The 63,547-nt window shown below is 41.9% G+C and overlaps 1 protein-coding gene across 1 annotated transcript; it reads left to right on the top strand.

The window, feature by feature from the left end:
- Window positions 1-6,917: 6,917 nt before the first annotated feature.
- Window positions 6,918-34,815, top strand: ZMAT3 (zinc finger matrin-type 3). Its single transcript, XM_026705735.2, has 6 exons — window positions 6,918-7,745; window positions 14,184-14,513; window positions 18,934-19,053; window positions 28,838-29,004; window positions 29,110-29,213; window positions 30,371-34,815. The coding sequence occupies exons 2-6, from the start codon at window positions 14,244-14,246 to the stop codon at window positions 30,580-30,582; spliced, it is 873 nt and encodes a 290-aa protein (XP_026561520.1). The 5' UTR covers window positions 6,918-7,745; window positions 14,184-14,243; the 3' UTR covers window positions 30,583-34,815.
- The last annotated feature ends 28,732 nt before the right edge of the window (window positions 34,816-63,547 follow it).

The following is a 63,547-nucleotide window of genomic DNA, read 5'->3' as shown; positions in this document are numbered from 1 at the left end:
CCTCAATTGAGCCCCCAAATTTCTGTTGTTCAGTGAGACATTTGTTAAGTGAGTCTTGCCCCATTTTACGACCGTTCTTGCCACAGTTGTTAAGTGAATCACCACAGTTGACAAGTTAGAAACCTGGTCGTTAAGTGAACCGGGCTTCCCCGTTGATTTTGCTTGTCAAAAGGGGATCTTGTGACACAGCAATGGTCGTAAATACGAACCCGTTGCCAAGCATCTGATCATTGGGGATGCTAGAAAGATGGTAACTCTGAAAAAGGGTCATCATTCACTTTTTTCAGTGCCGTAACTTTGAACGGTCAGTAAATGAACTGTTGTTAAGTCGAGGACTACCTGTATTCAACAAGACACAATCTATAGGGAATAGCACAGAGCGCTAAGCCATATGCCAGGGATTAACAGATCCCTGAAGCTACAGTCACTGAACAGGCCAACTTGGAACGTGGCTTTTTGATTTTTGATGTGCAAACCTGACACACCTGGCTCTTTTCCCCCACAACAACCCTATGAGGTGGGTCTGGCTAAGAGACAGAGTGACTGGCCCAAAGTCCCCGGCTGGTTTCATACATAGTGGAGATAGATCTAAAACTCACCTTCACCTACTGCAGAAAACTGGCTATATATCAGTATATTGACTAAGTGTCTCACTGCTAACTTCGTGGTGTGTAATCAAATACAAATTGCACCAAGACAAATTTCTTGTGTATCCAATCACATGTGGCCAATAAAGAATTAATTCTTTCTTTCTTTCTTTCTTTCTTTCTTTCTTTCTTTCTTTCTTTCTTTCTTTCTTTCTTTCTTTTTCTCTCTATCTACATGGAGGAAAATGTATAGTTCAGGGATTAGAAATGCGGAGAACTTGGTATTCTGAGCTTGGTTGTTTTCTTGCAGACATTTCATTACCCAAACTAAGTAACATTAATGCTAGTAGGAAGTAGGGTTTGCTCTCATTTTATATTCTAATGGTTTGCTCTGTCAGTGTGGGTGGAAGTCTTGGAGAGATCCCTTAGTTGGGCTGTTAAATAGAGCAGCTGGTTAGTATGGAAATGTGTGGTAATGTGTGTGTATTTCTTAGAGTTGCTGGGTGAAAGCTACAGTTGGTGAAGTTTTCTGCTGGGTGAAAGTTGCTCCCCGCCCCACCTGAAAGGAAGGAGTCCCTAAATATTGTTCTTAACACATTTCCTCTTATCACAGGTGGCAAGAATGCTAACAGACAGCTCTTGTAGCATACAAATATAAAAAGGATATAGTTAGTAATTCTGTACTGAATCATGGGTTACTCCCTGTGATTCCTTAAATCAAGGAATTTTGAGGGGTGCCTGGTGGAGCCATGTTTTGGAAGGGCAGGGATGCAGTCATTTGCAATTAGTCATGACCTGATGATTGATATTGTCAGCTAGTCGAATGTACAATGGTTACTCATCAGTGTACAAATGGGTACCTAATTCTGGAAAGTCCAAAATGCCAAGTGTTAGAAAACAAGTACTTATTATGAAATAACTTGGAATAATTGGACTTCCTAAAAAAATTTTTGTCAGAAATTATGAACATGGTATCATGCTGGATGCAGCTTTTAAGAGGATTGATGAATTCCATCAACTGGTTAAATCACACACACACACACACACAAGGATGGAAGAAATATATAAGCTATAAAAATTTCAATATGATTTATTTATGAACGCTTCTTGATATCACCTTTAAAAATCTTTGCTTGGTAATGTTTTTACATTGCATTTCTACTGAAATGCCATCTGGGTGAATTGTAACAATATGAAAATATTAGTTTAAGCCACTATTTAAAAAAAAAAAAGGGAAAATCTAAATTTGAAAGATGTCTTCATCTTTTTTTACTTCAAAAGTGTATACATGCTTCCATTGAAACATCTTAAACAGAGTCCCTTCAAACTTTATTATTCTATGTTCTTTGTTGTCAAATCTCTCCTTGAAAACCTCCTGTGTTGGAGCACCCACAACTTCTGATGGCAAGCCATTCTACTGGTTGATTGTTCTCACAATCAGGAAATTTCTCCTTAGTTCTCGGTTGCTTCTCTCCTTAATTAGTTTCCATCCATTGCTTCTTGCCCTGCCTTCAGGTCCTTTGGAGAATTAAGTTGATCCCATCTCCTTTGTGACAGCCCCTTAGAAATTGGAACACTATAGAATATTAATACTTTATAGCAATTAATATAGTATAGTAATATAGTAATAATATAAAATAGTAATATAGAATAGAAAGCCCTTTCTAATTTATGCCTTGCAAGGAGTTAACTAGGAATTATAGTGCCTGACTCTAATAATTAACAAGGGTCATTTTGAAAAAGGTAGTTTGTGGAATCGTTAGCTTAGGGCTTAAACAAAGATTTTCAATTAAGTCTAGAAATAATTGGACTAGACTGGGACTAATATGGCTGTTACTACATTGTCATGAATCATTAAACAAGGAAGAAAGGAACTGGCCAGTCAAATGTTTCTGAGGCATCATGTGAAAGTTATAGTTAGTCTACATCATTTACCAATAAGAGGTTTGTTTGTTTTTCTGTTTTGCCTTTGAGTCATACTTGGTTCCTGGAGACTACAGGGGCCAGGCCATGCAGTTATTCAGGCAACAACGTGAGAAGTATTTGTCTGAGAGAAAGTGACCAGCCTGAAATCATCCAATTGGCTCCTGTGCTTAAAGGAAAGCTAGTCCAGCCACTTAACCACTAGACCAGACCAGCTCAGTGTGATCCATTTTAATTATAGAAATTCCATTGCAGCTGTGCTGTGTAATAACGTGAACATTATTTAATGGGCTAGCAATATCAGACTTATTCTCTATAATTATATTTAACGCCTAAGGATTCCTAATTTGTGATTTCACATCTAATCTAATTTATTGGCCAACTAAATAATTCTATTCCTATTCTATTCCTATTCTATTCTATTCTACTATTCTATTCTAAAGCCAACAATTCCATAATAATGGCTTTGTTGTTTTAGATTACCTTTTTCCAGGTTGCGCCATTAGGGAAGGACCAAGCAATGTTTCAAAACATTTAGAGACCTTAAGACAAGCTTACTCAGGAGCAAATAGAAGCACAAAGTAAATACAATCAACTAGGGATATTGTCCAAAACAGTGCATCTTAAAATCCAGACTCTGAAGCTTTTTTAAAAAATAGTTCCTAATTAAGGAAAAATAGCCCAGAGTTGTTAGCAGTTGGGCAATATACAATGTACATTATACAAATTGTATATTTGTGAACATGGAGGACTATATCCATATTTATATCTGTCTGTCTGTCTATATCTATCTGTTGGGGTTCTTGGATCCAGTAAACAAGCACACACACACACACACACACACACACACACACACACACACAGAGGACCCAGGGTGCAGACTGCACAACCAACTAGCTGCACCTTCCTATATACAGGAACATTTGCATGGTGCGTGGACTAGATCCTCCCAAGTCCAGATGAAGATTTCCACAGAAGGTCATGGGGAATTAAGAGGGCTAAGGTCCTGTGGAACTTCTGGATCCTGATGGACAGGCAGGTACTGGCTAATCAATAGCGGACTTAGACACCACTTCATAATGCTTCACAGCCCTCTTTAAGTGGCTTACAGAGATAGCATATTGTCCCCAACAATGTGGGTCCTCATTTTATGGACCTTGGAAGGATGGAAGGCTGTGTCAACCTTAATCAACCAGACATTGTGGTAGAAGTCAAAAGCTAGAAGACATGATGGTGATGGATACAGCGGTACTAAGTGATAGCAACACCTGGGAGAAGGAGTAATATGAGATGCTGGAAGAGTATCTGGGCCTGAAGGAGGTACTAGAGGGAATGTGAAAATTAAAGGCGAAAAGTGATACCAATGGCAGCAGGAGCACTTGGGGCTGTGACTCCTAAGCTGGGAGAGTGGCTCCAACAGATGGCAGGAACAATAGTGCTTCGTGTATTTCATGTCTCAGCGAATATTGAATAAGGGTTGATTGCATTTGCCTTCCTGCTAGAGATGCAATTAAAGAAATGAAATATTAATTCATGTGGGTTTCCATTTGCCCTATTAGTGCAACCTTTTGGGCTTCATTTGAATAATTAATAGGATAATTAATATGACCTGTTGCATATGAAACATACATATATTCTTAGTTATACATGTAGTCCTCAACTTAAACCATTCATTACAGTGGCCCTGAAAAACAAATGACCTATGACTGTTTTTCACACGTATGATTGCTACTGCATCCCCACAGTCACGTGATCAATATTTGGACACTTGGCAACTGGCATATATTTATGATGGTTGCAAAGTCTTGGTTTCCTGTGATCACCCTTTGTGAAAATCAATGGGGAAGTCAGATTCACTTAACCGTGTTACTAACTTAAACTGCACTGATTCACTTAATAACTGAGGCAAGAAGGGTCATAAAAATGGGGCAAAACTTACTCAAGTGTCTTGTTGAAATGTTAGTAAGACTATTTTCATTTGCATTTAGCATATTTTAATAAATATCTCTGCTGACAGTACCGGTTGCAATTGAATATTCTAATTCACGTCAGGCTTCTTTAAAAAGAATCTTAGCTTCAACTGTTTATTCATTTCAAAAGAAAGTCTAAATCGTGATACATCACAATCACAAAGCAAAGCTGCTGCATCTTTAACAGATTAACAGAAGGGACCTTATAGTTCATCTAGTCCAAACCCCCGCCCAAGCAGGAGGCTCTACACCATTTATGACAGGTGGCAGTCCAGTTTCTTCTTGAAAGCTTCCAGTGATGAAGCTCCCACAACTTCTGAAGGCAAGCTATTCCATGGGTTGATTGTTCTCACTGTCAGAAAATTTGTCCTTATTTCCAGGTTGAATCCCTCCTTGATCAGTTTCTATCCATTATTCCTTATCTGGCCTTCAGATGCTTTGAAAAATAGCTTCACCCCTTCCTTCTCTCTGTGGCAGCCCCTCAAATATTGGAACACTGCTATCATGTCCCCCCCTAGTCCTTTTCTTCACTAGACTAGCCATACATCTTGACACATGCTTTTTGTTCCTGGATAATTACTATTAATGTGATATGTAGAAATAAGAACAAGTTTTAGTATTTTCCATGTCTGTAACCACTGTAAAATGGTAAATATTTGTGTAAATATTCGAATTACCATATGCATTTTTACAGGGGAGGGGGGTGCAATTACTCAGCAGGTAAAGGCGCTGAGCTTGTCAACTGGCAGCCAGGGTTCAAGAGCTGAGCGCCATGCAACGGAGTGAGCTCCCATCACTTGCCTCAGCTCCTGCCCACCTTGCAGTTCGAAAGCATGCAATTGCCAGTTTATAAATAGGTACCCCCTCGATGGAAAGTTAACAGCGTTTTATGTACCTTGGCATACAGTCATGCTGGCCACGTGATCAGGAAAGTGACTTTGGACAATGCAGGCTCCCTCAGCTAAGAAATGGAGATGAGCACTGCTCTCTAGAATTGGACCTGAGTGGACAGAGTAAACCTTTTTCCTTACCTTTTTATTTTTACAGATTCTTGATCTCTTGAAGCAAGATGAGATCTGGGCTGCAAATATCTAGAAGCCCACTAGATTGGGAGCAGGGTAGCATGGCTTATATCTTTTGCTGCTATCTGATGATGTTCTTGGTTTTGGCAGCCTGTGAATTCCGGACCCACTTTGGCTACAAAGCCATGTGAGTAATCTTTGGACAGTCATTTGCTCTTAGCCTTAGGAAGGAGGCAATGTAAAACCACTTCTGAAAAACCTACCCAAGAAAACTGCAGGAATTGTCCAGGCGGTCTCCAAAAACTGGACACAACTGAATGGAAATATTAATTTAAAAAACCCTGTGGTGTGATTTTTTTTTAACTTTCAGAAAGCTTAATGCGAAGCAACTGGAAGATTGATGGCTAAAAAAATAGCATTTTGGTAGTATGTTATATACAGAAAAGGAATAATCTAATTATGTTGCAGGCAATGATTAGATTCATAAAGCCAATTAATCTGTTATCAGGGAACTGTTGCTAAATAAGCTAGCTTGCGTTTAAACATGCCAAGCCTTATTTAGCGAATCACAGTTTGTTAACTGTGTAATTCCATAAGCTGTATATCATGACTTACAGAGAGAGGGAGGGAGGGGAAGAGGGCGGGAGAGGGAGAGGAGGGAGGGAAGGAGAGAGAGACAATCCTGCATAAGGTTATGATGTAATTCAGAAAAAAAAACACCCACTTTTAATTAGTATTAATGGGAAGATGGGGCACTTCACATCTCCAGTGTTTGTTTATCCCTTGTTTGGACTGTAAACTTCAGGGCAAGCAACCTTGGATGACAGCTGAGAGTCTGAACGTTCAGTGCCACCTAGTGGCCATTTAGATTTTTGCAGCCTACATGTGATCACCTTGGGTACCCCGGTAGGTGGATGTTTTTGTTTTAAAAAGGCATTACTCCAGTTATAGAATTACGTGACAGCGTAAAAGTCTTATTCCTTCCGTAGCTTATGTGACTTTACTCTGTTACTTTACTGTGGGTGGGTGGGTGGGTGGGTGAAGCAGCCATCTGGAAAGTCTTTTAACAAGAAGTTAGGGGCATGCGCTGTGCTTCATTATACCGTCATCACTTTGATATGGGTTGGCGCACTGTGGCAACCTGTTCGCTCTGTTTTGTACGCCACGACTTGGGGTTTAGCATCGGCCAGATCCAGCAGCTGTTCAGTGTAACCATGGCTTAAACTGAACTGCACAGCCATGCGAGAAATGGGGAACCCCGAACTGGGTCTGCAAATCGAGGCATCCCTGCAGCAGTTTCTCCACCTGCACTAGGATTTCCCACTTAATGCTTGTATGTACACTGAGAGCTTATGCACCGGAGAAAAATTCCTTGTGTGTCCAACCACCCTTGGCCAATAAAGAATTCCATTCCATTCCTTTCTCTTCCCTTTTCCCTTTTCTTCCCTTTCCCTTTTCTTCTCTTTTCCTTTCCCTTTCCTTCTCTTCCCCTCCCCTTTCTTCCCTTTCTCTTTCCTTCTCTTCCCCTCCCCTTCCTTCCCTTTCTCTTTCCTTCCCTCCCTTCCCTTCCCATTTCCCTTCCCTTCCAATTTCCCTTCCCCTCCCCTCCCTTTCCCTTCTCTTTCCCTTTCCTTCTCTTTCTCTTTCCTTCTCTTTTCTTTTCCTTCCCATTTCCCTTCCCCTTCCTTCCCTTTCTCTTTCCTTCTCTCCCTTTCCTTCTCGTTTCCCTTCCCTTCTCCTCCCCTTCCTTCCCGTTCCCCCTTTCTTCTCTTTCCCTTACCCTTTCCTTCCCATCTTCCTCCTTCCTTCCCTTTCTCTTTCCTTCCCTTCCCTTTCCATTGGATATCATATTACATCAAATACTGGGCTTCGGTGCTGGGTATCGCTCGGCGCACCCTGGGAGTTGTAGTCCAGCGCGCCCGGTGGTTCTCCGGCTGGGGAAGGCCGCACGGGCGAAAGGCGATTCGGCGGCACCTGGGAAAGATCCCTGAGCCCTTGGGAGAGACGTGGCAGGGTAGTTTTTTTCCCCGAGTCTCCTCCCCTCCAGCTTGGCTCTGCGGTCACTTCCTGCAGCTGTTCGCATCTGTGTCCGGTTATGCGACGCCTTCCCCCGCCCCGGGCTCAGCCTCTCTCCTCGGCTACACGGGCAACGGGGCTGGGGAGATGGGAAGAAAGAGCCGGCGGTGCCGCTGAGCCGAGACGAGACTGACGCCCTCGCACTCTCCGGAGCTCGCGGAAAGCCGGTAAGTCCGTGCCGTCTTTCTTCCCTCCCTGCGTGCCTGCCTGCCTTTCCCTTCCGGAGAATTTGGCGTGGGAGAGCCGACAGCCGGCACCTGGATTTGGGGGAGGGGGGGGGGCACGCGGGGGGAGGACGCCTCCACTGCGGGAATTCCCGGCGTGGAAACGGGAGGCTCCGATCCTGCCTTTTTCGGGGCTTTGTGGCGCCTCCGTTTGCAGCCGTTGCTTGGTTTGGGGGGAGAAGGCGAGGGAGGAAGGAAGGAAGGAAACTCATGATGGTGATGAGGATGGCCAGGATAATGATGATGATGAGGGCATCAATTCCTTGCAAATTAATGGTCGGTCTGTACAGATTGCTCAGCCATCCAGGTCATGGTTGCCCCGAAGGTGTTTTGTTTTCTTTCCACTGGGCTTTCTTGTTTTTTTTTTTCTTTGAAAACATTTTCCTTCTCTTCCAAGAAGCTTCTTCAGCTCTTACAGGATAGTGGGAAATGGAAGGATCTCCTTGCTGGTCATTTGCATCCTTTTTAGAGAGTCAGTTGAGGCCACTTGGAGGTTTATCTGTGTCACCTGAGTAGTTCCTGGTTTCTGTAGTCTGCAATTCTTTCTCTGGAAAGCCATTCCTACTCCCATACCATTCAAAGGGTGTTCACCCCAAATTGTATACCTAAAAGTCTGTAGAGATTCTCAGTCATCCAGGTCATGGTTAACAGATAACAGATAATCAGAGTTGGAAGGGACCTTGTAGGTCATCTAGTCCAACCCCCCTGCCCAAGCGGGAGACCCTACACCATTTCTGACAAATGATAGTCCAATCTCTTCTTGAAAGTCTCAAGTGATGAAGCTCCCAGGACTTCCGAGGGCAAGCTGTTCCATTGGTTGATTGTTCTCCCTGTCAGGAAGTTTCTCCTTATTTCCAGGTTAAATCTCTCCTTATTCAGTTCCATCCATTATTCCTTGTCTGGCCTACAAGCACTTTAGAAAAATAGCTTGACCCCTTCCTCTCTGTGGCAGCCCCTCAAATATTGGAAGACCGCTATCATGTCTCACCTAGTCCTTCTCTTCATTAGAGTAGCCAAGCCCAGTTCCTGCAACTGTTCGTTTTATGTTTTAGTCTCCAGTCCCCTAATCATCCTGGTTGTCCTCTGTACTTTTTCTAGAGTCTCAACATCTTTTTTATAATGTGATGACCAAAACTGGATGCAGTACTCTAGATATGGTCTTACTAAGGCTTTATAGAGTGGTATTAGTACTTCCCTTGATCTTGATTGTATCCCTCTATTAATACAATTTAGGATTGCATTAGCTTTTTTGGCTGCTGCTGCACACTGCTGGCTCATATTTAGCTGGTTGTCCACTAAGACTCCAAGATCCCTCTCACAGTTCCTGCTATTGAGCCTGGTTTTACCCAGTCTATATGTGTACTTTTGGTTTTTCTTGCCTAAGTGTAGGACTTTACTTTTCTTTATATTGAATTTCATTTTATTAGATATGGCCCAGTGTTCTAGTCTGTCAAGATCCATCTGGATCTTGAGCCTATCTTCTTGGGTGTTAGCTATTCCTGCCAGCTTAGTATCATCTGCAAATTTGGTAAGTTCCCCTTCTATTCCCTCATCTAAGTCGTTAATGAACATATTGAAGAGTACTGGGCCTAAGACGGAACCTTGTGGCACCCCACTGCTTACTTCCCTCCATGTAGACTTAGACCCATTAAGGACTACTCGTTGACTACGGTTTGTCAGCCAGTTGCGAGTCCATCTAGTGGTGGTGCTATCTATTCCACCTTTTTCTAGCTTGTCCCAAAGGTACTTTTTTCAGGTGGTAACTGTTCTTTCTTGCTTTTTCTTTTGAAGACGTTTTGCTTCTCATCCAAAAAGCTTTTTCAGCTCTGACTGGATGGTGTTGTATGGAAGGATTTATAATCCTTGCAGGCAGCTGGTCATTTGCATCCTTTTAGAGGGTCGTTGGACCACTTGGAGGTTTATCTGTGTCCTCAGGGACACCTGAGCAGCTCCTGGCTCCTGTAGTCTTCAATTTTCCCCCTCTCTGGACATCCATTTCAACTCCCATACCGTTCAAAGGGTGTTCATCTCAAATTGTATTGTTAAAAGTTTGTAGAGATGCTCAGTCATCCAGGTCATGGTTGTCCCAAGGGTGCTTTTTTCAGGTGGCAACTGGACTTTTTTTTTTCTTTTGAATACATTTCGCTTCGCTTGGGTGAGAAGCGAAGCATCTTCAAAAGAAAAAAACAGTTTGCCTCCTGAAAAAAGCACCTGTGGGACAATTTAGCAATCCATGTATGGTGAGATTCCTTAGAATATTGGGGCAAGTGAGAAAGAAAAGTATATATGAGTAGTCCTCAACTTACGATCCCGAGGGAGCCCAAAATTTATCTTGCTAAAGTGAGACATTTGTTAGGTGAGTTCTGCCCCATTTTACGACCTTTCCTGCCACTTGTTGTGATGCCAATCCCTGTGGTTGTTAAGTGAGTGACACAGTTGTAAAGTGAATCGGGCCTTCTCCATTGACTTTGCTTGTCAGAAGGTCCCAAACGGCTGATCGCATGACCCCGGGACCGTCATAACTATGAGTCAGTTGCCAAGGCACCGGATTTTTTTTGATCACATGACCACAGGGATGCGTCAACGGTCGTACGTGTGAAAAAAGGCCCCCAGCTCACTTTTTTCAGCGCCGTTGTAACTTGGAAGGGTCGCTAAATGAACTGTTGTAAGTTGAGGACTACCTGTGATGCTTAAATTAATCAGGGAAGAGGCCTCCTTTGCAATCTCAGCCATACAAGGAGATTCTCTAAGCCTCGTCCTCAGCTGTGCTGAATCTGTTCCCTTTTAGGGTGTGTGTGTGGAAAATATGTAGTAAAAATAAATAAATATCTCATTCGGTGTTGTGAATTTGCTGCATGAGGAATCAAGTGCTCCTATTTTAATAGGCCATCCCAGAGTGCCCCTTTCCATTTCATGAAGGCGGAATCAAGCACGGAGTGATCCACTTTCATTCCTGGATGAGTTTGCTCTAGCTTTTCAACTGCAGAATGAAGCTTGTTTGTTCTTTCTAGAAAAATCTGTCCAGTTTTTTCAGTTATGTATTTATTTATTTTAGCCGCCGTGGAAAGATCTCTCTTGATGGTCCACTTTTATTTGCCATAATGAAGCATTGCAAAACCTGGACACTGAGAGCAGTGCAATGGCAGTAACCAGGGGTGGGCTTCAAAATTTTTAGCAACGGGTTCTCTGCCCGGTTGCTGGTGGGCGTGGTCATGGTGGGTGTGGCCTAGTTAGCCTCCTGCACCATGGCAGGGGGGCGTTTTTGCCCTCCCAGGGCTCCGGAGGCTTTCCTCAAGAACAGCCTCCCCGGGCTGCAGAGGCTCTCTGGAAGCCAATAATGGGCCCATTTCCGGCCTTCCCGAACTTCCGGGAGGCCCGTTTTTCACCCTCCCTGAGCCACCGTTTGTGCCCTGCACTTCCCTGCATCCAAAACGGGCCGTGTGGGGATTCCTGGGGTGGGCGGGGTGGGGTGGGCGGGGCCAGCCAGGAGTGGGATTTGGACTTCTCCAAACTGCGCAGAATCTTAGCCAGAGGATCTCCCAAACTCCTGCGAACTCCCAGCAGCTCACCCCTGGCAGTAATACATCTCCAGGAAAAGTCACAACAACGCAGGGAGAATGCAGACATGTTCTTGTTAAGATGCCACATGAACAACAGATGCCCTGCTCAGATCTCTGAATGTCTAGAGAGTTGCAATCATCCAGGTCATGGTTGTCCCAAAGGTGCTTTTTCCAAAAGGCTACTGGACTTTTTTGGTTTTTGTTTTTTGATTTGAAAATGTTTTTGCTTCTTCAGTTCAGTGCAGATGAAAAGCGAAACATTTTCAAAGAAAAAAACGAAGAAAGTCCAGTTGCCTTTTGGAAAAAAAAAAGTGCCTTTGGGACTGCTGGAACGTCTCAGAGCATCTGTGTCTAAATTTAAGGATGAGTTTCTCCCCTCCTGTACACCAATTTTCCATCTGCAGGGATTTTTGCGAAGGTCTCGTATTTATCTTGTTTTATGGAGTTTGAACTGACTGAAATGTTCAGATGGGGTGGATTTAAACGGGAAAGATCTATCAGATGGGGTTACATGAAAGAAATATTGCTGAAGAGTGTTTTCCCTTCTCTGGGAAAAGGAAGAATTAGAAAATGTATTGCAGTTTAAAAGCAAATTTCAGCTCAGTCAAATCCATCATCGTAATAGTGAAGCGTTTAAAAGATGGGATTTTATTCAGGTTCCTCTAAGCAATGAATTTCACTGCACGACCTTCATCAATCCCTGTTTCTCAACTTACTTTGCAGAATTGTTAGAATAAAGTGAAAGGGGGAGACTGTTTTCTTCCCTTCACTAAAAGTAGAAAGCACAAATGTGAGTTCAATTTTATGTGTCTGTGTGTGTACATTGCATCTAGCAAAAATTATATCCTGCCTGTCTTGTATATATACATCACTTAGAGCGCCTAGTATTACTACATGTTGACTTCAATTTTTGGGGAGAACAGGGAAAATATAATAATAGGAAATAAGTTTAGACAAATGTAAATAGTGTTGTCTAGCTACAAGTGTGTCCCTTGGCAAGGTTTGCATAGAATGCCAGAAGATACCTGAAGCTTCAGGTATCTCCTGAATCTTTCTCCTGTCTACTCTACAAGTAGTCCTCGAGTTACGACCACAATTGAGCCCAAACATTTCTACTGTTCAGTGAGACATTTGTTCAGTGAATTTTGCACCATTTTACGACCTTTCTTGTCTCAGTTGTTAAGTGAATCATTGCAGTTGATAAGTTAGTAACCCGGATCACTTTCTGCAGCCTTCTGGCAAGCAAAGTCAGTGGGGAAATCTGATTCATTTAACAACTGTGTTCCCAGCTTAACAACTGCAGTGATTCACTTAACAACTGTGGCAAGAAAGATCATAAAATGGGACAGAATTCACTTAACAACTGCCTCACTTAGAGGCTAGATTTTGGGCTCAATTGTGGTTGTACATCACGGGCTACCTGTATCCTACGCTAAACCAGAGACTTAAAAATTTCATTGAGAATCACATTAGGCTACATGTCAAGGGCTATATTCCCAAAACCTCTGAAGTTATATATCCCCATTTTGGAAGCAGAATTTGGGTAGTTGTGCAGCAGGCCAATCATTTTGACCTTTATAGCTCCCCACATCTCACAAAGTACCCTAATATTCCAAATTTTGGGTCCTACTCTCTCCCCTGTAGGGGGCAAAATTATGGAACGGATGTTGGTGCGTCTCAAATAGCCTCTGAATCTCACATTTTTGCACATCTGCAGTAGGCTAAAATGTGATTTTCTGGCCTTTGGCATACCCTTTATTGTGCGGACTACAAACCACAGTTTATTATTAAGCCAGTTGTGACCCAAAGGTGCTTTTTTTCTTTTCTTTTTTTTAACAAATTTTTATTCATTTTTTCACATTAAAAACAAAAATTTCTTTTTAGTGGACAACATATTTCCGGGTCATCACCTTTACATACAAATATGACAGCAATTATACATTCATATATGCATACTTAGTTCTATTATTACCTTTTCCATTCCAAATTTTCAGTAAGGAGAGAAACAAACACATTAATTCTAGGTGCTTTTTTTCAAGAGGCAAGTGAATTTTTCTTGTTTTTTTTTCCAGCTCTCACTGGATGTTGGGGAAAGGACGGATTTACACTCCTTGCAGACAGCTGGTCATTTGCATTCTTTTAGTGCAGGGATATCAAACTCGATTTAATTGAGGGCCACATCAGGATTTTTGTTTGACCTCAGGGGGGCCTGGGGGAGTGGGCGTGGGTGGGCTGGGCGTGGCCAGCTCGATGTCACTCGTGTTGGGGGTGCTTGTGGGGGCCCGAGCGCTCTGCCAGCGAATACGGGCTCCTGAGCTCCGTTTTTGGCTGTGACTGCTTCCGGCAACCCTCTGCCAGCGAAAACGGACCCTCCCGAGTTCCATTTTCACTGGCAGAGGCACCAGTCATTCGCTGTTTCCACGGTAGTCCCGCAGGCCAGATCTAAGCACCCTGCAGGGGTGGAGTTTGACACCTCTATTTTAGAGGGTGATTGAGGCCACTTGGAGGTTTACCTGTGTCTTCAGGATCAACTGAGTAGTGCAAATACCATGGAGCTTCTTGGTACTGTTGAAAGGACTGTGTTGTAGACTGGAGATGGATAACGTATCTCTTTCCCTCTGTTGAGAGAGGGCTGTTCAATATTTCAAGCCAATTGTGACTTAAGAGACTTTATAATAATAATAAAAAATCCTTAGTGGATGGAATACAGCTGAATGAGTTGAACCAAATCTTGCCCTGTTGGTGTATATCACCCAACCCAATTTTGATGTTCGTTGTTGGAGGCCCCCTGTTTGAGTTGGATTTCCTTCTTGCTTTTCAGCCACAATCTGAAGCCGCCTTTGGGTTCCCGAAGAAAGAATGCTAGAAGGCCTGTCAGCCAATGATTCTTTTGCAGCGAGCTGGATTTCCTCCTCTTCCAGAAACGCCCCCATCTCTTCCTATGTCAGTGGCCACCAGGCCTACAGCCACCTTGCGACTTTCTCCACCGAAGCCACTGGGACCGGGGCCATCCTTGCCACTTGCACAAGATGAGGATCTCGCCACGAGAGGGGAACAGGACCCCTTGCTGGAGGAACTCTGCAAGCCATTGTGCTGCAGGCTTTGCAATGTCACCCTAAACTCTGCCCAACAAGCCCAGGCGCACTACCAGGTGAGAATACTATGCCTGCAGGTCCAAACTGCCGCGTGACTCTTTCGGCATTGAGTTGAGTCTTTGAGTGTTTTCCAAAGGGATACATACGGGTAGTCCTTGAACAGAATAGAATAACAGAGTTGGAAGGGACCTTGGAGGTCTTCTAGTCCAACCCCCTGCCTAGGCAGGAAACCCTACACCACTTCAGACAAATGATTATCCAACATCTTTTTTAAAAGCTTCCAGTGTTGGAGCATTCACAACTTCTGGAGGCAAGTAGTTCCATTGGTTAATTGTTCTAACTGTCAGGAAATTTCTCCTTAGTTGTAAGTTGCTTCTCTCCTTGATTAGTTTCCACCCGTTACTTCTTCGTCCTACCCTCAGGTGGTTTGTTACAGCACCTGAGAGATATTGGAACACGGCTATGATGTCACCCTAATCCTTCTTTTCATTAAACTAGACATATCCAGTTCCTGCAACCCAGTTCCTGCAACCTTAACTTACAACAGTTCATTTAATGACTTTTCGAAGTTAAAGCAGCACTGGAAAGAAAAAGTGACTTACCACCCGTTTTCATACTTACTTCCCATGTAGCACCCCATGGTCAAAATTCAGATGCTTGGCAACTGACTCATATTTATGATGGTTGCAGAGTCCCAGGGTCACGTGATCCCCTTTTGCAATCTTCCGACAAGCAAAAATTTGTTTGACTCATTTAGTAACTACACTGATTCACTTAGCAGTGGTGGTAAGAAAGGTCATAAACTGGGGCAAACTCACTTAACAAATGTTTCAATTAGCAATAGAAATTTTGGTCCCGCTTGTGGTCATAATTGGAGATGCCAGAGTATAAACTGCAGGCTTAACTCTGCTCACAGCCCAGAGTTCGATCCTGACATGCTCGCGGTTGACTCAGCTTTCTATACTTACGAGCACGGTAAAATGAAGACACACAGTGTTTATGGCCATCTTTCGGCAGCTTCTGATATTGAACTGAAAACTGAATTATAAATCAGGAGTCGTGGTTCACACAATGTCAGGGGTGGGATTCTACCAGTTTGCACCTATTCGCTAGAACTGGTTGTTAACATTCTAAGCAGTTTGGAGAACCGGTTGTTAGAAGAAATTACTGGCCTAATCCTGTAAGGAAGGCAGGAAGGAAACATTCTGGTGTTGCTTACAGAAACTGCCTCTCCATTTTTACATTCTGGGCATGACTAGACTTCCTGTCTCTGGAACTTCTCTGGAGTTTTTTTCCCCTCCTTTGCTGGTACTTTGCTTGTGTGGAGTGACCATTCAAAGTTACAATGGCACTGAAAAAAGTGACTTATGACCATTTTTCACACTTACGACTGTTGCAGCATCCCCACAGTCATGAGAGGCCGGGGGATGAGATGCGTGCCTCGATGTGAGTGATATTGAGTTGGCCACACCCAGCCAATAACATGACCACCAAACCACACCCACCAACTTAGCCATGCCCACAGAACCGGTTGTTAAAAAATTTGAATCCCACCCCTGCACCATGTCTTTGCCATATGTGTGCAATATAGATATTGTAAATGAAACATCTCCTTTTCAAAAAAGCCTGCTATTTTTTGTCCTGTGATTGTGTCTTATGATTTATAAGCTAGTTTGGAAGGGTTTCTCTTTTGAAAAACAAGGTATAACTAATTGGAATAGATAATGGATAATAAAAAAATAATAGTGGACCAAATGAAATAAAAATTAGAGGCTTGAAAAGACAAGAAGAATTAGGGGTGCCATGATAGTGGTATTTCAGTATTTGAGGGTCTGCCACAAAGAAGTGGGGGTCAAATTATTCTCCAAACTCCAGAGAGTAGGACAAGAAATAATGGTTGTAAACTAATCAGGGAGAGAAGCAACTTGGAATTAAGGAGAAATTTCTTAACAGTGAGGACAATTAACCAGTAGAACAGCTATTCTATTCTATTCTATTCTATTCTATTCTATTCTATTCTATTCTATTCTATTCTATTCTATTCTATTCTATTCTATTCTATTCTATTCTTATAAGGGAGGGTCTGCTGGAGACTTTGTAACAATAGTTACACTGTGTGAATCACATTTTAATTTGTTAAGCCAGTATTTACGTCAAAAAACTAAGGTAGCCTGGTTGTCGTATTTTACACCAATTGCAACTTCGAGAAGTCTTCCAAGAGTAGCCTCACATCGAACACATTTGTGTAATTAAGGTTGGTGGTAACCAAACTAAAACTGCCAAATCAACATAATTCAGGAAGGATTATATCTGAAGAGTCATTACAGTAAACATTGCCACAACTACCATCTGCAAATTCAACCACAGCTGAAGATCAAGGCCTGTTTGTCTGATAATCCATCGTTTGTTTCTTGGTTGTCCATGATGTCTTCAGAATTTTCTCCAACACCAAAGTTCAAAAGCATCCATACTCCTTCTGTCCTGCTAGGCCAATTGGTTAAAGGAAACTGCCATAGATCATCAACCGTATTCAGATCCCCTTAGGGTTTGCACGGCCATCCCATCCACACTCTGCATCTCAGGAGACCTCGGCTTCTTCCCCAGGGCCATGCTTAAGCCAACATCAAGGCAATCCCCAAACGGATTCAATCAAGGACATGTGAGGTACTAATACCACTCTATAAAGCCATAGAGTAGAGTAGAGTAGAGTAGAGTAGAGTAGAGTAGAGTAGAGTAGAACAAAACAGAGCAGAACAGAGCAGAACAGAACAGAACAGGTTTCTGCTGGACATTATTTTTGTCACAGTTGTTAAAGTGAATCACTAGTTGTTAAGTGAATCCTATGGTTGTTAAAGCAAATCTGGCTTCTTCCATTGATTTTGCTTGCCAGAAGCCAGCGGGGAAGGTTATAAATGGTAATCATGTGACCTCAGGACAGTGCAACTGTCATAAGTATATGCCAGTTGCCAAGCCTCCAAATTTTGATTATGTGACCATGGGGAAGCTGCAACGGTCATGAGTGTAAAAAACAGTCATAAGTCGCTTTTTTCAGTGCTGTTGTAACTTATGGTCGCTAAACAAATGATTCTAAGTAAATTTAACTGGTTGTAAAGATAGGGAGATTATACCTGTTCTAAAATCCAGGTAAAAATCCTCTTTTGAAATTATGCTGGTTTTTTTCCCCCTGCTTTCCTAGTCTGATTGCAAAGACCTGTTTCTTGGTACAGGCAGGAGCAACCAACTTGTCTCTCTTTTCAAGAGCTATTTTAGATTGAATGGCCTATTGGAACTCTACTCCTATGTGTATGTGTTCAAGACATTTTGGTAGGGAGCAATTTTCAGGCATTCTAAGGCAGCGGTCGCCAACCGGTGGGCCCTGGCCCACTGGTGGGCCTCCAGAAAATTTTGGTGTGCTACAGAGAAATGTCACCCCCAAAGCAATTAATCCAGGCTGCGCAGAAACACAAGGCTGCGCCGCCCACATGGCCCGCAGCAACCCTCCCTGCCCACTCACTCCTTACCTGGCAAACTTGCCTGCTAAGTTGCTATTTTTCCTTTTTCCGACTATCAGCTATTCTGCTGTGCCTGAAGATTTAGATTAGCTAGAAAGCAGGAAATGGTTGCATTTCTTGCTTTCTAGCTAGTTTTTAGATCTTTGGCTCTGCTTTTCTTAGAACTGAAGGTTCTATTATTCAGTGCAGACTCACGGCAAGCAAATTTTATGTGACAGACTGAGCTAGCTGATGGCAGATAGATATATCGCTGAATGATTCAGTGAGCAACTCAATCTGCCTACCTGCTTTGCCTGATTTTGGGTAAAAGTTGCTCTTTTTTAATATAAAATTCAATATTTACATACATGGTGTGTTGTGAGTTAGTTTTGTGAGTTTGCTTGCTAGCAAATTTTATGAGTTTGCTTGCAAGCAAATTTTATGTGACAGACTGACCTAGCCGATGGCAGATAGATCTCTGAATGAATCTGATTCTGTGAGCAACTCAATCTGCCTGCCTGCTTTACCTGATTTTGGATAAAAGTTGTTTTTTTTTATAAAAAAATCAATATTTATATAAATATTTATAATATTTACAAAGAAGCCATGCTCAGCCAATCACATGGCTACCAAGCCACACCCACAAATTAGGCCACACCCACAGAACAGGTTAGTGGTCCCTGGGATTTAAAATTATGAGTTTGGTGGTCCCTGAGGTCCAAAAGGTTGATGACCTCTGTTCTAAGGGGTAAAAAAGTTCCTTCAACCCCTGCAAGACTTAAAGCACTAATTTCCCTATTTAATCTAACCCCCATCTACCCCTCATGGAACCCTCCCCCCAAAAAAAACCCCAGAAAAGGACACTCTGAAGATTTAATTCCACAACTTAGTATTGATAAAGGCTTAAAGAAGGAATGGTAATAAGTCACTGATGGCTTTGGTGCACTTTTTTTCCTAGGCTAATAACAGAAATTTGGTTTTCCAGGGTAAAAACCACAGTAAGAAACTTCGGAACTACTATGCTGCCAGCAGCTGCCCAGCTCCTGCCCGAGTGAGTAACTCTCTTGAGCCAGCTACTCATCCGATGGTGTCTCTTGCACCCCAGGTAAGGATGTATAGATAGCAGTGCTGTATTAATGAATCAGTAGCTTGTGTTCTTCCAAGAAGACAAAGGATATTGCATATTGTTTTGTTCTGTTCTGACGTCCGTGTTTTCTTTTAAATCTTAAGTTTTAATTCTGCTTTCTTACAAACTGCTGAGTTGGCTTGTTGAAAAGCAGAGAGTGAATATTCAACTTTAAGGCAAGGTAGATTTAGAGGTACTAAACATGTGTTTGTTTTATAACGTTGGGGTTTTATTCTTTAAACAGGAACTCAGGAAGTTTCATTGCCCCCAGCGTTTCAATCTGTTTCTCTCCAAAGCTGCAGTCTCTCTGCAGGTTTAAGAAGCTTTTCCTTGAATGTTCTAATTCTTTCCTTTCTCTGTGGATTGTTATTGTTTAAATCAGTGGTTCCCTCCTTTTTTTGGCCACAGCATTTCTAAAGCATCTCTAAAATCCTGATGCCCACCCTGCCCCACATATAATTCTTACTATTCAAAAAGTGAACTCCTACTCACATGGAGGAAGCTTAAAAGGCCATTAACTTGGTTTAAACAAGGTTCCAAAGAACATGGCATCCATGAAAGAGAAAAATAAAAGAACGAAAGACACTAGAAGTACCGAGGAACTTAAAGAACTTAAAAAATAATAGTATGAAGGGATATATAAAACAGCAAATAAAGTTTCAAAACATATAATAGAGGACTGAAATGCATAAATATAATTTTAATGAAAGCTTTTTCTGTAATACTTTGATCATATTAATTACTATACACATTAAAATAAAGGTACCTAACAAATACAAAATACAAAATACAATTTAAGCTCACCTCAAGATCATATTTACAACACAATCCTATGCATGTCTACTCAGAAGTAAGTACCACCGTCTTCTATGGGGCTTACTCCCAGGAAAATTTAAAAAGAAAAAGGGAAATTTAAAAAAAAGCATTCTTAGCTTAATTTATGCATAGTAAGATTGTCATGAACAAAAGGGGGTTGTAACCTATGATACCACTCAGTTTGAACCTGCAGTTTAGTGGGGAAATGCTTTGATAGTTCAGTAGGTGGTGGTGAATCACACACAATCACATGTGTGAGGCCCAGCCCCAGATTGTTCTGAGAGGAAAAGTCTTGTAAAACAGTGGTCCCCAACCACCGGGCCCTGGACCGGTACCGGTCCGTGGATCATTTTGTACCGGGCCGCCTATTTTGCTTGGGCGCCGCCATCTTGTTTCGACGGCGCTTGAGAAAGTGCTTCCGGGTGAGCTTGTCGGTCGTCGGTTGGATGGAAAGCAGCATTTGGGTGCTGAAAGAATCCTCGCGCCTTAGTTTTGTCAAAGGGAGGGGCGGCTTCAAACGAAGAGCCGTCCCGATGGCGATGGAGTCTCGTGTTACTCAGGAGGAGATTAAGAAAGAGCCCGAAAAGCCCATCGACCGCGAGAAGGTACAAAGGAGGACTTGAAGGTGGCAGGGAGAAGCGGGGGACAGCTGGCTGGCCGGTCGCTCGGCTCGCCTTGCCTTGGTCATGCGTGCTGATGCCGGTACCGGTCCGTGGATCATTTTGTGATGCTGGTACCAGGCCGTGGTACAAAAAAGGTTGGGGGCCACTGTTGTAAAACATGGCCTGGGAAAATACAGACTAAAAATAACTATCGATCTAACAATTTCTTGCTTAAACTCGGGTTCTAGTTCTGTATCCTCACTGCTGGGCTTCCCCCTGCAACCATCCAGCAGCAAAGCCCACAAGAAAGAGAGAGAGAGAGAGAGAGAGAGACTCTGCCAGTCCCATGATCCTTAGTAGGAACACATCTGATTAGCTGGCAGTTGCTCCCTCCTCCTCCCAGCTGGTATAGACTTTTCAGAGCAGGCCCTAGGAAATGCACTTTAACAAATTGTTATATTTGTTATTGTTATAAGCAAATGAAATTAAATTGTAACAACAAATTGTTATATTTACTTATTGTTATAAGTAAATGAAACACAGCTGTTTCATCACAAATATACAAGAACAATTAACGGGCTTTCAAAAATTCAGTTAATAGCTTATTTTTGAATTGCCCCCATTACAAATCAAATTGCCTCCTTGTGGGGCATGGGAACCACTGGTTTAAGTGTAAACAACCAGATATTATTGGGTATATTGCCTAGATCAGGGGTGTCAAACTTAATTTCATTGAGGGCCGCAATCAAAAGTAGCTTCATCAGTAGCGTCAAAAACAGGCTTCCAATTTCCCTAAAGCCTGAGAGAAGGCCCATTTTTAAGGCCTTCCCAAGGACTAAAAGAGTTGGGACCATCTAAACCTGAGAGAGGGAGGCTGTTTCACAGGGCATAAAAAGAGCACCTTCTAGGTCCCCTAAGATGACAAAGCAGGAGCTGAGTGTGCAGCTTGGCATAAATATGTGGCCTGGAAACAGAACGGCATTCAAGTTTTCATACTCCTTCCTGTCCCCAGAACTATAGAATTAGGTGTTGTTTTGTGAGATCAACCAGTGATGCAGACAGCATACAGTTAGACTTTGACTAACTATATGACAAGTCTTCATTCATTTAATGACTGTTCAAAGTTATAACGGCACTAAAAAAGAGACCTAGTACCAGTTCTCACACATATGACCATTGCAGCATGCCCCACAGTCACATGGTCAGACCAGGGTTGCCAGATCGCAGTTCGGCTCTGCGGCCAAACTCAAGTCAAACTACGGCCAAATTCGGCCAAATTATTTTTTGCTCATGCGCGAGGGAAGGAGAGTGCCAGAGGACGTGCTTGTCATCCTTTTGCTCATGGCGACGTGCATGCGCGAGGGAAGGAGAGCTCGGGATGGGTAGGGAAGCCGAGGGGCGTGGCGTTGGAACGAGCCTTAATAGGAATGGGTGTGGTGTTGATGGAGGAGGAGCCGTCCCTGCTCGGGTCACAGGTGAGAAGGGGGCGTGGCCGGCGCCAAGGTCCCGAAGGGGTGTGTGACGGGAGTTGAGAGGAAGCGGGTGTGTTGGAGAACTGAGAGGATGTGCTTGTCCTCCTTTTGCTCATGGTGACGTGCATGCACGAGGGAAGGAGAGATCTGGCCGATTTCACGGCCAAGCAACTTTTGTACGGCCAAATAAATTTGGCCGGAGACATCATTTTTTTCACAGCCAAGCAGATAGAAATACGGCCAGATTTTTTGAATTTGGCCGGAAAAACGGCCAGATGGCAACCCTGGGTCAGACTAGTGGGGGTATTCAATTTTTTTTACTACTGGTTCTGTGGGCGTGGCTTGGTGGGTGTGGTGTGGCTTAGTGGGCGTGGTTTGGTAGGCATGGCAGGGGAAGGATACTGCAAAATCCCCATTTTCACCCCACTCTAGAGAAACGATACTGCAAAATCTCCATTCCCTCCCTACCCCACTAACCTCCTTTCCAGCTCCATTCTCCTGTACAGGGTAACAAAAGAAGACCCAGCCGATCAGCTGGGATTCCGATCAGCTGGGACTCGGGAGGCAGAGAATAGATGGTGGGGCCAAACAGAGGTGGTGTTTACCGGTTCTCCGAACTACTCAAAATTTCCTCTATCAGAACTTCTGGATCAGACGATGGGTGCTTTTCAACTGGCATGTATTTATGATGGTTCCAGCGTACCGGGGTCCTGTGTTTGTCATTTGGAACCCACCTAGTGAGCTTTGGACAAGCAATGTCAATGGAGGAAGCCCACTTCTCTTAACTTCACGATTCATTGAATAACTGTAGTGATGCTGAACAACCATTGCAAAAAGATCACAAAAGAGACATAATTCTGTTAATTTCCTTGCTTAGCAGCAGAAATTTTAGGCTCAATTGTCATTAGTTGAGAGCACAATTGAGAAGATCCCTGTTTGTATGACTGTCACCGTTCTAAAGAATAACTAGAAAGCAGAACGAGGCAGGCACATTCCTCAAAGAACAATTTTATTGGTGATATCATATTGGCACAAAGTAGTGAAAACCGAGTCTGAAAGTTCCCGTGGTTTTCACCTAAAAGTTCCCCTTTCCCCAAACAATCAGTCACATTGTCTAATCAAGGTGCTGGCTGGTTGCATGGTAACCGGACTCCTCCTCTCTCCAGCCACCTGTTGGAATGTCCTTGGTTCCCACAGGAAACTATTTCGTTTTGGCTACAAACCCCTCATCTAACTATGTTCCCCCTCCCTACCCCATCTTCCCATTGTGGCCACCCTGAAGCCTTCAAAATGGCTCCAGTCAGGTTTGCTTCAGAGTTGACAATGACAGAAATGACCCAACAGTTCCCCTTTTCAGTCTGTTGATTGATTGATTAATTGACATCAAGTTGTTTTCCACTCTTAGGGCCCCATAGGTAGATTTTTCACCATGACAATCTATCCTCAACTATTCTTTCAGCTCTTCCAATGATTGCTTACCGTGACTGTAACTTAAGTCCATCCATCTTGCTTCTGGCTGTTCTCTTCTTCTCATTCCTTTCCCCTTTCCCAGCATTACAGCCTTCTCCTGTTTGCATAATGTTTACAAGTAGAATAATTTAGGCGTGTGTGCCTTGAGTGACAACTCTGGGTTGATTTGTTCGATGATCCATCGCTTTGTTTTCTTGGCTGTCGCAAGTTATAAGTCATCCAGAGATTTCCTTTAAATATATTGGCTGGGTGGAATAAATTCAGGCTGGGAATTTGAACAAAGTGCTTCTTCCTTCCTCATGATCAAATAGATGTATCATGTGAAGAAGACTAGTAAGTATGCGATCATCAGTCTCTGTGCCTGCAGATATTCCTTGTCGCCCATCAAGTTTTTTTACTCGCCCACTTCTTTGAGTTCTATAAAAATAATGCATTTATCTGTTACAGATAAAACTATATCCATTTATCTGTTACAGATAGTCTTCAAGCTATAACCATTCATTTAGTGATCATTCAAAGTCACAACAGTGCTGAAAAAGTGACATGACCGATTTTTCATACTTATGACTGTTGTGGTGTCCCTGTGGTCGTAAGATCAAAATTTGGATGCTTGGCAGCTGGCATGTATTTATGATGGTTGCACTGTCCTGGGATCATGTGATCCAGGTGGGTTTCAAAAAGGTTTACCACTGTTTTGGTGGGCGTGGCTTGGTGGGGGTGCTTTGCGCACCCGCACACAGTTTGCACGCACGGGTGCCAAACGCACACTTTGTGCATGCACAGAGGGTTTCTTACTCGCCTCCTGCAATCCCTGCAGCTTCAACAGTTGACATGCGACAATCTGGTGTGCCGCGCAAAGCAGCTGCGCTTCAAAAGCAGGGAATAAAGGTCAGTTTGGGAGCCCGGGCGGGCGGGCGGGCCCAACAGCAGCTTGTCAGAGAGAACTGGTTCGGTTTCAGCTGATCTTCGGCACTACCGGTACACCAGAACCGGTAGAATAGCATCACGGATGTCATCCCGTTTTGCGACCTTGACTTTTGCGAAGTCAAGGGGGAAGCCAAATTCACTTAACCATTTTACTAACTTAGCAGCTGCAGCTATTTGCTATGACGACGCTATAGAGTACTGCACACCAGAACAACTAGACAGGAGAACAGTTTTTTTCCCCTGAAAGCCATCACTCTGCTAAACAAATAATTCCCTCAACACTGTTCAACTCTTACAAAGTCTGCACTATTATTACTGTTAATCTTCTCATCACTCCTTATCACCTATTCCCTCCCACTTGTGACTGTATGACTGTAACTTTGTCGCTTGTACCCTTACGATCTATATTGACTGTTTCCTAGTATGATTTGATTGCTTATTGTACCCTATGACTATCATTCTTGACTCTTGATGAATGTATCTTTTATGTACACTGAGAGTATTTGCACCAAGACAAATTCCTTGTGTGTTCAATCACACTTGGCCAATAAAGAATTCTATCTATTCTATCTATCTATTCACTTAACATCAGTGGTAAAAGTCATAAAATGGGGGCAGAACTCATTTCACAACTGTCTCACTTAGCAATGGAAATTTTGGGTTTAGTTGGGGTTGTAAGCCGAGTGATGATATGTATAAAAGTGACATTTTGCTGTGGATCATGGGAATAAATAGGTATTATGACATTCGATGACTGGATTTCATGTTGCCTATGTATTTTATAACTAGTTCCTGCCCTCTGCTAAAATTCGGATTCATGTACCAGTTATTTTTATGGAATCTTCATCAATTTATTTCCTGAGAAGCTGGATGTCTGGCCGCCAGGTGGAGAAGGCAACCCTTAAGATACATTCAGATGTATCTATAAGTCTGAAAGGATTGGGGAACTGTAAAATAAACGTGTCAGCGTTCCAACTAACGAACTCTAACCCAATAAACTCCGAGACAGGCATTTCCCCAAACTTACCTTTTATTAGAGTTTCTTCTGTATTATAGAAGAAACACAGAGAAAATTGACTTTCTTATATCTCTTTCAGTGTAGCTCAGATCCCTTAATTAAAGGAATTAATTATATTCCCTCAATTCAAGTGTAAATTCATAAGGTTGGCCACTGGGGGGAGGCAGCTTCTTAGATTAAAAAAAATGGAGCTTCTTTAAAAATCTAAAATGTCTTTTCACAATATTTACCCTCATAAAAGTAAATGTGCTGTTTTGGGAATAATTTCCAGTGAAGCCATCTATGATACTATGATTTTACAAAGTAGTTTGAAAAGGAGACTCATCAGAAATGTACTAGTAACGGTAAACCAGTCAATATCTCAGCCTAAAGACTGTTGGCAAAAAATGGACAGATGAATAGGAAAATGAAAATTGAAACACGTTGAATTTGCTAAGAAAGTAGAAATGTAAATATTCTATATTCTAAGGATAAACTTTAAATATTCTAAGGATAAACTTTAAAGTTGATAGGCTGCTGAAGCACAGAATTTTGGGAGTAATTTGCAAAAACAGTAACACGCAATTGTAATCCTTGAAATATAAGCCAGAAAGAAGATTAATTACTTAAAGTATTTTTTTATGGGGCAATGGTACCCACTTTAAAAATATCGAATGAAAATAAAGGTAATGAACAATAGGAAATAATAAAAGGCCTAAGACAGTTTGAATAAACGTGGGGTAGAAAGGACTGTCCTGTGATGGATTTACAGCTGTTTGAAGAATTGTATCTGGATGATACTTGTAAATAGTTCCATATTATCCTGGAGGGAAATGTCAAATGTTTGTTAGAAATGACTTTGAGATGGAAGGGAACAGATGCTTACCCGATTTGCAGATGTCACCAAGCTTGTTGAATTGCCTAATATCGAAGAGTACAAAATCACAATTCAAAATGACCTTGGCAGGCTTTGAGCATGGGGGTCAGATACAACAAGATGTTCATCTATCACAAGTAGACAATCCTGTTTCTGGATAAGAGGACCTGGCTTCATGGCATTGCTTTTGAAAAGGATTGGAGAGTTCTAGGAGACCATCATCTGAATTTGGACACGTAAAATGCTGGAGGAACTATAAAAAGGTCAACGCAATCATGCATTGAATTGTGTTACATCGTGATCTTGATGTTTGGAAATCAACATGCTAAAAGCTATAGAGGAACTTAAGCAAAAAAGAGTCATGATGGCTCACTGCCCTTTTTAATGTATGTATGTATGTATGTATGTATGTATGTATGTATGTATGTATGGCATTCAGCTTTGTTCGGGTATTTTCCCAGGTCATTGTAGTTGTGCTTTTAAAGTTGTAGCAACGTTTCGGCAGAATCTCATCTGCCATCATCAGGCTTCTGTATTGTGTCCGTCTGTGAGTCAAGAAAACAAATATATATATATATATATATATATATATATATATATATATATATATATATATATATATATGGAGGGATTGCACTCTCAAACAAAAAAACCTCCACACCACAAGCCAGGCAAACACCTGGGCACAAACAGACACCCCCCTCATCAAACACACCCCTACCAGGCACCAAGATGAAACCTAGCTTCCTAATAAATGATAGCCATCCGTTTACTCGGAGCTAAGCCACACTAAAAGCCTCCAATACAGGAAACACAATGTTGCCAGCCAATCAAGACAAAAAAAGCTACAAAACAGACAGAGGAAATTAGAAACACCAATCAAGCAGAACACAGCAAACTCCAAGACCAATAAACACAGACCAAGACTCCCAACCAATCAGGATGAAGAAAAAACCATTCTGGCACAGCAGTAGGCTAGCACCAAATTTAAAACAGAAACGGCTGTGAAAGTCTGACTCACAGACGAACACTATACAGAAGCCTAATGATGGCAGATGAGATTCTGCCGAAACGTTGCTACAACTTTAAAAGCACGACTATAATGACGTGGGAAAATACCCGAACAAAGCTGAATAGACACACGCACAGGCGTGCGCGCACGCGCACACACACACACATAAAGTGAAATACCACTCATGTATCATCACAAAAATCTCCAGAACCATAAAGCCTACAACTTGAAATTTGGCATGTATGTTCCTCTTTACTTCTAGGTGCTCACTAAGAAAGGATTTTTTGGAATGACCATCAAAGCATTACTATTTTGTATATTATTATTTACACATTTTGATGTTAAGGAGTAGTTCTCCTCCTCCCCCTGAAAAGAAATCTGCTCCAAATGCAAAGCACAAGCAGAGGAGAGGAGTTTCAGATTCAGTTTTTGTTTCACAGCACCAAGCAGTTAGTACAGAATAGTTGAGCTAAGCCACGCCCAGGCTCCTAGCTGTCTCCTTGCTCACACAGCAAATATTACTTCAGTTTCCAAACAGCCCTCAACTGTCTCACACACTGACAGGACAGATGAATACTGATGGATGCTGTTAGGCAGAGGCACAATTTTTCCCCCTTATTTTCCTCCCCTAAAACTAAGCCCAATCACATAAGCATGGGTATAGAGCTAGTATATAAATAAATTTAAGAGCTGTCGATTTCAACTTCCAGAATTTCCCAGCTAGCCCATGCTGGGGAATTCTGGGAATTGAAGCCCACCACTCTTAAAGTTGCCAAGACTCGAACCCCTTGTGTTAAACAATGGAGCAGTTTCCTTAGAGCTCTGATGGTTTTCCAATTGGTGGTTTTCTGCACTCCAGAAATCTGGATCAAACAACCTATAACCTTGCCTTTAATTCACACATGAAAATAGTCTTTAGGCACTAAATGAGTTTCCCTGTAGAAAATTAAGAATTGGGGAACAAGGGCAAAAGAAAATATCTTTCAGCTGTCATGCACTGCATTTCATTAAGGTGGAATCATCCAAAGTCTTTCGGACTGCTTATGAAGTCAGGTAGGCAAATATGGCAAATGTCAGGGTTCCAAGTAATACACCCATAGCAAACAGAACACTGAGGCAAACAGGTTCCTCAAAGAATAGTTTTATTGGTATATATCATATTGGCACAAGCTGGTGAAACCAACTCTGAATGTTCTCACGGTTTTCACCTAATTAAGTTTTCTCCCTTTTCCCAAACAATCAGTTACATGGTCCAATCAAGGTTGCCTGGTAACTTCTCTCCTCCTCTCTTCAACCACCTGTGGCAATGTCCTTTGGTCCCAGGATAAAGTATTTTGTTTTGGCTACAAAACCCCAGCTATCTCAATTCCCCCCTCCCTATCCCTTAGCTCCAGTGTGGCAACCCTGAAGCCTGAAAATGGCTTTGGCCAGGTCAGCTACAGGGTTGACAGCAAAAAACCAAACCTGTAACACCGGGTCCTAATATACTGTATTGACAGCTTTGGGTGGGTGGGTGTCATTCAGAACTTTTGTTTGGAAAAAACAAGAACTGTTTTGATATATCTGAATCTATTTTCCTGTTTTGCCCAGGGGTCCTCCACGAAACCAGGAGGGCGAGTGATCTTGGCCACGGAGAACGATTATTGCAAACTGTGTGATGCGTCGTTTTCTTCACCAGCGGTGGCCCAGGCTCACTACCAGGGCAAAAATCATGCCAAGAGGCTGCGCCTGGCTGAGGCACAGAACAACTCGTTCTTGTAGGTATTATTAAAATGCTCACCAGTGGTAAACAGCTGCTGATGCCTGTAAAATCTTCCTCGCTTCCCCGCAATTAATTTGTGTTTTCGTATCGTCAATCACAGAGAGTCGCCCGAAGTGGCCAGCAAAAGAAAAGCGCGAAAAGAAGGGAACGAATTCAAGATGATGCAGAACAGAAGGAATGTTTATGCTGTGCAAAATAACACAGGTAACGGTCAAAGAACGGCAAGAGTCTTTGGGTACAACAATTTGGTGGGATTTTGGGTTTTTTTAAAAAAAATTGTTTTGTTTAAATGGAGTAGGACAGAAACCAGAATTTTCTCTCACTCTAAGACAGAGGACTCCAACCTCTGCAACTTTAAGGACTCCAAACTCTGCAATTCTGCTGGCTGGGGAATTCTGGGAGTTGAAGTCCACAAATCTTAAAGCTGATGAGTTTTGAGTGCCCTGTTCTAAGCCAAGGAAACACCCATGTTTCAGCCCCAGTTCCTTTTTATCAAAAACTCCACTTATCCTGTTCCCTGAAGCTCCTCTGGAACTCATGCGCTCTCCCACACAAGGCTGTCATGTCCTGCAACCCCAACCCCACTCTTAGTGCTGTAGCTTAAGTCGTCTTAATACGGGTGGTCTTTGATTTGTGAGCCTGAGGGAGTCCAAAATTTCCATTGCAAAATTTCCACAGCTCTTAGATGAGTTTTGCCCCATTTTAACCACCTTTCTTGCCACAATTATCAAGTGTATCATTGTGGTTGTTAACTTAGCAACATGGTTTTTAAATGAATCTGTCTTCCCTATTGACTTTGCTTATCAGAAGGTTGCAAAAGGTGATCACATGACCTCCGGGCACTGAAACCGTCATGCCGCTTGCCAAGTGCCTGAATTTTGATCATGTGACTACAGGGTTGTGTCAATAACAATAGCACTTAGAGTTATCTACCACTTCACAGTGCTTGACAGCCCTCTCTAAGCAGTTTACAGAGTCAGCAACAATCTGGCCCCTCATTTTACCCAACTCGGAAGGCTGGGAGGCTGAGCCAACCTTGAGCCTGGTGAGAATCGAACTGCCAAATTGCAGTCAGCCAGCAGTCAGCAGAAGTAGCCTGCAGTACTGCACTCTAGCCACTGTGCCACCACATCTCAATGGTTGTAAGTCACATTTTTTCCAGTGCTGTTGTAAGTTTAAATGGTTACTATATCGTTGTAAGTCCAGGACTGTTTGTATTCGAGAAAAAGTACTGGTTCTCGTGAGTTGTTGATGTGCTTTGAGGGTGGAACCAGCTGAGTTCTGATGAATGTCACCTTCACGGGAAATTCTTCCTGGTTGGCTGTATCCTCAAAATGTCTTGCTTGCTTGCTTTCCTCCAGGCCCTTATTTCAACCCACGCTCCCGTCAGCGGATACCTCGTGACCTCGCCATGTGCGTCACCCCCAGTGGCCAGTTCTACTGCTCCATGTGTAACGCCGGGGCCAGCGAGGAAGTGGAGTTCCGGCAGCATTTGGAGAGCAAGCAACATAAAAGCAAAGTCTCCGAACAGCGGTATAAGAACGAAATGGAGAACCTCGGCTACGTCCAATGAGACTTGAGCCCTGATAAGCCGCTCTTCTTCTTCTTCTTCTTCTTCTTCTTCTTCTTTTTTGGGACTTTTCCCTATGTAGGGAGCAGCTTCTGCTTGCTTGCCTGCCACGTGCCCTGCATCTGTGCTCTGTGCCTTAGGAGGCTTGCTCCCCAGCTCTCTCCGTGCTTCTCACAAACTCGCCAACCTATCTGTGAAGTCGATGGATTTCAGTCAGAAGACAAAGAGAAGCGGGGTCACGCTCCCAATTGGCAGGAATGCGTGCCACAGGATACTGTATGTGGATGTGTTCGGTCCATTAGCTGCCTTTGAAGCAGAACCTGCCCCTCTCACTGGTCCCCTGCCCTTCCCTTTGCATGAATGAGCTTTGCTTGAGAAGGTAGTGTGAAGGGTTCACACACACACACACACCTTTTTTTTTTTTTGCTGTGCATTGTGCCACTTTTGCATAAGGCAACTTGGTGAAACAAAGGGCCAGCTTAAGGTGTCACCTGTCTGGGGAACACTTCCAATTCCTCCTCCCTGGTTAAGTCCCACAATCTCTTAGTTGTATATCGGTTTGAGGGGTGTGTGTGTGAAGCAGAGACAGGAGAGGCCTCTGTGGCTAGTCAGAATGATAAGAACTGGGTGAATTGAACCAGTAGAGACTCAGCTGCTATTAAAAAAATAAGCAAAAAAAAAATGTAGTGCACTGACTGATCGACTGCTTGAGTGAGTCTTGGAAAGAGAGAGTCTTGGGATTTAAATTCTTTTTAAATCAATGTTTGTTTGTTTTTAGGCCCATCCAGAAGCCAAGAGAAAGACGTGTTGTTTTAATAAATAGCAAACTGATGAGGTCAGGTGAGGTCTGAAACATTTTCAAAATAGGCGCTGCACTGGAAAAAGCTTCCGGCTTCAATTCAGTAGCATCCGGTTCCTCTACATCAGGGGTGTCAAACTCAAGACCCACGGACTGGATCTGGCCCGTGTAAGGGTGCAATTCAACCGGTATAACAGTTTGCTACTGACCTTCTCCAGCAATCCCTGTGTGTTAAACAGCTGGCGTGTGGCAATCCGCTTGTGCTGTGCAAATCAGTTGACTTTGGAAAACAGGATATAAAGCACAGCCTAGAGGCTGGGTGGGTAGGTGGGCCCAATAGCTGATCGTCAGAGCAAACCAAACTGGTTCACTCCCAGCTAATTCTTGGAGCTACCGGTTCACCCGAACTGGTTTGAACCGATAGAATTCCATCCCTGGCTCGTGGGGTGCTTAGATCTGGCCCACGGGGACGCTCTGGAAACAATGAAGGACTGGCCCATGGCACTTCTGTTAGCAAAAACGGTTCTCGGGAGCCCATTTTCTTTGGCAGAGCGCTCAGGTCACCACAGGCACCCCCGACACGACATCGAGATGGCCACTCCCATCCTGGCCACTCCCCCCCCCCCCGTGGTCAAACACAACCCTAATGTGGCCCTCGAATTTGACACTCCTGCTCTACATACTCGAGTGGCTGAAGCTCCTTGCAAAATAACATTATTTGGGAGGGAAGATCCAATGAAAACAAATTCACGTATGCTTGGGTGCAGTATGTTAGAATAAATGAGAGAATTTCCTTTCCCTAATTTGGGGTTTTTTATCTGTTGGAATTGCCTCTGAGATGATGCTGACTTGCGTACTTTAAATGAAATAGGAAAAACAGTTCTCAAATTATTTTGAAGTAGCTGGTATCTTTTCCTGTCTTCATACTTTCTACCATTTTTTTTTTTTTAATGCTTCCCATTTTGGGCAAAACAGCCACAATCCGTCCTGGCATTCTTGATTTGAGAACAAAAACCTGAAAATGATTTTTTTTTTTTAAAATTATGCTGTGCTGTATTATTTCAGTTAGATCTAACAATGGAGACTAGTAGTCTCCAAATCTCTAAAATTCTGCTTTCTGATGCAAGTGCTTCCTTTAAAGCACATCCTAGACCTAGACTGGGATGGGCAGCTATGGCTCCTTTAAGACTAGCAGACTTCAACTCCCAGAATTCCTGGCTCAGGAATTCTGGGAGTTGGAAGTCCAGAGGTTGCTCACCCTTATCCTGGACAAATGCATAGGTACTATGCAGGAACATGTATGCTGTCTTTGTGAACTTCTAACCCAAATCAAGTGAAACGGTTCTCATTAGAAGTCTCTGCCCTTCTCTGGAGGTTGACCTTGTAGAGATGGCCACTAAGTCCTATCTTGGGCATGCTTGCAGGAATCACATTTCCTTGCAATCTCAACGGTTAAAGGAATTAGAGTTCTCTCTCTCTTTTTAATATACTATGTTCTTGTGGTGTTCAGGTGACAACAATGCACAACACCAACGTGAACAAACATCTTTTCCTCAGGGGTACCTTTGGTTTTTAACTTTTCATTTGTAACCTTCAGAGTTTTAAACTTTTGGAGAGTTGCCTTTCCAGTTCTCCTAATCTTAGTCTTTAGAGATAGATGCTACAGCTGTCTACCCCAGCCCTGTGCTTTCCAGATGGGCTGGACTTCAGTTCCCATAATTCCACTGCCACATATGAAAGTCATAAAGTTGGCACATCTGGAGGCACTAACAAGGGTTTAATCCTTTGCTAGGTTCCATCCTTTTGTTAGAGATTTCATTTAAAGGGGAAGAAAAGACTAGATTTGAAGGTAAAGAACATATCCATGCAACAAAATAAAAAACTGAGATACTTAAGACAGGAGTTGAGATGGAGGAGTGCCTAATTACTATTTGTCCCAAAACTCAGCTGCTGATTTCACTGAGGATAGTACAGATCTATCAAAAATCCAAGGGGATTATGAAGGGCACATTAGCTCTTACTGATAGAAGAGAATATCTTTAGCTCAGGGTGAACTGTGGAGTCCTTGGGTCTCTCTGAGCTCGGTGGTTTTCTTACAAACCTTTCATTACCCAACAAGATAACATCATCAGTACTAACTTCAACTGAGAGCAAACCCCACTCCCCTCTAGCATTGATGATGCAAGAAAACAAGTTCAGAGAGCATCAAAGACTTCACATCAGCTCCTGAAGGTAAACGATTGGTATCTTTTTGGCAGAAATCTTCAGCCCGTTCGGAAGTTTGTAGACTTAATGAATGATTATAGACCCTAAGAGGTGACAATTGGAAAGGGGAAACAAAGGAAATGAAATATTTATCAAGTCTCACTGGCCAGTAGATTGGGTTTTTTTTTGTATGTGTGCTGCTACTGATCTGTATATTTTTGTATTTATTTTGATCATGCTGAAAATATTTAAGGTGTTATCTGATGGGTTTTATTTTATTCTTCTTCGCTTTGTTAACTTTGAAAACACCCATATCATTACTTTTTGAAAAGTTATTTATTATGTTTCTAGAAATGTGTTTCCTTTTGACCTTTCCATGTGTGTTTTGTTCTTAAATGATCCCTATAGGATCCAATCATTGGAATTGACTGGCCAACCAAATACTATGCGGTAACATCAATCTTTGTTTGTTTTATGACTGTGATGTTACTTAGGATCTGTAGCTTTGTCTCTGTAGAACATTGGAGCATTATTTTTATTGCAACATTGCCATTTTCTCAAGGGTCTATCCAACCTGGCTCACATATGACACTATGCCATGTTTTGTTAATAACCCACAACTAAGTTTATATTTCATACTAAGCCAAACAATTGTGGTTTACAAACCAAGACAGTTGGTCTAAGAATGGCAGTGGGTGGTGGTTTTTTGGAGGATAGTTATGGTATTTTAAATAAAGGGTCAAATCATTAAGACCTAATCTTGAGTTAAAATTTCCTCCCAAGATGACCAATATTTCTGTATATCTTGTTACCTGATCAGACATATAATCTAGATCGGGGGCATTCAACCTTGGCAACTTTTAAGACTTGTAAACTTCAACTTCTGGAATTTGTCAACCAGCCAGAATTTCAGCCTGAGGAATTCTGGGAGTTGAAGTCCACAAGTCTTAAAATTGCCAAAGTTGGATACTCCTAAACTAGATCTTGCCATGTTTCTTTATAGAAAGATGATGTCAACCAAAGTGCTTAAGCCTAAGTAGAACTTAAATATGTCAGGTTTAATTTAATGTACTTTTGATTGGTGGAAATGAATATACACATTGGGTTTTAATGGACCCAAATAGGGAAGAAGCTGTTGACCTACGTTATTGTGTGACATCTGCCCAGCTTTAGCACCCCTCTCAATCATGTTGCCTGCAGTGAAATAAAATCAAACTTTGCTATAGAATGAATGAATGAATTTCTAATCTCCATTCTTATAAGGTTTTTTTTTACCGTCTTCTTTGTCTTCTTGGTTGATCTCCAGAATAGAAGTAGCATCTTTTGCAGGATGCTCACACAAGTCATCCTGCATTTTTTCAAGGGACTTAGAATGGATGAGGACTAAACCAGGAGTCTCCAACCTTGGCAACTTTAAGACTTGTGGACTTCAATTTCCAGAATTCCTCAGCCACCTTTGCTGGCTGAGGAATTCTCGGAGTTGAAGGAAAACGTTGCAGCAGGACCTGAGGCTGGGCCCTTCCTTGTAACAGTTTAGGAGGAGTTCAACACATCTATTTTTCCTCATTTTATTATTATACATTTTTGAAAGAATGTAGGAAATAGATGACGCAGGTAGTAAAATGCAGGCAGATAGGCACCTGACCTGAAACAGATGGCTAGTATAGTCTAATTACATCATTAGAAACTTAAACCACCGCGAGATACTTCATATCTATTTTCTAAACAAAATTGGCATGCCTCTATTAAACTTTTAAGCCAAAGCTTGGTAAATTTAGTTCAAGTCATTAAAAAAGTATAGATAGTAAATAATACATTAAATCTCCATGCAGATTCTCAGATATCCAGGTCATCCAGGTTGTCTCAAAAGTGCTTTTTATTTTTATTTTTTTAAAATAAAAAACGGTCTAGTTGCCTTTTAAAAAATGAAAAGCACCTTCGAGAATTCATTAAATCAACCTGGTAAACCAGTGTTTTCTCAACTTCAGCAACTTTAAGATGTGTGAATTTCAACTCCTAGAATTATCCAACCAGACATGCATCCACATATCCACACATCTTAAATTTGCTGAAATTGAGAGGCACTGCTATAAATTTTTTTATCACATTAGGACAGGGGTCCTTAAACTTGACAACTTTAAGACTTGTGGACTTCAACTCCCAGAATTCTCCAGCCATCTGGAGAATTCTGGGAGTTGAAGTCCACAAGTCTTAAAGTTGTCAAGTTTGGAGACCTGCGTTTAGGATATGAATCCTAAAAAATGTGGATGTGTCATGATAATAATAATGATCGTGATGCATTAATAATAATGTAGTCCTAAATTGAAATGGTTTTCAATAAGAATTAAGTTTCTATACAGGTAGTCCTCGACTTACAACCTCAATTCAGCCCAAAATTTCTGTTGCTAAGTGAGACATTCGTTAAGTGAATTTTTGCTCCATTTTACAGCCTTTCTTGCCACAGTTGTTTGGAGTGAATTGCTGCAGTCGTTAAATTAGCCACATGGTTAAGTGAATCCAGTTTTCCCATTGACTTTGCTTGTCAGAAGGTCCCAAAAGGGGATCACATGACCCCGGGTCACTGCAACCATCATAGAGTCAGTTCCCAAGCACCTGAATTTTGATCACGCGACTATGGGGACCATGCAATGGTCGTAAGTGTGAAAAATTGTCATATGTCACATTTTTCAGCATCGTAACCGAACAGTCACTAAATGAGCTGTTGTAAGTTGAGGACTATCTTTATAATGCTACTCTAAACACAGTGGGAGGCCTACTCCTACAATTTAGTTAACCATTCTTCAGAAGGGAGAATCCTGCAGCTTCCACGTGTCTGGAAGTCAGTACTTGTCAATACTTAACATGGCATCCTCAAGGCTACCTGCAACCAGAGTTTTGTTCCCAGTGCTTAAGCAGTAGGTTCAGCTTGAGTTGGTAAGCCTATTTTGTCATTGCAATAACACACATCGAGCATTTGGCCATGAAATTACAGAACGGGTGTCAAACTCGAGGCCCGCCGGCTGAATCCGGCCCACTGGGTGCTAAGATCTTCAGGGCTAAGGGCCGCCCTGAAACAACGAAGGACTGGCCCACGGTGCCTCTGCCAGGAAAAACGGAGCTTGGGAGAGCCACATGCAGCCCACCTGAGCTCCGTTTTCTCTGACAGAACGTTCAGGCCGCTACATGAGTAATGTCTAGCTGGCCACACCCACCCTGGCTACTTACCTCCAGCCCCCCCCAAGGTCAAACACAACTCTGATGCGGCCCTCAATGAAATCGAGTTTGACACCCCTATTATAGAACATTTGAATGTCCGAACGCTCTTAGTTTTTACTTGGCTCTTCTTCGTTATTATTAGATCAACTTGATGGCATTGACGCTTGTAGGGGCTGTCTTAGAGATCTGAGTGCCCCAGCGATCCTTACTAATGTTGTTAATGCTCATCTGTAGAGAGATCAGGTTAAATTAATTTAAATTATTGAATCTAAGCACCACCTGACTCCAAAATAGAAAGTATAATACAATAAAACCATAAAAGAGAACAGGAACTAGATGGCAAGTCTGTCTAACAACACCCACACCCCCAAATAAATCTGACAGAGGCCCCAACCTCTGTCCAGGGCCCAGAAAAATAGCCAGTTCAATTAAGGCATTCAGGAACACCCGGTTCAATTTAAAAGGTTCATTGGTTCTTATCTTTTTCTTTTTTTTACTGCACAATAATAAAGATTCTGTCTGTGACATATTCTTTCTTTTAAGATAAGAGTGGAAATAGGAATTTAAATTTATCTCCCAACAACGGATACTGATAATTCTCTCTTAATATGGTATTTTGTGCTTCCATAATAATTGTTAAATTTAGCTACATGATTTAGGATAAAAACCTCAACGATTTTTGTTAAAAAAGAAAGAAGCCTTTTTTTTGCTATTTATTATTGTTAAAGATTAAAAAGCGCAAATTACTGGCTGGCATTAATAGACGTTGCCTAGATATAAAATTTGAGGCAGTTTTCATTTCCTTCATGTAAAATTGCCATCAGGAAAAATTGCTGTGAGGGGTGGACATGTGTGCTCTGATAAAGAGATCATTTGTGCAGTGATTATCTGATTCTTTCTAAAAGGAGGAAAGGAGATTTAATTACATTTTTTTTTCTCAATCTCTGCTCGAGATTGTCCCATTCTAAAGCATCGTATCAGTTTGACTTACAAGTACTGTATGACTTGTATTACTTTTGCATACAAATTTTCGTTCTTGAATGGTAAGCAGGCAGTAATGTGGAGTTGTTTTGGAAGCATGGAAAGGATATAGGACTTTTTAAAAATCTTTCCCTGTTCTCTTGCTCCAAATTCACAGACCCATATAGAAGAGCTTGGAGGTCTTCTACAATGCCCTACCCAGGATGGAACCTCATATCTCTCACAGAAGTCACTATCCAATCTGTTCAGCAATGTTTAGTTTCGAGTTTCACATTCTGGCTTAAAGGAGATTGCAAGCTAACCCTGAAAGCGATTCATTTCAGTAGCATTAGCAATAGCTGTGGCCCTTGGACTTATATACCACTTCACGGTGCTTAACAGCCCTCTCTAAATGGTTTACAGTGTCAGCCTTTTGCCCCAACATTTTTGGGGTCCTCATTTTACTGACCTCGGAAGGATGGAAGGCTGAGTCAACGTGAACCTGGTGAGATTCGAACTGCCAAATGGCAGGCAGCAGAAGTAGCCGGCAGTACTCCATTCTAACCACTGCACCACCATGGCTCAGTAAGAAGACATTTGCCAGATTTACTTACTAGGACATGGAGGTTTTTGGGGGGAAATGTGGAATTTTAGCCTTCTTCCAAGGATGGTGCTATTATTCAATGTGATTGGGGCAAAGATATGCTTGAACCTGTGTTTGGTATACTCTGAGCTGCTTAGAGCTTATGAAAGTTACCTTCATAGAAGCCCAGATCATGTGGTTTATTCAAAGTCCTCCAACCTTGGCAACTTTAAGACTTGTGGACTTCAATTCCCAGAATTCAGAACTCAGCATGGCCTGCTGAGAAATTCTGGGAGTTGAAGTCCACAAGTCTTAAAGTTGCCAAGGTTGGAGAGCCCTGGTGGTTTTAGCTTAGGGAAGCCGTTCTTAAATTTGGTCAGAACTTGCTGAGGTGAAGGATCTTAAACTACATAGGTCACAACTTAAACAAAAACTGATCAGTGTTGACAGGCAGAGTAGCAGTGCTGCAAAAGCTCATTTTGGGCTTAGTCCTAGTGGACAATGATTGACACCTACATTGATACATAATTATCACTGTCAGATTTATTTCTTATCTAAGTCTACCACCAAAGAAACTTTTGTTGGAGTTTAGGCTGGGGGAGAAACTGACATATTGTTTTGAGTGTCATGGTACTGCAAACTTTGAGGACTGCTGGCATAGTGTAATATGTGAATCCAACCACTGTGGTTTGTGAACCATTTGTGGCTTAGCATCAGGTATAAACTCAACTGGTATGGCTGAGTCAACATTGAAACCATATGTGGTTTAAGTATGGTTTTTTTATGTGAATCCAGCCACTGCTTTCCACAGAGATGTCCACGGCTTAATATACTTATTGAGTTGTGCAATGCAAGAGTACCCACATAAATACATCCATTATTACTAAAAAGAGAGGGAAGAAATCTGCCTGTTGAGAGTTTGGTTGGAAATGTAAATGTGTAAAATGTATTTCTGGGTTCAGTTGGAACTTTTTGTATTAAGAGACATCCTTTTATGTGGGTTGTAAACTGTGACATATTGCAGAAAACTTTAGGAAATAACAGCATTTGCGGTTGCCACTTATTTTTTTATGGCTTTGAGGATCTACTGTCTCTGTCTTTTGGTTTCTATGCCAGAAACATGGCTTTAGGCCCGTCATTTTTTTCCTTTCCTTTTCAAAGTCTTAAACATGGCAATTTCAGTCTTTATGCCTCATGATGCCTCACTGTGGAACTTCAGCCCCGCAAAGCCACTGACACAATACGCAGCATTTACAGACTTTGCACAGCCTTCTAATAAAATATACTGTTTGGATTGTGATGAATATTAAATGGTGTGTTGTGTTAAAATGTGTCACAGGTTACATACATTTCAACAATCAGCAGGCCCTCCCTTCTCTGAAGACCAGCTTCTCTAGATTATCTGAAGCAAAAGTGGAGAATCAGGACGTCCCATTTGGTAAAATCCTTCAGTAAGTGGACAGGCCTGGGCCTAAACGTACATTTGACTTAATTTTAATTCAAATAATATAACATAGAACAGGGGTGTGCCATTCATTCTCTAGTTTAAAATGGTTGCAAGACAAAACTTATAAAAGAAAACAGTGGTAATCTTTATTTTACTACTTTGCAAAGAGGGTGTATCACGCGCTCACAGGTACAATGGATACACCTTAAAGCTTAAGCCACCAGTATATTGTCTCTATATTCCTTATCATTGTCCATGTTTACCTCCCACCTTTTCCTCATTGGCTGAGTACTCAGGCCATCACAATCTATCCGAGACCACCTGAAGTGAATACATTACTCCCTGCTCTTTATTTACAATTTCTCTTTAATAACTGTTGGTTTCTGGGGGTTTTCTCTGAAGTCAACCACCAGGCCAGCAAATTCTAGCTAAAACCCATTTTGAACATACTAGGGGACTAGGGGATGATATACTCTCATCCCTTTGTTCCTAGGTGCAGCTTTAGGCTCAAGCAACATTGATGAGATTAGATAAAGGTACACAGTGTATTCTTTTCAAAGATTAGTATGTCCTACAAATTCTGTACAAACAATAAATTCCTTTCTCCTTACCCACAAATTGTCCCAGCCCTCAATCTATGGACTGGCACCGGGCTGCAGCATGCCAAAAACTGGGCCACACAAACAGGCAGTATGGGAAATCACGCCTCCTCTGGTCCACGAAAAAACCTCTCTCCACGCAACCGATCCCTGGTGCCCAAAAGGTTGGGACCACTGACATAGAATAGTAGAGTTGGAAGGGACCTTGAAGGTCTTCTAGTCCAGTCCCCTGTTCAAGCAGGAGACCCTATACCATTTCAGACAAATGGTTGTCCAGTCTCTTTTGGAAAACTTCCAGTAATGGAGCACCCACAACTTCTGAAGACAAGCTGTTCCATTGGTTGATTCCTCTCACTATTAGGATATTTCTCCTTATTCTAGATTGGATCTCTGCTTGATTAGTTTCCATTCATTGTTCTTGCCTTTTGGTGCTTTGGAAAATAGTTTGACCTCCTCATCTTTGTAGGAACCCCTCAAGTATTGGAACATGGCTATCATGTCTTCCTTAGTCCTTCTTTTCATTAGGCAAGACATACTCAATGCTTGTAACTGTTCTTCGTATGTTTTAACCTCCAGCTAATAATTTTAGTCTCCTCCTAATAATTCTTTTTGCTCTTTTCTGCATTCTTTCCAGAGTCTCAACATCTTTTTTTAAATTGACCAGAACTGGGTGCAGTATTCCAAGTGTGGCCCTAATTGTTTAAGAACACTTAAATGGTTAAGATTATTAGCCTAATAATTTAAGAGCACTTAATTATTGTCCCCGTTTGCGAGAATTCTGCCATATTAAAAAAAACATGTTGACATTTTTGGAAGACGATGGTTTTGGATAGTCTGCATACGACCCTGAGGATATAGGTTGTACACCAAGGGTCTTCAGACTTGGCAAGTTTAAGACTTGTGGATTTCAACTCCCAGAATTCCTGAGCTAACAAGCCTGGAGGAGAAATTCTGGGAGTTGAAGTCACAGCATGTTTTATAGGCATAAAATCAAATTAAGCCCCTCCCTCCCAAATTAAGGCCTATGTTAAACATGCAAAAAGGGGGGATGGGGGGGTTGCCGTTAGGAAGTACTTTTGTTGCATACCCGGATATGGCGCTGCCTGCATTGACCTCGGCGTTGGTGGGGCACTTTGTATCGGGAGACCTTCCGCCACTGTTGCTTTCCCTTCTCCCCTTGCTGCCGCAGCGTTTAGAGCAATGCTGCAGTGTTTGGCACAGCCACGCACGGCCAGCCAGGGCTCCTCCCTGCAAACAGAGCCCGGCAGAGACACTCAGCGAGTTGTGGGTGCACGCCTACCTGCCAAGTGAAAGAGCCGGGCCGACCCGAGCTTGGCTTCCTTGCCAAGTCCCTCCAGCCCGAACCTGAAAAGGCCACCTGAAGAGGCCACCTGAAGGAGTGATAGCGCCCACCCATCCACAGACAGGAAGGCGAGGCGATGGCAGCGCTGCTTCCCTGGCCAGAGGATCCGGCAGAGAGAGCCCGAAGCCTCCCATCCTTTCCACCCCTTGTCCAGCCCGTCCCTGTCCCCATGCATCTCCAAATGCACCGGCAGCTCCAAACGCTGCAGCGGCATGGACATTGGGCAGAGGCCCTCACTTGGCAGGTCTCAGCTCGGAGGAATACACGGCACAGGCCATCGCCTTGCTTCCCTGTCCATGGATGGGTAGGTGCTATCACCGCCTTGGGCGGCCTCTCCCAGTAGCCCCTTCAGGTTCAGGCTGGAGGGACTTGAGAAGGAAGCCAAGCTCGGGTCGGCCCGGCTCTTTTGCTTGGCAGGCAGGTGTGCACCCACGGCTCGCTTTCCCAGCTCTGCCCAGCCTGCATGGCTCTGGCGCGGCCTTGGTGGGATGGTTGGAGGGCCCGGTGGGGAGGCACTCACTGCCTTGGCGAGAGCTCCACTGCCAGGCAGGAGGGCCCACCTGTCAGCTGCGCTGGGCACCACAGGCAAAGCTCTGCCCAGCGCCAGGCAAGGATGGCGGCTGGGTGCTTCTCCCGGGGTGGGCCGATCCTGCGCTGCGGCCCTGGGAGATTCGCCTTCCCACGTGGGGTTGGGCTGCCCTCTCATGCAGGGGAGGCTTTGTCATACCGGTAGTAGGCCGTCGTTTTTAAAAGAATTGGCTTTGCCTTCGAAGGTGAAGGGAAGGCAGTGACACGAGTGCCTGAAGCCGAGCGTCTCCGCCAGACTCTGGTTGCAGGGAGGAGCCCTGGCTGGCCGCGCGTAGCTGTTCCAAATGCCGTGGCGTTGCTCTAAACGCCGCAGCACCATGGGAGAAGGGAAGGCAACTGTGTGAAAAGTCTCCTGATACGAAGTGCCCCACCAATGCCGAGGTCAACATCTAAGCCGTCGCTGCCCGCCTTCCCGATGATGTAAGGGGGGGGGGAATTAAGTCACCCCTGAAAAGACGGCCTAGCCGTTTTTTCGGGGGTCAAAAAAAATAAGGCCCAGCCTTATTTTGTGAGAAACATGGTACATGTCCTAAAAATAGTATCCTGATACCAAATAATAGAAATAATTTAAAAAATACCTAAGATAACGACTCTATTGTTGTAGGAACCATAAAGTCTGTGCCATTTTTGGCTTTGTTTTCTGATTATTTATTATATTTTCCAAAATGGAGAAGTTACACATTTCTAAAAGTCAATCTTTAATATCTACAATAATATCAAGATACAGGGTGACCTTGATTTATGCCACAACTGCTAAGCAGTTGTTATTGTACTTTTTGAGAAAGTGATAAGCTACTGTGTTAAAACTGAAGGAAAGTGTTAAATCTGTGAAGGAGTTTCTGATAGGAGATTAGGAGAAAATGATAAGGAATTAATTTGTGAAACATTATTTGAAGGGATTAAATTTCAATATTTCTGATAGCTCTTGATGATTTTTTTTTCTGATTAACTTTGAAAGCTGAGACTTTAAAGATTTTTTTTAATAGATATGAGATAAGATATGAGAAGAGAGCTTCTTATATTTTTACAGAAAATGCTAAGTTATGGAATAGAGTAAATAAAGTAAATATGAACTTGATTTATTTATGTATAGTTATTTTTGGTTGTTCTTAATGGACTTTTGCTGATTAAGGTTGAATGATGAAGCTTTATTATTATAGATCAACTTTGAGATATAGTATCAAGAGATTTTAGGTTGAAATGTTAAACAATAAATCATTGAAATTGTTTCTATTTGTCTTGTTGAAGGGGAAAGTCATTTCTTTAGTTTAAGGAAATGCATTGCCGCTTAGATTACTTTATTACTTTATTCATGAAGGTGACACTCAAAACCGTGGTGAAATGGTGGTAGACTTTAGGAGAAACCCTTCCATACTACCACCTCTTACAATACTAGACAACACAGTATCAATAGTAGAGACCTTCAAATTTCTAGGTTCTATCTTATCTCAAGACCTAAAATGGACACCTAACATCAAAAACATCATCAAAAAAGCACAACAAAGAATGTTCTTTCTACGCCAACTCAGAAAACTCAAACTGCCCAAGGAATACAGTAGAATACAGTTCTACAGAGGAATTATTGAGTCTGTCATCTGCACCTCTATAACTGTGTGTTTTGGTTCTGCAACCCAACAAGATAGGCACAGACTTCAATGGGTAATTAGAACTACAGAAAAAATATTTTCTACCAACCTGCCTTCCATTGAGAACCTGTATACTGAGTCAAAAAAAAAGGGCTGTGAAAATATTTACAGACCCCTCACATCCTGGACATAAACTGTTTCCATTCCTACCCTCAAAACGACACTATAGAGCATTACATACCAGCAGGGGTGGGATCCAACAGGATTAACTACCAGTTTGGTGATTCATGAGGTTCAGTGATTTACGATGTGCTTCCCTGCATGCTGTGTGCGCCTGTAAATCGTCATCAGCATGCTGCGTGCAGAGAAGCAGCCTTTCAAAAAGCACTTTTTTCCTGCTTTTTAAACTGCAGCTGTGCCTTGCACGGCAGCTAAAGTTGAAAAAGCAGGAAATAAAGGTCAGGTAAGAGCCTGGGCGGGCAGGTGGGCAAAAACAGCAGACATATAACCGGTTCTACGTCTGTTGCTCTTCAGAGCTACCGGTTCTATAAAGGTGAACAGAACCAGTAGAAATCCACCCATGCACACCAGAACAACCAGAAACAAGAAGAGTTTTTCCTGAACGCCATCACTTTGCTAAACAAATAATTTCCTCAACACTGTTAAACTATTTACTAAGTATAAATTACTATTACTATTAATCTTCTTATCTTCCTTTCACCCATCTCCTCCGACTTAGAACTGTATGAATGTAACTTTGTCGCTTTTATCCTTATGACTACTTCTAAGTGTTATATCTATGATTCTTGTATGTATCTTGAGAGCATATGTATAAAAACAAATTCCTTGTGAGTTAAATCACGCTTGGCTAATAAAGAATTCTATTCTATGTATGATTACATAGTTGGTAATAAAGAATTCTATTATTTCTATTCTATTTATCCTCTTATTATTTTCCTTTTTAAAAATTGCACTGAATTTTGGAACTCTATGATTCTGTTATACTACATATGGCTCAGTATTGCACAGTTTAGTAAATTTTATTTTATTTGCTTCCCTTTTTCTTTTGGCCAGTTCACATCTCTCTTCCCACCAACCCAGTGGTGGGGTTCAAATTTTTTTACTACTGGTTCTGTGGGAATGGCTTGGTGGGCATGCCCGGGGAAGGATACTATAAAAGCTCCAGTCAGAGGTGGGATTTGCCAGTTCTTCAAAATTTCCTCTACCCGTCCTCCAGAACTGGTCAGAACCTGTTGAATACCACCTTTGCACCAACCTTATAAATTAAAAATGCAGTGTTAAACTGAAGGCATTCTGACTTAGACACATAAAAGGTGTGGAACTGAAACAACCATAAAATGGTCCCAATTGTCCATAATTCAGGACAACTGGCCCATAATTTCTGCAATTACACCACAAGCGAAGTGCAATTCTGAAATTGTTCAGAAAGCAAGAGAAGAAAATTAGTTACCATTCTGGGTTCATTGTAATTCATATGCTGTGGAAAACATTCATTTTCTCTAATAAGTATGCAGCAGGTAACTGACCTTGTTTGCACATAGTTTAATAAACCACAGTTAGTAAAATATACTCTTCTGAAACCCATAACGTGATTTGTTGGGCTTTTGTTTAGAGAGTGTGCAATCCCAGCCTCTCTCTCTCTCACTCCCTCTCTTATCTATCTATCTATCTATCTATCTATCTATCTATCTATCTATCTATCTATCTATCTATCTATCTATCTATCTATCTATCATCTATTTATCATCTATATCTGTCTGTCTGTCTATCACCATTTATCATCTATCATCTATCTATTTATTATCCCTCCATCCCTCTGTCTGTCTGTCTGTCTGTCTGTCTGTCTGTCTGTCTGTCTGTCTGTCTGTCTGTCTAACTCCTCATTCACAATTCTTTCTTTGGTCATGAGAGAGTCCATCCAGGCTTAAATACATAACTTGGCAACACTGCGGAAGCTACCATACAAACAGTTACTGGATTTGTATTCAAGTCAAGTTGCATTCAGTGGTCATCTTGCCCCCAGTACACTTAACCTGGTAACTATTCTAGCCCATTTTCTGGTTTTGCACAATACATTGAATGTCTGCTCAACTCACCACATGCATACACACATGCATACACAGGGTGGATTAAGGTCAACTGATACTTGGTGAATCTTAACTTGAAAAGAGCCAGTTTGGTGTAGTGGTTAAAGCATCAGACTAGAAACCAGGAGACTGTGAGTTATAGTCCCTCTGTAGGCATAAAAACTGACTGGGTGACTTTGGGCTCGGCACTCTCTCTCAACCTTAGCAAGATGAAGGCAATGACAAATGACATTCTATAAATATTACCAAGAAAACTGCAGGGACAGGTCCAGGAAGCTGCCCAGAGGCAACCCTGTTTGAAGGTGTAGAGCAGGGGTGTCAAACTTGTGTCATCATGGCAGTGTCATGTGATGTATCGGGGCTTTTTTTTCCCCCTTCGCTAAACTGGGTGTGGCCATCACATGACACACCTGGCCCGCGGGCTGCAAGTTTGAGAGCCCCCGTGTAGAGGCACCATGGTGAGGGATTCTCGGAGATATATTTCAGCAATACCTACAGGTCCACAGATTCTCCAACCATGCTGCATAGAAAAATATGGCACCAGTATTAAAGGATCAGTGGTTATTTACCTTGATAATAAAGGGACTACTTCTGAAGTCCATTTGTTTGGAGACAAGTGGATTTCCTTGCAGTTGGTTGACCATGTGAGAACAGAAGCAGAGGCCCACTCCAGGGGTGAGCTTCAAAAATTTTAGCAAAGGGTTCTCTGCCTAGTTGCTGGGTGGGCGTGGCCATGGTGTGTGAGGCCTAGTCGGCTTCCTGCACCATGGTGGGAGAGCGTTTTTACCCTCTCTGGGCTCCAGAGGTTTTCTTTGAGCCTACTTTGAGCCTCTCTGGGCTCCGGAGGCTCTCTAGAAGCTGGAAACAGGCCCAGTGCCTGCCTTCCCAAACTTCTGGGAGGCCCGTTTTTTGCCCTCCCTGAGCCTCCGTGAGCTTGAACTTACCTGCATTCAAAACGGGCCTTGTGGGGACTCCTGGGAGGGACAGGGTGGGGTGGGGTGGGCAGGGTCAGCCAGGAGTGGAATTTGGGGGTTCTCTGAACTGCACAGAATCTTAACTAGAGGCTCTCCCAAACTCCTGTGAACCCCCAGCCACCCACCCCTGGCCCACTCCAGCAGGGCACTGCTTAGGTTCTTATGTACACCTTGACCAGATTATTGTCTATTGAATGGATGTTCTATAGGTAATTCTCAATTTATAACTGTAATTGAGCCAACAATTACAGTTGTAAGTTGTGGCAATCATAGAACGGATCACCGGATGATGAGTTGACTTTACAACTGCATCCTGGCACTGGGAAGAATCTCTCCAGAATGTGGTGGTTTTGGTCTCAAGGAAGCTGGCTGAAGACAGTCTATATCTTCAAGCTTGGATTTCAAGTGATTCAAACTTGGATTTCAAGACAGGACAGTCCCTAGAAACTAGCCAGCAGCAATAGCTTGTGACTTTCCCTGCTGCCTACCTTGTTGACTTTCTGGGGAAGTCAGGCCAGGAAGACTGTAAATGGAGATCACTGTAGATTTTAGTTCATAGTTATACTCCACTCAGCATCAAGGATGCAGCTGTAGAGGTGGTCAACAGTATTAAGTATCTGGGGGTGCAGATAACTAACAATCTGAACTGGTTTCTCAACATGGCATCCTTAGTGAGGTGTGCAAACCAACACCTGCATTTCCTGCATTGGATGAGGAGAGCACATCTTCCTCCTTCTTTCCTGGCCACTTTTTACAGAGGCAGGATTGAGAGTGTTTTGACAAACTGCGTGCCTGTTTGGTTTGGGGACAGCAGCACCTCAGATAGAAAGTCCATACAGGGAGCGGTAAGGACAGTCGAGAAGATTATAGGAGGCTCGCTTCCCATTATTCAGGATTCTGCTTGTAAGCGCTACGTGCTTAGAGCTCAAAGCATTGTTAAGGACCCACACACCCTTTTCACAGTCTGTTTCTGTTGCTCCCCTACTGGGAGGAGGTTTCAAAGTATTTCTAGCAGGACTACCAGATTCTGTAACAGCTTTGTTCCCTAGGGCATCCATCTGGTAAACTCGCAAGATTCAATTATCTTGCCATGTACATGTATATTTACAAACTAGACGGTGTTATTTCTCTGTGTCATAGAATATATATGTGAGTATATGCATATTTTTTTAGTCATGTTTATGTAGTGCATATTGGAGGTGGTGACCCTTTGAGAGCTGCATGCAACAAAATTTCATTTTAATGTATGCCGATTAGTGTGCATTTAAAGGGACAATAAAGTTATTCTAAGCCGTGGGGTGCTTTACCAACCTATCATTAGTGCAAACAAGTTGCCAAGCACTCAGATTGCAATCACGTGACTGCAAAGATGCTGAAATGACTGTACATCTTGGCACTGATTGTATGACCCCTTTGTTCAATGCTGTCATAATTTCAAACCGTTGCTGGAAAAAATGATCATTAACTGGGGACCACCTGTATGAGTTTTCCCAACCTAAGGATAATTTCCATTGCTGTTTTAATGGACTTTTAACTACACATTTAGAAGCACTGGCTAAATTTGAAAGCTTAAAAATCATTCGTTTTCACTAATTCCCACCCCCCAGACTTAATTCCATCACATCCTTTTTCAGAGATTTTAGAAATTAGAGCATTTTGTTTTCCTCCTACATAAACAGACTTTAAATGAATCAAATAAGGCATTAACCAACTCAAACATAATCACTCTGGCTTAATTAGTGTTATTGGGGTCAGCTAAAAAAAACATGTCTTGTTTGAAAGCAAAGAAGATAAAAAGCACAATTCTGTTAATCAGTTAACCAACCAGTAGCTTCAAAATACAATACAGAAACAGGAAAACCCAGAATAGGGACAGGATGGGTGTATTTGATATCCGACTGCTTAGATCCCAGGGCTGCATGACTCCAATATTTATTAGGCATGAAGAAGTTTCGTCAGTTACAGTGGAATGGCTTGCCTTCAAATTTCACATTTATGCCTGTCAAATATTTTAACAGAATAACAGAGTTGGAAAGGATCTTGGAGGTCTTCTAGTCCAACCCATTGCTCAAATGGGAGACCCTATGTCACTCCAGACAAATGGTTGTCCAATCTCTTCTTAAAAGCCTCCAGTGATGGAGCAACCAGAACTTCTGGAGGCAAGATATTCCACTGGTTAATTGTTCTGGATGCTGTGGGTGCTCCATCACTGGAAGTTTTTAAGAAGAGATTGGACAACCATTTGTCTGAAATGGTATAAGCCAGGGTCTCCTGCTTGAGCAGGGGGTTGGACTAGAAGACCTCCAAGGTCTCTTCCAGCCCTGTTATTCAGTATATCCCACTTTTTTCCAAGGAAGTCACCTGGGCAGTAAGACAAAATCACTGACCTTTTCACCCTTTCATTGTTGATGGATTCATCAATATACTGAATCTAGATGAACCTATTTTTTAAAAACAAATATTAAACACCTTCAGATCTCACTCAACAATTTCTGGAAACATTCATTCTGAATTGCTTTCTACTGAACTAAATGGCTGTTCCTCCAAAATAATTTGTTTTCTCCTTTAGTGGATGAATAAAAATAACCCAGTCTTCCAAAAACTGTTTCAGTTTAATTAGCATCTTAAATAATTCTAGTTTGATTTTGGTCCTTTCCAGAGCGCTGAAGTATTTCAGATGGCAGCGGATTATCTTTCGAAAATGAGCTTTTTTCCATTTTAATTAAAAAATACAATCAAGGGAAGGGACAGTTTGATCCCACGAGATATAAGGAAAATGGTTGGGAGTTCGATTAAGAATTGGATCATTAGCAGAAACAGCAGCTGCTGAGAAAGTTACCCATGAAAATTATGCCTTACTCATACTGTTGTCTCTGCCTGGGCATGTGTATTTATGTGAAAGAACAATGCAAAATTAAATGTGCTTGATTGTTGCAACACTTTAAACTTAAAATTTGATCTCTTTTTGAAATGATCAGTATAAGAACCCACAGTTTTAATCATTCACTTAGCATTCCACCTTTTTTCATGTTGTTAATATAAATAGCTTCATATAAAGCAGTATTTCTTAACTTTGGTAATTTTAAGATACATGGACTCCCAAAATTTCTCAGGCAGAATGCGGAAATTCTTGGGATCGAAGACCACACATCTTAAAGTTGCTGTGATTGAGAAACACTGACATAAAAAATTATATTAACACAATTACAACAAAATGTACACGCTTTGGCTCCCTTCTGTTTTTACTCTGCCAGGGATACAACGGTTAGATTTTGAACCAATGGTTGGATTTTGCATTTTCAAAAATGGGGACATACTTTGTTACTGCTTTTTTCTTCATGCCATCATCTTTTGAGAGAATCCCAAGCACATCATAAATAAATGTAAATAAAAGCATTCCTGATATATGTATGCCTATCCTTCAATTGAATGCATATAGGGAAGAGGACTGCACCACAAGTTTGTAGAACTGGTTGCATTGTCAAACTGTGCTAGTTCTTAGGAAATTTTTGAATGAAATCTGCTTTTCCCTAAATTAATTCATTATTTCATGCCCCAAACTCTGGAATAATAGAGAACAAGTCTTGATTTTCATTGCACCCCCTTGAAAATGTTGATGTATCTTTTCTTGGACTTCATAATTACCATTCTCAACTTTTCTTCTGAAGACTAAGTTTCCACTTCCTATGCATAATGATCCTAAATTGAACCAGACCATTGCACATTTTCTCTAGAATAAAGGGAAAAAATGAAAGATATTGTCTCTCTTCAATGGAAATAGCCTGCCCCACTCTTACCAGCAGAAGAGGCCTGCTATGGATCTCATCTGCCAAGGAATTCCAATGAGTGGGGGGTCAAAGAAAAGAGCCTTTTCTGTGGTGGCCCCATTCCTGTGGAACACTCTACTACCAGAGGTGAAAATTGCTCCTCCCCTTTTGGCCATCCAGAAGGTTATTAAAATTTTGGTTTTGCTAGTTGGCTTGGGGCCCCAAGGGGGTGGGGAACTCACCACTGGAGGTGGTTGTTGGGGTAAGATCATCTCAGACATCGCTTAGGCCTACTTTTGTATAGTTTAACATTTTAATTACCATAGTTTTACTATTTCAACTACTTTTCTATTTATCTTTTTATAATACATAAGCCACCCAGAGTAGGGGTGATGAGTGGCATACAAATTTAATAAATACATAAATAAATAAGTGTGTTGAACTTCAAGCCTTTCGTTGACATTCGATAACAACCCACAGCTCAAATAGCTGGAGATGGCAGGGGTCCACTGACATTACGAAGCATATTCCTCAATTTGTGTTACTTCACTTCTATCAGGTTGAGTCTAGGTTTTGCTAGACTTCTTTCCACATGCCCTGACCAAGTCTCCTTTGAGGCTGATGGATGTGTGCTTTGCAGCTCATGGGGCATCATTTTTCTCGACAAATTTAGAGCTGACCTTGGGGAAAGTATGAAAGAGTCATTAAGGAGAAACATGGAACCAGAGCTTACACACAGTCCAAAGATTGAAGGAAGCTTCAAGCTAGTTGTGAAATTGAAGGACATTTCATGGCCTTTTTTTCTTAGTACCGTATGCTCTCACTGACTGTTCTATGCCCAAACAAAAATAAATCTCGAAGTCAATGAAGAAACCCATTCTGAGAAAAAAGCATTCTTTATTTTAGCATCTTGGAAGTACAGAATATTTTATATTTATCTGTCTTGCTAGGATGGCAGCCCTCAGTTGGCTCTGTCTGACCTTGAAAAGAAGAGGGCTAGACTTTCCTTCCTTCCTTCCTTCCTTCCTTCCTTCCTTCCTTCCTTCCTTCCTTCCTTCCTTCCTTCCTTCCTTCCTTCCTTCCTTCCTCCCTCCCTCCCTCCCTTCTTTCTTTCTTTCTTTCTTTCTTTCTTTCTTTCTTTCTTTCTTTCTTTCTTTCTTTCTTTCTTTCTTTCTTTCTTTCTTTCTTTCTTTCTTTCTTGCAATGTGACATTAGTCAGGAAACTACAAGGCTAATGCAAAGTATTATCTAACTCTGCTAGCCCTACTTGATTCACTCTTGTGCGCTTTCTAAAGTGCGCCACATGAGATGAGCTAGCTTTGCACCAGAAAGAAAGATGAGCATCTTTCTGCAGTGTCATCCAGGGCCTTCTCCCTCCACTTAAGCCACCTCACTAGTGGGGTTGCAACCAGGAAGGTACAGTGCCAGCAGGATTCTAACCATCCACATGAAGCACCAGTTTGACCTCCCACCAAAGTGGTACCTATTTATCTGCTCACATAGAACATGTTTTCAAACTGCTAGGTGGGCAGAAGCTGTTGCGGGTGACGGGAGCTCACCCTGCTCCACAGTGCTAGGACTCGAAATTTTGGGCTCAGTTGTGGTCATAACTTGATGACTATCTGTATTTCTAATGTAGTGAATGCCATCAAAAATCAGTAACACGGAACAAAAAATATAGCAAGATGGAAGATATAATTCTTTATTGGCCAACAATGATTGGACACACAAGGAATTTGTCTTGGTGCATATGCTCTCAGTGCACATAAAAGAAAAGATACATGCGTCAAGAATCAAGAATCATAAAGTACAACACTTAATAACAATCATAGGCACAATAAGCAATCAAATCATACTAGGAAACAGTCAATAAAAATTGTTAGGATGCAAGCAACAAGGCTATCCATATAAAACATGACTGCCCATCAATTAGGAAGCAGACAATTCTTGTATTCTTGAAATAGTTGGAGACTCAAATCCAGTGGTTCTGACTCCTCAACATCTTATGACCTACTGACCATAGTATTATAGAATAGCAGCAGGGATAAATGTCTATGGCCATCCAGATCATAGCTGTCACAAGGGTGCTTTTTCAAGAGGCAGCTGGACTTTCTTGTTTTTCTTTGAAGATGTTTTGCTTCTCATTGTTTCTGGAGAAGCTTCCTGCATGAGAAGTGAAACGTCTTCAAAGAAAAACAAGAAAGCTCAGTTGCCTCTTGAAAAATTAACTTTGGGATGATTAATTGGGTTAAGGTATGAATAAAGATCTTTTGACAGGAAAAGTGACCAACAAGCAACTACTGGGGTGTATAACACCAAACACGTCACTTGAAGGAAAAATCACAAAACTGTGTCTTGCTAATTTTGGCCATGTCATCAGAGGAAATTCCCTGGAAAAAGCAATTATGTTAGGAAGTTAGTGGTAAAAGGAAACCAGGCCATGAAAGGACATGATGGCTGGGAATCATCAAAGCTGATACCAGTCAAACCATAGAAAAAGTCAAAGAAGCAATGCAAGATCAGAAGATGTAAAGGGACCTGGCCCATAGAATTGCCAAGAGTTAAACATGGATAACATCCTCCTCCTCATCATGAATAGAAAGCTAGGAGTTTACTCTTTGTCCCCTCTTTGTCTATCATTCTACCTGCTCCTTGTTTAAGACATTGTTACTTTGAGATCACATCTCTCTACCTTCTAGGGCATACACACACACACACACACACACACACACACACACACACACACACACACACACACACAGACTGGTTATTCTTTGATTTCCTTGTAGGATGCAGCTGGCTTTGTGTTGGGCTTAGTTATTGCTTGCCTTCCCTATAACTATTTCTTGGAAATAAATCTCCTTTCTCTAACAATATTCTAAAACCACAGTTGTAAATCTGCTTTACTAGTCCTTGCTCAGATAAAACACCCACTTTCAGGAATGTTTAGAAGCACACACTTTTCCGTCAAAAGCTAGTAAGTCTGCCAGAAGAAATGTCATTAGGCTGGAAAGAAAACCTGTCAAATGAAAAGGAACTGTTGATGATTCAATTTGGTCGATTGCCAAAATATAAAAATTAACTTTGGTAACTCATTTGTGAATGCACATGACGGATCATATTAATTTCAGGAATAAATGGTTCAAAATAACTGTATATTAGGGCATAAAATAAAGGTATGATTGTCAGTCCTTTGATGATTCTCTCTACATCTCCCTTGCTGCTTCTTGGATGGGCATCAGTGCTTGTAAATGTTTGAGTTCCTTTAATCTACTCACACTATCACAGCTCATTTTAATTATAAGAAATGGTCGCAACCAAAGGGTAGGCTTTAATTCCTATGAGATTTTATTATGTAAGACACTGTGGGTTTCCCCTATATTATTTTAAATAAACTTTATTAATTTTACTTTTTTAAAAAAAGACAACAACACAGCTATAAATTATATACAACAAAGAGACGCACCAGTCTTGGCGTAAGCCAAGAGGGAAAGAAAGGAAAGTTTGAGAGAGGAAAGAGGGAAAGGGAAGAGAAGGGGGGAAAAGTGGGGAAAACAAAGGTAGGAAAGACAATTATAATAAAACCATATTTTGTGACTGTCAGTAAGGTCTTTTCTTCTTCAAAGCTATCGTCGGCCTTAGTCTTCTTAGCGGTGATCTATCTTTGATTAAGCCAAATATACAAAGGATTCCAATTGCTAGAATAAATTGAAGATTCTTTATTTTTTAATGCTTGGGTTAGATTGTCCATTTCTGCACATTGTAAAATTTTCTGAATGACCATAAGTTCAGTGGGGATAGAAGGTAGTTTCCAGCACTGGGCAAATGCCAGTCTGGCTGCGGTTAAGATATGGATTGTAATATACTTTGATTTTTTAGATATTCGTTTATCAAAAATTCCTAGAAGGAAGGACTCCGGTTTGTACTCAATCTGTTCCATGGTTATTTCCTCTAGCCAGTGCCTAATTTTTTGCCAATACTTCTGGGTTTCCTTGCATGACCACCACATGTGGAAGAAGGTACCTTCTATGTTGGGTTTCCCCTATATTAAAGAGAGCATTTCCCACATGTTTATTTATTTACATTTCTAAGAGTTTGTTCTTTTTTATATCTTATTTTAAGTTGTATCCTATTTGTTTGATTTCGGTTTTAACCCTCAAACCGTCATGCCTCTGCTTTCAATTGTATACTCACACCCATAGTTGCCATGGAATTTAGCAATTTACTGAAGGTCAAGACATAACAGCAGATGAGGAATGTAAATCAAATCAGAGTCTCTGAAAGAATTTTGCTTGAATAGTTTTAGCTGGAGCATGCAGAATAATCCAAATCCAGTCCAGAGTTCCAAGATCCAGTTCAGGGTTGTCAGCTAGTCCAAATGTCAAAATTTCAAAGACAGAATGACTATGAACATCATACAACAGCCAGAGACCATATGGTTGCTTCCAATGAGGGGTCATGGTTCAGGGCTGCTTCTTAAATGAGGCTGCAGCTAACTTCTATTAATCAAGGGATTTACTCCCTTATTTGGCAAGTAGTCTCACATAATGTCTTTGCTCTTCACTCTGTTCAGCAGGTGTGGGGGCTGGGAGACCTGACTTCTTCATCATCTGATTGTGCCAACTGTTCAGATAGTGCCTCTGTTCAATTAGGTGATTCATGATTTTGTGTCCTAAAGTCTGATATTCCACAGATTTTATTGGAGCCTCTTACTTAACATCTGAGGTCTAGTCTGAGTCCTAACCTATGACACAAACTGTGTCTGTACTTAACAAACCTTTCTTCGTTCTCTTCGCTGATGATGTAAAGCTATTCAACACCACAGACCATACTGCTACCCTTCAAAAAGACCTTGACTATATATCACAATGGTCAAACAAATGGCAACTTCAAATCTCAACAAATAAATGCTCTGTCTTACATATTGGCAAAAAAATAAATAAATCAGAAAATAAAATACAGGCTGAATAGTCAAGACCTTGTTGATGATCCAAACTCTGTCAAGGATCTTGGAGTACTCATCTCTAATGATCTAAGTGCTAGAGCCCACTGTAACTACATAGCCAAAAAGGCATTAAGAGTTGTTAACCTAATCTTACGTAGCTTTTTCTCTGATAATATTACACTACTAACTAGAGCATACAAAACATTTGCTAGACCAATACTTGAATACAGCTCATCAGTCTGGAACCCACATTACGTATCTGATATTCACACAGTTGAGAAAGTCCAGAAATATTTCACAAGAAGAGTTCTCCACTCCTCTACTTGTTGCAGAATACCTTATGCCACCAAACTCGAAATTCTAGACCTAGAAAACCTACAACTACACCACCTTCGGTCCGATCTAAGTATAGTATATAAAATCATACATTGCAATGTCCTACCAGTCAATGAATACTTCAGCTTCAACCATAACAACACTAGAGTAAACAATAGATACAAACTCAAGGTTAATCGCACCAAACTTGATTGCAGGAAATATGACTTCAACAACAGAGTGGCCAATGTCTGGAATACTCTACCTGACTCTGTGATTTCTTCCCCAACCCCAAAAACTTTAACCTTAGACTGTCTACTATTGACCTCACCCCTTTCCTAAGAGGTCTGTAGGGGGCGTGCATAAGCACACCAACGTGCCTACTGTCCCTGTTCTATTCTTTCTTTTATTTTTCTTATATGTACCCATTTCATGTATTCATAACTATGTTTTTACTTATACCTATTATCTTGTAAGCAATTGACAAATAAAAAATAAATTATGTCTCCTTGATTATCTAACTCCTTGATAATCTTGACTCTTTTATTGTTTTACAACTCAGCTGTTAGACTTCTTTAGTTTTACAATCTCTCCTCCTTATCTTTTCTTTCCTTAGAATAACTTGTCATGCTTCTTTCCATTTCTGAGATTCCAAATTCCAAATATATGGGATTGAGGTTGGTTGTTCACAATATTAGGATAGCAGTTGCTCTTCCAATGTCATTTTCTCCTCTCTTAGTCTTCCCTTTTAATAAAATAAATAATTCTTCTAATTCTAATTCTAATTAATGGATTGGGGGAAACAGCAAAATTGCCTGCATCTCCAATCTTCTTTCCCAGGTCAACTTTCTTCTGGAATTCCTAAGATGTTTCATCTGGTGGGTTGCCACTTACGGTTTCTCCAGTTCTGTCTCATGTATATCACTTACACTTTCAACAGCTCACCTAATTCATCCCTCAATTCTCTTCTTCCTTCAAACATCTTGTATGCCATGTGGTGCTTGCTTTTAAGGCTTTGTGACCTCTCCCTTGCTTTCTATCCAAATATTTCCAAGTCATCGCACGCTCTCCCAACCAACAGCCTCTTCTTCTAGCCAGAAAATGGCTCCCTATGCTAAATCTCTTGACAACTTAAAATTTTTCTCAGATTCACCTCCTTGGATTCCAGAAAGGTATTTATGTACTACAGGACATGGGCTTCTGGTGGGAAGACACTAACAGGTGGCTAAAAGTGAAAGTCAATCAGAGACAACCATGTCACATGAAGTTGGAAATGGATAACATCCTTCTCTACCACTTATTAAACAATTTTTAAAGACTATGGGCACAGTGTACATTGTATTTACATCATAGGCTGAATTCCCCTAGGATATAGACTTATTATGCTAAGTTTGCATTGGAAGCACTTGGAAAACATCTGATCATCTCGGTCAAGTGTGAATTAGTCAGCTTGAGGTTCCTTCTTTGAGGTTCATTTAGTAACTGTTTAAATTTACAAAAGCACTGAAAAAAGTAACACAACCATTTTTTTTTACACTTATGACTGGCTGCAGCATCCCCATGGTCACGTGATCAAAATTCAGATACTTGGCAACTGACTCATATTTATGACGGTTGCAGTGTTCCAGGATTATGTGATCACCTTTTTCAACCTTTTGACAAGGAAAGTCAATGGGGAAGCCTGATTCAATGAGGAAGCCAGATTAACAGCCAGGTGACTAATTTAACAACTGCAGTGATTCACTTAACAACGGTGGCAAGAAAGGTCGCACAGTGGAGCAAAATTCACAAATGTCTCTCTTAGCAACAGAAATTTCAGGCTCAATTGTGTTCATAACTTGAGGATTACCTGTATTTGGCAAACTCAAAATTGGAGTATCGAAATTATTTTCACAACCCTCCCTGGAATTTAAACTAAAATGTACCTCAACACAGATGTGTGAATAGTTTTATTAATTTAATGATAAGGAGGAAACAAGGGTTTTTTTTCTACTCTTCTGCTCTTTTAAATCTCTTTCTAAACTAGGAAAATCCACAGTTTTTTTAGTTTATGCATCTGGACATTTGGCATTAGCATCTACAGCCCAGTTTGGTAGGGTTGGAAAGAAAGAGGTGGAAATTTTAACTCAACCACTAAGTCTTGCTAGGTGGACCTCAAGCCAATCACACTTTCTCAGTTTTATCTCTTTCCCAAGTTTTTCATCAGAACAAAAATAGGGGCAATGGGAACAATTATATTGTCTCTAGCTTCCCAGAGATAACTCAATATGTAAATTAAAATCAGTCTATGCATATTTACAGGACCTATCAACTGTACAGAGGGCAATGGGTTTGACTTCTGAATAATCACCCATGTGGTTTGGTTGAGAGCATCTCTCGGGTACCATAAAACAAAAATCCTTCCCAAATCTATAACGTCTCCGACTCTTGTCTTGCACAAAATTCAATTCCTTTGCTGATATTACTTGTCATAGATCACAATTTGTGAATGCTCCAGAGCATGCCATGTTAGAATTAAGGATGATTCATGCCACCCTTTTAGTCTGTCAGAATGAGGTAGATTCGATCTGTGCTGCAGCTGTGTCCACACCAAAGCCCTTACTAGTCAATAGCTCCCTATTTTATTTACATTAGTCATCTGTACTTTCAGCCAACCGATGTGGATTGAAGTGCCTAATGTTTGAGCTTACCTGCCAGCTGTGCATGGCATCAGCAGTCTTATTTTCCTCTGTAAGATTGATTGTTTAGCAAACAGCCTTTATAATGGATTGTCTGCCTTGGCTGCTTGTCTTTTCTGTCCGGGCTAAAGACCCATCTGGCCACCCATTATGGGTAGTTAAAAAAAAAGCATGATAAATACACCCACACATTATCCAGTCAGTGATATTTACATGTCACAGTGCCCAATGGGGGGAACAAGCACATTTCACGTAATGTTGCAACATTTTTTTTGTCATCAGAACATAAAAGAAGCACAGTGCAGGATGTTAAATTTAAGTTTTACCAACAAAGAAATAAAGGGAGACTAATATAGAATTAGAATTCTTTTATTGGCCAAGTGTGATTGGACACACAAGGAATTTGTCTTGGTGCATATTCTCTTAGTGTACATAAAAGAAAAGATACATTCGTCAAGAGTGAAGAATCATAAGGCACACACTTAAAGATAGTCATAGGGTACAATAAGCAATCAAATCATACTAGGAAACAGTCAATAAAAATCTTAAGGATACAAGCAACAAACTTACAGTCATACAGTCATGACTGTATGAAAGGAAGGAAGGGAGGATTAATAGTAATAGTAGTGCAGATTTAATAAATAGTTTGACAGTGTTGAGGGAGTTATTTGCTTAGCAGAGTGATGGTGTTTGGGAAAAAACTGTCCTTGTGGCTCGTTGTTCTGGTGTGCAGTGCTCTATAGCATCGTTTTGAGGGTAGGAGTTGAAACAATTTATGTCCAGGATGTGAGGGAGTCTGTAAATATTTTCACAGCCCTCTTTTTGACTCATGCAGTATACGGGTCCTCGATGGAAGGTAGGTTGGTAGTAATTGTTTTTCCTGCAGTCCTAATTACTCTCTGAAGTCTGTGTCTGTCTAGTTGAGTTGCAGAGCCAAACCAGACAGTTACAGAGGTGCAGATGATAGACTCAATAATTCCTCTGTAGAACTGGATCAGCAGTTTATATAGGTCTATTTCAAGCTATTTAGCTCTCATCAACTAGCTTTATCCTTCTGGGATTCAAACCCAGGCTGCTTACATATGAGCTAGATGTATTAACCTCTAAGCTATGGGTTCTTCCTTCCTTTGTTACCTATACAAGGGGAGAAACTGTTTTTTCCTCTGGTGGCCCTGGTCTGTCAGGGCAACCTGGTCGATCCAATTATGGCAGGGAGCATACTGCTTCTGTTTTTGGCTTTCAGCCACAATCCAGGGCTCCTTTATTTTTTTGTCAGTAAAACTTAAATTTAACACAAAAAAATAGTTTGTTGCAAGAGCAACTGCCTGCGAAGGCCCCTGGATTGATGCTGAAAGGCAGAAACGGAAGCAGCGTGCTCTGTACCATAATTGGGTAGTCCAGGTTGCCCTGATAGGTTGGTCCCACCGTAGAAAAAACACAGAATTCAGGGTCTGATGAAGATTCTTTAGCCTACTGTTTTGTGTTCACAATGAGATGCTTCTGACTTATTCTTTATTCATGTCCCATATGCCAGAGGTGGCATTCAGCAGGTGCTGACCAGTTTTTGAGAATCAATAGTAGAAATTTTGAGTAGTTTTGAGAACTAGCAAATACCACCTCTGACTGGCCCCGCCACCATCTATTTATTCTCTGCCGAGTCCCAGCTGATGAGCTGGGTCTTTTTTTTTGTTGCCCTGTACGGGAGAACGAAGCTGGAAAGCAGGTTAGTAGAGTGGGGAGGGAATGGGATTGTGCAGTAAACTTCCTCTGCCACGCCCACCAAGCAATGCCCACCAAGCCACACCATGCCCACCAAGCAATGCCCACAGAACCGGTAGTAAAGAATTTTGAATCCCACCACCGCCTAGAAGCAGAGGTGGTATTCAGCAGGTTCTGGAGAACCAGTAGTGGAAATTTTGAGTAGTTCGGAGAACCGGCAAATACCACCTCTGACTAGTCCTGCCCCCAGCTTCTCTGCCTCCCGAGTCCCACTTGATCGGCTGGGTTTTCTTTTATTGTCCTGCATGGGAGAACAGAGCTGGAAAGCAGATTAGTGGGGTGGAGAGGGAATGGGGATTTTGCAGTAACCTTCCCCCAGGAGTGGGCAGGGAATGGGAGTTTGCAGTTACCTTCCCCTGCCATGCCCACCAAGCCATGCAACGCCCACCAAGCCATGCCGACAGAACCGGTAGTAAATTTTTTTTGAATCCCACTACTGCTGTATGTCCTCCAGAAGTTTATGGCAGGGTCCCTAGGTCTCCCACTTCAATTTCTTCTCGCAGTTACAATTCTATGAAGTATGTTGGGCTTGACCCTACTCTCATGTCAAAGGGTGGACTTGTTCTAATCCAAAATGCCATAAGTAACTTTTGGAAACTATTCAACCAGAGAACCCATCTAGAACTAAAGAAAAATTTCCAGAGAGTCAGAACAATTAACAGAACAGTTTGCTTCCAAAATTTGTGGGTATTCCATCAATGGAGATTTTAAAGAAGGGACCGGATAGCCTTTAGCTTGAAATGGTATAGGGCCATAATGGTGAACCTATGGCACGTGTGCCACAGGTGGCACACAGAGCCATTTATGTGGGCTTGTGAGCCCCAGCCAAACTTACCTGCACTGTGCATGCACGTCCCTCCCAGATATTTTCATTCTGTTTAAGGCCTTTTCTGGCCACTCAGAGGCTTGAGGGAAGCCTCTGCAGCCCCGGGAGGCTGAAAAATGGGCCTTCCAGAAATACTGAAAGTGCCAAAATGGGCCCATTTTAAGCCTCCCGAGGCTGCAGAGGCTTCTCTCAATCCCCCAGGAGGGTGAAAACAGCCTCTCGCGGGCTCCAGAGGCTCTCCAGAGGCTGAAAACGGGAACTTCCGGTATTTCCGGAAGGCCTGTTTTTCAGCCTCCCGAGGCTGCAAAGGCTTCCCTCGAGCCTCTGGGAGGCCAAAAATCAGCTGGGAGGTGTGTGCATGCGCAGTGCAGGTAAGGGGGTGGGAGGGGGGTGTTGACGTTCATATGCAGGGGGGCGGAGTGCATTGCATTGTGGGTGCCGGCATGCGCACATGCTTTTAGCACACCACAAAAAAAAGGTTTGCCATCACTGATATAGGGTCTCCTGCTTGAGTAGAGGGCAGGTTTGGACTAGAAGACCTCCAAGGTCCCTTCCCACTCTGTTACAACTTGTATTGAAGGGCACGTTCATTGCCTCTGATACCTAGAACTAAGGAGAAATTTCCTGACAGCTTGGACAATTAATGAGTAGAATGATTTGCCTCCAGAAATTGTGGGTGCTCCAATACTGGAGGTTTTTAAAAAGAGATTGGACAACGATTTGTCTGAAATGGTATAGGGTTTCCTGAGCTGGGGGTTTCTTCAGCAGGGGGTTGGACTAGAAGACCTCAAGGTCCTTTCCAATTGTGATGACCCAGGATGGGATACAAAATACAGTCACAAAAAAACAGGTGAAGCCCCTTTTATTCCTTCACTTTGCTTCCAAGCTCTGAATATCCTTGACTGGAGACAAGAAACTCCCACACAAGCAGTTACAAGAAGGAGGAAACCAGGCAAGATAAGGGCTTGAGGACGTCCACAGATATCAGAACACACACTGGGAAGGACACCAAACTCAGAGAGGAACAATAAACTAGAGATATTTCCACGCCTTGTTTCCAGCACTTGCCTGTACGCATGTCCGTCCTCTTATCCAGTTGTCACAGCTGCAGCCCATGAAGAGGATCAAGGCCCCCTCCTCCCCAGTAGACCACGTCTCTCCCTTATCCTCTCCTCTCTGCATGCCCTAGGATGGAGAGGGGATGGGTCTGAGTCCTCCTTTGACTGCCCAGCCGGCCTCTGCCCTTCCCCAGCCTCCTCCACAACCTCCAGAGCCACACTTCCACTCCCTGTCGGCTGTTTCTCCTCTTCCTCAGAGTCAGTCTCCATCAGGGGCATGACACCAATTGTTATTCTGAGTTGATCCAAAGTTAGAGAGAATCAACAGCAACAAAATACACACAACAAAATCTTCAGTTCCTGCTCTCAGTGATACTGCCCTCAGCATTTGTGCTTGACCTCATTCAGAGGCAGGTGGCTTTTCACTGAAATCAGGAAAGACACCATAGCACAGCCTTGCCTCAGCTTATCAAAAGAGCTCTGAAAATATTGTTCACGCTCTGCTACTTATGTTCATGGATGTTCTCAGCCAGACGTGTTCTGACTACCAATCAGGTTATAGTCAAATTCTGCAGCTAGAGTGTGTTGTTGTGTGAACTATTTGTAGCCTAATTCAAGGCATCTTCATTTGATCTTATTGCCTGAATCAATTCATAATGATAAATCATGTTTTGGTTTCTTGAGCAAAGTTCAGTCTCCTGAGTCAAATTGGCTGGTTTTGGCTTGTAGCTTATAAATCATGTGTGAATTATGAATCCTATCAATCACGGTTTAATATAGGGCTAAATCATATTAAGGAAACCTTGATTTACTGTATGCACAACTCCATTCACACAATGTTAAACCACAAATTGCAGGGAATGAATCACAACAATTGGATTCATACTTCCAACTAAGTTAAAACCAAACCTAAGATACTGGTAGTATGACTTAGTTTTACAAACCAGTCAATAGATGAAGTGGGGCTATTTCCCAATTTAGTTTTATGTCCATTGCTTTGCAGCTTCTCAAATTTACCTTCATTGCTTCCTTATATGTGATCCTGAATGGAGAACAAGCTGTCACAATCATATCTCCATATCTCCAGTCTGTCTCCTACCAGCTAAACAAAGACGAAGACCAGAAAGATTTTATCTCATCTGTTGTTCAAGGTGATGTACCTGTTGCTCTCT

Source organism: Pseudonaja textilis, chromosome 4 (genome assembly GCF_049901715.1).
Source record: "Pseudonaja textilis isolate UNSWEBS1 chromosome 4, rPseTex1.2, whole genome shotgun sequence".
Taxonomy (NCBI): domain Eukaryota; kingdom Metazoa; phylum Chordata; class Lepidosauria; order Squamata; family Elapidae; genus Pseudonaja; species Pseudonaja textilis.
This window is presented reverse-complemented; position numbering and strand designations above follow the sequence as displayed.

Bases quoted from the DNA above. Each gene is read 5' to 3' on its own strand.
- ZMAT3 (XM_026705735.2), top strand. From the start codon at position 14,244: ATGATTCTTTTGCAGCGAGCTGGATTTCCTCCTCTTCCAGAAACGCCC. The intron at 14,514-18,933 runs GTGAGAATACTA...TTGGTTTTCCAG, and splicing joins AAGCCCAGGCGCACTACCAG to GGTAAAAACCACAGTAAGAA. The intron at 29,214-30,370 runs GTAACGGTCAAA...GCTTTCCTCCAG, and splicing joins TGCTGTGCAAAATAACACAG to GCCCTTATTTCAACCCACGC.